General features: G+C 39.1%; 1 long non-coding RNA gene across 1 annotated transcript; it reads left to right on the top strand.

The window, feature by feature from the left end:
- The first annotated feature begins 35,248 nt into the window (after positions 1-35,248).
- Positions 35,249-53,106, top strand: LOC113334745. The gene is made up of 3 exons (XR_003352935.1): positions 35,249-35,259; positions 38,390-38,393; positions 52,084-53,106. It is a non-coding gene; the product is annotated as an uncharacterized LOC113334745 (long non-coding RNA).
- The last annotated feature ends 13,308 nt before the right edge of the window (positions 53,107-66,414 follow it).

Here is a 66,414-nt window from a genome sequence, read left to right as displayed (position 1 = left end):
AAAAATCTGCTCATTGTATGTTGCTTTACTTGGATATGAAATTTGCTCTTCCTTGTATTGTTTCTTGGAAACCTTAAACGTCCTCAACTTTCCTTGTAGATTTTGATGTCGCTCCCTTGTTGATGATGATGTGTTTCTATGGACCTGTCTTTGGCGAGAGAGAGAATGGTGCTAACTGCAAATCAAACTACAAGAAGTTGGTTTTTGTCTATAGACGTCATCCTCATGATTGACAGAATTAGCACTCAAGAGATCAAAGAGTAGTGATTCTATTGGTGGGAGGTTGGGTAGCTCACCATTCTACCCATAATTAAGGTACGGTGACACACACTCAAAAGAAAGCTCTTTAGTCATGTACAACAAAATTTGATCTGGTGCCTCGGTTGATATGAAAATAGGTAGTCTCCACTAATGATTGATCAAAAATTCTAATAATTCATTTCTCCCTGCTCCTAATTTGCATCACCGGCATGATCAAATCCATTATTTAACACTCTAACAAGTAAGAAATCCGAACGTAGTTCCCTAACACTTCCAAGTTCAGTTATGCCGGTCAGAAATCTCTATGTAAACATACCTAGAAGTATGCTAGTGACTCTAAAATCTCTACAAGTTGGATATTTTATTCAAATATATACAAAAAATTAAAAAATTTGACGCAAAAAGGCTAAAAACTCTATAAGCATAAGACTCCCGCACACTTACACTTCACATTGTCCTCAATGTGTAAAACTGAAAATTCTGAATTCTGATGTAACAGAAGATAAAACACAAAAACTGTACAAATTGGTAAGGAATTTGGAAAAACTCCATTTCACAAAAGTTGTTCATCTACGTCTTTTATACAAAGTGTAATAAGGTCACAGTGTTTCGATAAACGGTCTGACAGTTATGGTCTCTGGACTGAACTACGTGCAGTCTGAATTTTTCTGACGAAAAGGGTACTCGTCGTAATTTCCTTCTAAAATAGATTCCGGACTCAATGAAATTAAACATGGGGATGCAAATATGATATGAAAACAATAAAAAATAAAAATAAAAGGGTTTAAGATACAAAACCTATGGGTTGCCTCCCATTTAGCGCTTGGTTTAAAGTCGTCAGCCCGACTCTTTAGTTATCGTCCATATACCAACAATCTGAAAATCTGGTAGTCTGCCCAGAAAACAATCTGCAACTCAAGTAACAACTTCACAGAACGATTAGCATAACATATAAATAATGAAATTGTTATAGATTGAAAGCTTCCCCCACACTTAGTCCTTTCTACACTCGAAAGTGGATAAAGAACATAAAATAAGGGAACTTCTATAGGTTCCTCTCGGTGAAACTGCACAATGCTAGAATCAAACACATAAAGTGGTGGATACTTAGAAGCAAAATAATCCTTAAGAATTTTAGAAGCACAAATACTCAATCCTAAGTAATGTGGATCAAAAGATTTAGAAATATGCAAAGGATTAGACAAACCTTCCACAATCTCTTGTATTACGGGATCCTCATCATTCTTAAATAATTGCAATGAATTATTTACCTCATTTTTATCGTGGTCCTCTATCAAACTATTTAGCCGTTCTTCGTCAGTTTTTGCTTCAATCAAAATCTCAGCATCATTATAATCCTTGGCTAGCTCAATTGGGTCTTCCACAACTTCAATCAATTTGGTTTCATTCTCAATCTCTATCTCTTCAATAATTTCATCACCGGAATCAAAATCATCTCCTAGAAAGTCTAGTTCATTGGTGCAAATCCTAAAATCACTGTTTGAGTACGTTACACCATTTACAACAACGGTTACATCATATCCATTCTCCTCCTTTTGAATAGGCGAGTGATCGTTATAATGATCCGGAGTTGGAATAACATTACCACTATTGTAAGGACTTTCCAAAGGTTGCTCATCTTCAAGATACTCATGAATCGTATATCCATTATTGATCATGGGAACGCCAGAATTGATTTGGCTTTAAGGCCAAACTTTTTCCTTAGTTAATCCCTTCTTAATTTGATCCATTTCTCTTCTTAGGTTGTCAATAACCTCTTGAATTTTTTGAAGTGTATCTTCATTCTTTTGGTTGTGTTCATCCAGCTGTTGGTTTTCCCGATCCAAACTATTCATAAATTGGTGCATTAGATCTTAGAGAGTAGAAGAACTATCTTTAGAAGCATAACTTTCCATAATCTGGTCGCGTTCATCCATCATTTGAATGTGCTGGTCCAACTTTTGATTTTCCCGATCCATATTATCCATAAATCGGTGCATTAGATCTGTAAGACTAGAAGAATCGTGATTAGAAGCATAACTATCCCCCCATCCTTGGGGTTTTTCACTTACATACCCATCATAAGGTTGTTGATATGCATGAGAATAACCATACGGTTCCGTAGAATATTGATCATAGCCAAAAGATTGGTTTTGATTATACCCAAGGAATGGTTGCTAGCTGTCATAATATTGAGATTGAAAACAAAATTGATTACCACTATAATATGATGATTGGTCTTGTGCTCCGTACATGTTATGTCCATAAGGAAACATGACGACTCACAGAAACAAAACAAAAAATCTAAAAACAAAAAAAAAGCTAAACAAATAACAAATCAATTAACAACCGCTCCCCGGCAGCGGCGCCAAAATTTGATGTATGTCGTAACCACAACAAATTAATCAAGATATTTCCCACTAATTAAATCGTTCCCACAGAGAGCTGTGTAATTGATATGTTATTTGATTCAGCAATATAATAAAAGACAAGGGGGATTGTTTGTTCAAAGTAAAATAAAAAGAATAACAAATAAAAGAAATATGATCAAGGAATCTTTCGTCGTTACCAAGAGATAACTGGATTAGTATACTTATCTATCTTCGTTAGAACCATTCATCACCAACCATAGAATAGAAGCTAGCTCAGTGCTATCCCCAAAACTCCTTATACCACATATACGGAAGCTCTCCAATATCAGATTTTATCCAACCGAACCACCAAGTAGTAGCTCACTCAAGGTGTAATCCGATCGAACGCTTAGGCTTTGTTAATTAGGTTGACCCTAGTAGTTAAACTCTTAGTTCAAGGTCCACTTGCTGGTGTTATCTTCACTCGCAATTGCTCCACAGAATCCCTCTGCAAGGTCTCGCGAATTCTACTTGTGTATGAATTATTCGACGATTACTTATCTCCTAACTCAATACTAACAACAGAACAATCAATAGACTAATCTAGTATGCATCCCAAATCAATCTAAGAATCACTCATAAATATTAGATGTAGTGAAAACAAACGATAAGATGATTAAAACTCATAACAAAGTTGTATAATAATAAAGTTTCACGCTAGAACATTGAATTCATCCTTGATCAATTAAGTTTAGCCTCTCATGTTTACACCGTTTCCCGGTTCCCCCCTAAAGGGGTAAACCCTAGAATTTTAATGAAGAACAAAAATGTATTATGAGATGTAGAGATATAATTCTAGGTCAAAAAGTGTTTCTTTTATTGTCTCCAAGTTGTAGAAGCACCCATGCATCAATCCCGGTCGAGTGGTCGCCAAAACACCCAAATTAGCCTAACTAGGTCATGCTCAAAACTGGTCGTGCAAAGAAGTACATAAGCAGAAGGGAAAAAAACGGTTCAGTCCAAAACCGCTCAAAAAAGAACAGATTAGTTCAACCCGATCCAACTAGGGACAAATTAGTCCAAAAAATGTATAAAGACGTTGCTGACCTCCACACGTGTTTCATAAAGCACACATACGGTGAATGGAATCAGTTTTGTAACTGACACAATGAACGTGGTTGCGACACGTTTGCTCAAAAAAGAAACTGAATTGAAGATTAAAAACTGCAGCGTAACGAACAAAATAATAAATCCATTCTAATTGTTTTGCAGACTAAAAGCAGAATAAAAAAATCGGTCTAAATTTTGCAGACAAACCCTAGAAATTTCTTCAAAATATTGAAAACATTTCTTTCCAAACCCTAAATCTTACTAATCAAAACATCTAGATGAGTGCAGTATCAGGAACATCATGTTGAGAGGAAAAAAAGTAGCTTCAAAGACAAACGCAACACCAACAATGGAAGATTCAACATCAACTGAAGAAGAAGTTGCGGTAGAAGAAATTCAAAAATCAACATCACCATGAACGAAATCAAAGTCAACAGTAAAAGATTCAACACCAATTTCATCCCCAACTCCATTAGTTGCAACAGAAGAAATTTGGAAATCAACAGGACCAAAAACGAGATCAAAGAGATCATTAGAAGATTCACCATCAATTTCAGTACAAGAAACTTCAAAAACATCACCAGCTAAGAATAAATCAAAGCCTTCAAATCCTCCAAAGTCTTCAAATCCTTCAACATATGTTAAAAGAAAAAAAAGGTAACAATTCAAGTCCAGTTCTGTCTATTTTTGAGCAATTCTTATTCAATTTCTTGTATCGGTGTACATACTAGTACACCACAATGCTGTTGCAGTGATTCATGTCTAGTTCCATCTTGTTTTTGAGAAATTTTTGTGGGAATTGTTGTTGGTGTGTACATACTAGTACACTGCCATGTTTTTGCAGTGATTCATGTCTAGTTCTATCTTGTTTTTGAGCAATTTTTGTGGGAATTGTTGTTGGTGTGTACAAATCTATACACCACAATGCTGTTGCAGTGATTCATGTCTAGTTCCATCTTATTTTTGAGAAATTTTTGTGGGAATTGTTGTTGGTGTGTACATACTAGTACACCACAATGCTGTTGCAGTGATTCATGTCTAGTTCTATCTTGTTTTTTAGCAATTTTTATTGGAATTGTTGCTGGTGTGTACACACTAGTACACCACAATACTGTTGCAGTGATTCATGTCATGTTCTGTCTTTTTTAAAGATGTTTCTGTAGCAGTTTACTGGTTTGTACACCAGCATGCTATTTCACCTTCATACGGCTTAATGTGTGTTGTGCCGTCACTTGTGTTTACTGGTGTACACACCTTTGCACCAGAATGATATTTCACCCTTATTTTTCCGGCTTAATGTGTGTTGTTGCCGCCATGATGTTGCAGTGCTTCATTTCATGTTCTCTGTGTTTTAGACCAATTTTTGTAAGAATTGTTGTTTGTGTGTAAATACTGGTACACCACCATGCTGTTGCAGTGCTTCGTGGCATGTTAAATGTGATGTTATGGTTAATGGCATGTTAAACAGTATCCATGTTAGATGTGATTCATGGCATGCTATGTGTTTTTTACTCATATCTTTCCTAGTGTAATCACTATCTGTACCAGTGTACTGGTTTGTACTCATTATCTGTACCAGTGTACTGGTCTGTACACCAGCATTTTTGTATGAGTATCATGTGCTATGCTTCCCTTTTCTTATTCCCATTTTTCTATTTTCGTAGATACAAACAAACCTTATAGATCAGGTTTTAATGCAATCAACGAGTTTGTGAACAAGAAATTTGAAAAGGATGGAGAAGTACGTAAAAAGAGACGTGACAAAGTATGGTTCACAGAATTTCAGTTAGAGAACCAAAAGGAGAGCCCTTTTTGGCCTGTAGTTGATGTCTTTGTTAACAAAAAAGCTGAAAATAAGGAGGAGGAAAACTCAGAAAAGAAACAGGAGAAGAAGAGAGATCTATGGTTCAAGAGTCCAGAATCAATCTTGAAGATTGTGAACCAGTTCCGCCATGATCATTCAGGAAGAAATTTCTTTGTTTTCAATACTGCCGAGGATAAAAAGTTTGTGGAAGTAGAGAGTATGCCAGAAGATTTGTTCTTCATTTTTGAATTACAAATGGTGGGATCAGAACCTTTTGAAGGAGAATGTACCAAAACTAGAGTTGAGCAGACATTCGGTTCACTAATAAACCGATTGAAACTGAAGGAAAAATCTAAGTTGGGGAAACTAGATGTCGAGAATGAAATCTTGTGTATAATGAAGTTAAATCCAAAGTTGGATATCGAGATTGAGAGGAATGCTGAGGACTTGGTAGTGTTGTTTGCGATGTACCTGTGCATCACTGTTTTTTTTACCACAACAAATGGAAGCGGGATTACCAAGAGAAAATTTTCTCCCTACTTTGAATCGTTCGAAAGAATGAAAAAAACCAACTGGCCAGTGCATATACATAAATATTTAATGGATATCATAGGGAAAAATGTTGAGGAACCACTTAAAGTTAATGGTTGTATGGTTTACCTGTTGGTGAGTTTACATGTGTACATTTTTTTACACAATTTTTAAGTTGTACCAATGTACATGCTTTTGTTCACTGTATTTGTTGGGTCCTAACATTTCTAACTCTTTTACCTGTTTGTCAATGCAGTATTGGTTTGCTGAACACAACAACAACATGACGCCAAGCAATGAACAAGGTTTTCCTAGGTTTCTAAGGTGGGTGATAAGTGATATCAGAAATACAATAGAGAAAGACATTAATGAAGCTATGAAAAAGGTAACTCGATAACTTTCTTACGATAGTGATTTCTTCCTAGGTGTGTACATTAGATATAAACCTTGATAAGGTTTACAAAATGGTGATAAAATTTTGTCATGTGTACAACAATATACACCTGTAACATAGATGTAAAAAGATGTACACCTGTTATCCATGTTGATACTTTGGCATGTTTTCAGATGCAACCTGGATGGGTAAAACCTTGGAGTGATGAGCAGCAACAAGTTATGGAAGAGTACAGGAAGAACATGCAACAACATAACACAGATGCATTGAAGGAAAAGTTGTACAAAGCACAACAACAAAGAGATAAAGCATTGGAATAGCTTTCAGACTTGCAGGTTAAACATCAAAAGCTTGTTAGCTTCATTGAAGAAAAATCCAAGAAAATTTATGAAGCTGATCTGAGGAATGTGCAAAATGATAAGGATACTGTTGATTTATTTGTTGAAACCTTGCAAGAAATCATTTCATTAAACAAAGAATTACAAAGTGAGGATGAGTGTGATGATGATGAGCAGGAGGAGGAGCAAGGTGAGAAAGGTGAGACAAGTGGCAAAGCTGGTGATGTGGATGACAGTGATGATGATGATGATAATGATGATGATGAGGAAGGTCAGGAAGGCAATAGAAGTGGCAAAGCTGATGATGTGGATGACAGTGATAAGGATCAGGAGGAGGAGGGTGATGAGGATGAGGAGGATGGTGGTGGCAAAGGTGGTGGCAAAGGTGGTGATGATCAGCAGGATGAGGAGGAGGGTGGTGGCAAAGGTGGTGATATTCATGATGATGATCTGCAAGGTGGCAAAGGTGGTGATATGCGCGGTGATGACACTGACAAAGAGGGTAGCAAAGGTGGTGATGACGAGGGTGGCAAATCTGAAAAACGAAGGTATAAAATCACTCTTATTAAATGTGGCAGTCATTTATTTTTATGTGTGTAGATAGTTGTACACCAGTATGTTATAACTCATACCCTTTCTATAAACTTGAATATTTTAGCACTCCTTTGTCAAAGACAAATGAAGAGAAGGATGGCAAAGATGGAACAAGGCAAGGTGTTGTGTCTGAAACTGCTAAGAAGCCTAAGTATAAAATGATCTCATTTATTTTCATTTTCTATATATGTGTACCAAGGTGTAAACCTAACAAAAAATGCATTTTTTCAGAACTTCTCTGCCAGAGACACCTGCATACAAGGATGCCACTGAAACAGCTGAAATTGATGAGGCTACTATAATCGCAGCTGAAGCCATATCTCAGCTGGACCCTAAAGGCATGTTACCGGTTGAAGAAAATCTGCTTTTACTCACACAGGGAGAAGATCAGCAGAATGATCCTTATGCATCAATTGAGGACCTCCTAGACAACTTGTCTGAAAGTGTTTTCATAAAGCTTGTAAAAGGTTGTTACAGAATGGCAGCATCTGACGTGAAGGAAAAGATGGAAACCGTGATCCACGAATGTCCAAGCTTTCAGTTGTTGATCCAAGAAGATCCTCAAGAAGAGTCATCGCAAAGGTCATTATCCAATGATGATGTACGAGAAAGGATCGTTGCTGAAGCAGTGCAGTTCATCCAACAACATGGAGATGCATTTTTTAGCAGTCAAGAAGTAGAAGAGCAGAAGACACCACCAGCAAAGACAAGAGCTGGGAAGATGAAGGAAGCAGAGATGTTAAAGACAATAGCTGCTGGCAGGGTGTCCAAGACACCACCAAAGAGAAATGCAAAGGAAAAACTTCCTGCTGATTTCACTGCCGAGGGTAAAAACAGACAAGTTAGGACGAAAGTGGATCAAAAAGGCAAGGGGGTCCAAAAAGAGGAAGAACAACAACTGTATCCTGCACCTAAAAGGAGAAAGGACAATGATTATCATCCTTATCGCCCACTGCCATATATCCGTCAATCATCACTTTACCATGCCATGGACCCAAGACAAGACAAAAAAAGGGTACATAAATTCTTTGACTATGCAAGCCTGACGTAAGTTCACAAAACAATACCTCGCACTATATGAATGATTAAATCTTATTGAAAAAAAGTTATGTGCACCACTATGTACACCATGTTAACATTTCCTTTATGATTCCGCAGCTCTGTAGCTTGGGAACTAACAAGGCTCGAAGATCCGAGAGTCAGGGAAGATGTTATGATTGTGGGAAAAGTACTTGATGAACTGATGTTCAACAAGTATCTGGATCAAGCGGTACTGCAGTTCTACATCCATCGACGTTGCAATGCAATGGTCAGAGACAACATCCGTCATCCAGATGATCAAAAGTACATGAGATGCGAAATTATGAGTCCTACTGCATGTGTAATTTTCTCAAAAAACAAATAAAAAATGTCATATATAGATAATTTAATGATGTGTACATACTAGTACACCTGATTGACATAGATATACACCAGTATGCCTTTGTAGATTTCTTTAGGAGTGGACATAGATATACACCAGTATTCCATATGATTGACGAATGCTATGTTAAGTGTTTGCATGAATGCTTGATTGTTAGATTTTATATAGGTCTGATTTAGGTATACCTAATTAATTTTATTTTCTAACAAATTATTGATTTCAGTACTATGTGAAGAACAACAACATTAGCGAGGTACAAAGGCTTTTGGTAGATTTCATACGGGACATGCCTCTGGAAGTTCTTCTAATCCCCATCAATCACTCTACAGTACAATTGGCAGTAGGACTTCACTGGTCGCTTTTGAAGTTTGATTTCATAGCTAAAGAGTGGAAGTGGTACAACTCGCTGCACTCAAATGAGGACTATAAAAAAGATGCACAACAACTGGCAAATGTAATGCAGTTGGAACTCAACAAGAAGAGAGCGCTAAATGGTGATGCACCTATAGAACCGCACGAAATAAACATCATGCAATGCCCTACACAAGGAATAAATCCAGATTGCCTCCTGTACACTTGTTACTTTATGAAACGAGGTATGAAGAAGAGAAAGAGTATGGAAAGAGATCATCAGAGGGCCGAAAAAATTTGTCAGGATATGAGAGCGAAATTGGTGGCAAAGATGCTGAAAAAAGTTGAAGTGTTTGAAAAGGTGTGGGATGTAGCAACGGATGAAGAGCACAAGCAGTGGCGCCTGAGTATGGAAAATAATCCGTTGAGGAAGAAGAATAGTCTTTTCTAAAAGTTTTCTATCTTTCAGACAACTCTTCAAATTTCAGTTTTTATTACTTTGTTTATGACTTGTCACTTTGTTCATGACTTATCTCTTTTCAAATTTCATTTTTTATCAATTTGTTTATGACTTATCACTACTATAAAGACCTTGAATTAATATATTTTTATTAGTTTCAATATTAATGTTACAAGTTTTTGACTTATCTCATTCACCAGGTTTTGAAATATTAAGGTGTACTTGATTGTGCACAGTTACTGTTAATGTTACAAGAGCATAAAATGTTTAGAAGGTGTACATAATGGTTCTAAATAGCAAAAGTAATTACTAATTATACATATCTGAAAACATATAATATTACTAAGCAAAAATAGACTAGAAGCATCCATTGTACACCAAGGTGTACATAGAGGTACACCTGTAAAAAGACAGGTAAGAAAAACTGAAGTTTACAGGAAGGTGTACATAATGGTACACATGTCCTAGAACTAATTATCCAAGCCAAAAGAAAATTGAAAAGACATTACCAAAAGTCATAGAATCTTTTGAACAAGTGAAACATAGTAAAAATCATCAAATCATGGGGCAGGTAGTTCTGTTGTGGTGACCAAGAGTGAAGCACTTTGTGAACATCATAGCCCTCTTTTGCTTCTCATATGAATTCTTGATGCGATGTGTTCTTCGTCTACCCGGTGGAGGAACATGAATAAGAACAATAACCCTATCACTAGGATCATAAGACTTCGGCTTGTCATAATTGGGGATTGACAAGATGATGTGCTGGTATGTCCTGTTATACCATTCGGCGGTGAAGTATGGCTCAAAAAATGAATATATGTCTTCTCTCGTAGCTTGAATGGCAGCACAAGCATGGGCACAAGGAAAACCATTAACTCGCCATCTGTGACATGTACAAGTTTTCTGCAATAGATCTACAGAATGAGTCCGGGGAGACCTGACTTCATACAATATTTCCATTGATTGAACAACAGTCCAAGTACGACCAATGTCAATGTTTTCCTTTAGTAAAGCCTCATATTCAGGAGTGAGCCTAGTGTTGAAAGTTTCTAGACCTAGTATCCTTCTCTCAGACATCTTCTCCATAACCTTCAAACTAACATAATAAAAACACAAAACATAAAATCAAAAACATGATCCAAAAAGGAATACAGATAAAACATGTGTACAACAATGTACACATTAAGGAAATCCATGTGTACAACAATGTACACACAGTTGCAGATTCACAGATAAAAACATGTGTACAAGTATCTACAGATCAAAGCAAATCCATGTATGCAAACAATGTAGACAGACTTACATAAATAAAAAACTAAACATAAAACTCACCGTATCGCATCGAGAAGAACAAAAGCAGGCAACTTTTTGAAAGGAAGAACCCAGTTGTTGAAGGACTCAGCAAGAGTTGAAGAGTGAGCACCATATCTGCATACAGGGAAAAATGTATTTGCCCATTTCTCCTTTGGAATAGTCCTGATACAGTTAGCAACATGCCCACATCCAAATGCATGCATGCCCCGCAAAGCTTCTTCAAAGTTTGCTGGTGCGTAAGAGTACGCAGCTTTGTAAAACAAATCAAGAACGGGCTTCGAATTCGCATCACCTGATCCAATGGGAAGATTACATTTGATGTGGTAAAAGCAATAGCTGTGATGTGAATTAGGAAAATATTTTGGAACGCCCTGTAAAAGTCCTTCTCCACGATTACTAAGGAAAACAATCGGACGACCATCAACAAGTTTTTGAAGATTCTCCAGAAACCAAAACCAATTATCTTTGTTTTCAGAAGAAATAATAGAAAAAGAAAATGGGTAAAACTCATTGTTTCCGTTGATACATGTCTTCGTCTCTGCCAGCGTCAATCCCACGAGCTCAACCCATCTTCCATTGAAAGCCATCAATCTTCATTACCTCCACAGCGTACCATGTTATCAATCAACCCCAACTCGACTCCACTCTTTCACTGGCAGCAGCAATCCAACTCCTTCTCACGGCTAACTCCTCGATAATCATTACTGCTATTAATCCCGATTATCACTGCCATCCCTCTTAACTCTCGCTGCTACCATCTATCCATTTCTAAACCCACTTTCTATCAATTATTCACCGGCAGCAATTCAATTTCTTTATCTGTTCTACCTCTTCTCCGATTTCTCGAGCATCAAACCATCGGTGGTCTCCTTCTTCATCAGCTCCATCACCATTTAACAACATCAACAACCAAACCATCTCCGTAACCACGGCCAAGCTCTATCTGTTTGGACTCTAGTTCTTCTCGGCTTCACAGTTCACGCTATCTTGTTCTCAACTCCCCCATAGAAAGAAAAGAAACATTACGTACCAACTCCATCGTCAGCTGCAACCCATTAACAAAGCCAACATCTCAGTATTGCTAACATCTTTGCGCGTATGTATCTCATGAACAACACCACCACTACGAGCTTCTTCTTCACTTCCAGTAAGTCAGCAAACTCCATCGGGTTTTATCAACTCCATTCTTTGCTGCCATCACTGCCATCATCCTAAATCAACCAGCAACCCGTTTGAACTCCAGCAGCGAACATCCTCCTTAGCCTGTCAGTTTTGGATGACTGACAGTGCAATTCATAATCCTTGGGTGCCTTAAGTAATTCAGTAGGGCGCCTTTGACAATTCTTTGCTGTCTCAATTGTCGCAACTTTAACTTGCATCGAACGCCCATAATTTCCTCATACGATGTCGGAATAACTCCATTCCTTCGCCGTTGGCTTCGCCTTTTCTTCCCCTTCAAGATGACATCAAGAACTACTGGATTCGAACGAGTTCTACTTGGTCTTTGGCCCTTCTATGCTTATAGCCAACTTCTTTATTGAACAAATATGTGCCAATTCACTTCTTTTGGATGATTCACCTAGCAAAACATAAACAAGAGAAAACAAGAATAATATACAATAATTCGCAAGAATATATAACAATCACTAGCATGGATTAGACACCAAATATATGCAAAATATGCAATTAACATTTATGAATTCCTGAAGTCTGTGGCCACAATATAAAGGATACTGGTTATAATCGGAAGTTATTATGTTATACAATCTTCCGATTTCGTACAAATTTTCAAATTTGTTTGTCAGAATCTGGCTGTAATCGGAAGTTAGTATGTTATGTAAGCTACCGAACCTGTGAATTCAAATTTTTTTGTCAGAGATTGGTTATAATCGGTAGTTAGTATGTTATGTAATCTACCGAACCTGGGAAAATTTTCAAACTTTTTGTCAGAGTTTGGTTATAATCGGAAGTTTGTATGTTCTTTAATCTACCGATTCATAAAGCATCAAAAAAGAATTATCAGAAGATTCAATATTCGAAAGTAAAGTGTACAAAATAAACTACCGATTTCCAAAATAAACTACCGATTATATCATATATCTTCACAGGATTTTTTAGACATGTACAAAAAAGGCAACCAAAATACATCTTCCAAACATAACGATTAAATATCATCATCATCCGAGGGGATCAATTCGAGTAACCTATCCGGATAGTTGTCGTTCATGACGCGATCCCAATCAACCATGTTGGACTCATATTGTTTCAACCAATCCTTACAATGATTTGTTGGGAAGTAATCCGTCCAACCACCTAACAGAGGTAATTGACAATCTCTCTTTACTCTTAAACCGATAGAATGCATCTCATTCACAAATGCCATAGCAATTCTTCTATCTTTAACCGATTCATCGCGAACCGTCCTTGTAGGTGCAAACGTGAAACTATGTCCATACTTGGGAGGAACAAAAAAATGTACCACGCAATTCAAAGCGCCCGCTAGGAGATATCCACATTTAGGCATTGTCATCCAATACTTGGCTCCGATTGTTTTCAATCCCTTTCGGCACTTTACACGCGCATATAAGTCTTTGAAATCTTGTTCTTTGTCATGTCTATCTCCTCACCTCATCATCTTCATATAGAAATCCTTGTCCTTTATTAGTTGCACTGCCATCTTATTTCTTAAATATTGGCATTGAGTGACATCTTCGATAACTGCCTCGTCAAAGTGACCAATTTGTTCTGTAGCGACGTGAAACCACAGTTGCCATCCCCATCAACCTCGTCGGTAGACAAAACAAATGGAACAATGAGTGGAGGGAGTTGTTCCAAATACTCTTCTATAATCGCATACGTTGATCGTGTTGGTCTTCCATGAAAATCCCTAGGACAACGAAGAGTGCCATACTTTTTTTTTATAGTCACCATTTCCATTGGTTGTATTTGTTGCGAGTCGCTCATTTGATCAATAACTACAAAGCTAGATTGGGTCTCCACTAACATAATTTCTTCCACTGCCTCGACTTGACTTACTTGAGAAGGCTCCGTAGAGACCTTTGGCCTCACTTGTCGGGCGGTTGGTCCACTTTGATCTTTTCTTGGACGACCTCTTTTCTTTGGTTCCGACTCATCTTAAAATTCGGATTCCGAACGCTCGTGCCTAGACAATATTCTTTTATTAGACAAATACTCCTTCAATTCTTTTCTTTCAATGGTCCTCGGCACTTCGGTGATCGGCCTACCCGCCCCCTTTTGCTTAATATGTTTATCAACCTCCCTTAAACGAGGGTGAAGAGCTTGCTCCAAATCGTGCATCAATATTTGCTTCTTGGCGCCATTTCTTGTAGCATAACGCTCAGTTTTTTGTGCACACAATTCCGACTCCAAGAACGACGTACCATCAACTACGGGGTGCTTGGAGTGAAATTTAATTGCTTCCAAAATGGATGAATATCATTGATGTCAATCACTTCGACATACCTACCCATTTTATGACGACATGGGAGACCAATACCTATCATATCCTTGCAAACACAAACCGTATTCTCGTTATCGTAAGATCTATATAACTTCAATTGTTCCATCATGTGATTTATTTCCCATTTCGAAATTTTATGAACAACGCCCCTTAGAAGCAATCTTTCCCTTTCATGTTCCATAGGGAATCTATGTACACTAAATTGCATACAACCCCTAATCTTTACGAGATCACGATTGGTGAATTGGTGGATTGCTTCTTGGATCGACACAACTCCATTTTGACTACCTAGAAGTATTTTCTTTAATCGACCATGAGACCCCTTCGCAATGCTTGTCGCCTCGTTCTTGAAGTTACGATATTCATATGTCCATGCAAACACAAACCTTTCCTTAAGGGGTAACCATTGTTTTATACAATACTCAACGGGTTTTGGGTAGTTCGTGCCATATTCATCCTCAAATTTCTTCAAGTTATGTTCGTAAATTTCCTCGGTCATCGACCAAACGATCTTGTCCCATGCTTTCATGAACGCTCTCCAAATCATTCCATCCTCCTTCCATTTTTCATCAAATAACCTTTTCTCTTCCTCTCGTTCTTCCACGGTTAATTTACTAATGCGCTCATCCTTTTCCTTCGACCTCTTGGTACCCTTCCTTGGTTTTTTAGCTTGGAAATGGTGATGGAAATTCAATTTGAGGTTGCATTGAGTGTTCCACGTACGTTGCAAGTTTCGGGCTTCCGGAAACACTACCGTTATTGCGTGCATTAAGGCTTGATCGTTATCCGTTGAAATAACCCTTGGAAAATCATCGCCGTTATAAATGGACCTCAACGTCTCCAACATCCAAATGAAACTCACGTTTTTCTCATGATCCATTAAACCCCATGCAATCGTAAACGTGTTTTTGTCCGAAGTGTGGCAAGCAATGTTCAACAACGACATGCTATATTTGTTTGTCTTATAAGTGGCATCTATCAACAAAATTTTGTGAAAGCACTGAGCCAATTGGATCATTTCGGGATGTGCCAAGAAAATACGAACCACTTTACCATTCTTTTCTTCCGTTCTCAACGTGTAGTCGTGTAACTCAGCTAACCACTGCGATTGTTGCATCACCGTTCTTCCATCCCATTCCGTCCTTTTGGTCGTAGCTAGGGCCGACTTAATTGTAGACGAAGAAGACAAGTTGTCGGGGTCGTACGCCTTTATTTTACTTAAGATCGCACTCGCTTTTTGGATCCGCATAGACCTCACCGTCTCCATTTCATGTGGTTTTAACTTCGCAACCATTACATGTCCAATAAGAATATCCGGATCATCGTGGTTATGACAACCATTATCAACTTTAGACATTTTCCATTCTTTACCTTCCATGCCGTCGGGCTTATAGAAGACAATCTTAAATGGGCATCCAATGTTCTTTGTATGAGTTCGGTATTTCTTCCTCTCCGACTTCCTTACATACTTATTATTCTTTCCCCCGTGACTCTTTTTATCCCCACCTCGCTCACATATCATTTCAAACCTAATCTTCTTCACGCAACGGTTCTGAACTACCACGCATATCTTCTCTTTTGCCTTGTTCATAAGCCATTCCTTTGCCTCCGCCTTACTTCCAAATATCTATATTTTTTTTTGCTAAGTCCAATAGTTTATTAAAGCAAGAAACTTAATTACAAGAATTACAAGGAAGGCTCAAAGGCCTCCCACCCCCATAAACCAAAAGGGTAAGAAATAACAAAAAAGAACCTTATGAGGCTCTTAAAAAATAACTAAAAAAGAAAAGATAAATTATCTACGTCTCATTCTTCTTCTTTGGTTACCAACTTTGCACACTTTACTCTTGGATAAAATGGTGTCCAAGTCTTCAATTTCTTCATAAAATTCTCCCTCTTCATCTTCATCCGAAACATAATTACCAGGGACAAACTTTATTGGAGTTTGAGTAACCGGAGAATCATCCAAAATATTCCCCTCAAGATCCATCCTTCCTTCCAACATCGCATGAGCTATGAGAGAAACCTCCCTTTGAGATATTAGAGCATCCAAACGTCCTTACTTCCAAATATCTAAATGCGCATATAACAATACAAAAATAATAAGCATAACCATCTAACATACATGATTTGAAAAAAGAAAAGATAATTCATGAGCCTACCAAATCGTTTGCATAGTGTAGGGAAGTATGATGCCTCAAATAGTAATCGTCATCAACCGGTACAACAGCCTACGTACGACAACAACAAGTTATGCATTAACAATCGGAAGCAATAGTTAGAACAATTATCCTCTGATTGTAGAACAATCAGATATAAAATACGACACAAGACAATCGATTATAAATTAATCGGTAGTAATATACGACCCTAGACTACCGCTTAACGAAGTAGAATAATGTACAATTGTTTTGTATAAAAAGCTTCAATAATCGGAGGTGTTATTCATTCCAACACATCCGATTACAAACCAATCGGAAGATAAATGTGAATACAGTACAACCGATTATATGTTGTAAAATTCGAAATTTTGAAGTTATTTTCTTTTAGGGGAGTGTTTATGGGTGAAAACTATTCTTGCCGAATTTGGTAATTTGGGGTGTGTGGATGAGGAATGAATCTAAACCCTAAACAAATGCACTGCACGGGAGTGCTTTGTGAATCGAGAAATCAATCTGTACAATTCTGGCCTAAACCAAGAAATGGCCGTTTCAGACTTGCTTCGGTCACAAAGTGAAGGAGATGGGGTTGATCTTAGGGAGGGAAGCGAAGAAGGTGTTGATATTGTGAAGGTGTTGGCTATGTATAACTTGTATCAGAAAGATGAACTGGCTTACAGAATGAAAGCTATCAGTTTTGTTGTTGGAATGAGATTGTATCAACACTTTCTATTGTTGTCTTGTCTTTTCGAAATAGGGAGGAGAACCTATTTATACAAGTCATTGAGCCTTACTCATGTATCTCGTGGGAAGTGAAGAAAGTGGAGTGATGGAGTAGTGGAGTTACGGGTGTTAGTGTTACACGATCAGTCTTGCCCACTTCCCCCATCATCACTAACCGTCCATAACTTCCTAACGCGTTCTTGTGATGGCGCGTTGTGCGCTGCACGCTATAAACCGCCAGACCAATACCTCAGTATGTATCCCCCAGTTTGTGACATGATTGATGTCTTGAGTGTGTGGATCGTGGGACCCACAGAAGGTAGCATGTGATGCTAGATTAAATAACTAAGTTATTTAGGAAGTCGATACTCGTGAAGTATCGTGTGTATTATATGCAAGTAATGCATCGAATATACTCAGCATGTATGAAGCATCGCTGTTTGAGCGTCTTAAAATAGCTTCATGTCCAGCCTACTTCATGTGATAGTTTGGAGGTTGCGCAAGCAAGTCCTGACTTGGCCGACCACATGGTGTGGTAGAGTGGCGGATGATAATCACCACGACACCTCATTGACCAGTTAACTCCTGACTGGGGTTATATAACCAAACATGTGAAGTTGAACGGACGAGATGATCTTTGAGACACTCATCTGCGACCGTTAGTGGAATTAGGGTTTATGAAGAGGTGCGCAAGCATCACTCTTCATCTTGGTCGAAACCAAGCTTGGGACGCAATTTTGGTCGGGCCGATCATGCATGCGTGTAGACGACATGCTGGTGTGGGCACCCATACCTCATTATCTCGTGAAAGCGTGATCTAAGCCACTCAATTTGTCGTGAGAAGTTGAGTGGTTGAGATCAATTTGCGACAGAAATCCGGTGCCGCAAAAGCCGCGCGTCATGCCAACTTCGGGCGCGCGTTTCGAGACGACCAAGCTTGGTCGGTCTTGGCCGATTAGTCTGGTATACAGACGGCGGGCTGGTGTACACTTCTATACCTTAATACCTCATAGAAACGTGATCTGAGCCACTCAATTTGTCCGACAAAGTTGAGTGGTCGAGATTAGTTTGCAATTGGGAGGTGTGACCACGACATGATATGCCTTGGACGATCGGGTGTGGAGATATGTGGGCCTGCAGTGATCATGTTGATACTCATTGGACCTGCTTAATCGACTCCTAGACCCTTCGTTCGATCAGGTGAAAATGATCGCTCGTGATCGAAAACTCTAATTAGGGTTTTGCCAGCCGTGCGTCATGCCTTGTTTGGGCGCACGAATTGGGACGACCATCCATGTTTGGTCCTGACCGATCGGTCATGTATGTAGGCAGGCCCACGGTGTTTGTGTTGACATGCTCTGGGACCTTTGAATCTACATCTACACCCTCCATCTATGCCTGCGAAGATGGATGGTTGAAGCTGATTTGCGACACATGTAATGTGCTGCAAACCCTATTTAGGGTTTCTCGTCCACGCTGCTTTGGCTGGACGAATTGGAAAGCCATGCTACCCTTTTGGGGAGGCCGACCATGCGGGGTCCGCATTAGTCTGGTGGTGAATACTCCAATACCTGCTTGAGGGTTATGGATTCGATTTGAGCCATCCAATCATGCTGGTGAAGTTGGATGGTCGTGATCGTTTCTGAGACTGATATGGACTGTCCAAATGCTCGATCGGGCTAGTATAACACTCCGAGAGTTATAGCCTGTACGGGTATTTCGTACATGCTTCATTATTAATGCTTGGAGATTCGTTTTGCTCTGCTGAGAGCAACAATCAGTCGTCATGCCGCACCAATGATAAGAGTGGATCAGTACAGGAAATACAAGGCTGGTCATACATTAATAATGTTATAAATTCACAAGGTATATGGGATTGTTGCTACATGCTCCCTTTTGAGTGAATTAGTAAAGTGGAGAAGTATTCATCACTTGTCAGTGGCTTTATCCTTTGCAGATGTCAGCGCATAAATTTAGTTTTACAATTTTAGCCCTGAACTAAAATACACCATCAACCTTAAGTCCCCTGCCTAGCGCATAATGGTTGCATGATTGTGGGGTAGGCATGAGATGGTGACAGTTAAAGATAAAACTTATAAGACAAAGTTAGATGTTAGCAGGAGAGACGGGTCATCCTGTCCTTGGAGCATGTCACGTTCAAGAGGCGTCCAGGCGAGCGTTCCCCTAGCATGATGTCGGTCTTGCCTGCTTTGATCGACCTTGCTATGCCTGCTTCTATCGAGAGCCCGCTCCGTGCTTGCTCCGTTCGAATGTCAATCTTACCGGATCGACCTTGCTATGCTTGCTTCGGTCGAGGGGCTATTGCGCCTGCTTGATCGAACGTGGGCTTGATGTGCCTAATCGACAGACTGTTGTGCCTGCTTCGTTCGTGGGAGTACGTCAGGTGTGACGACGACCTTGGTGGGACCGGTTTCCTCCTTCAGGTATTTGATCCAAGAAGGGAATAGATCTTGTATGCTCCTCTTCCCATAGACAACCGTGCATGTAACCCTGAACGGATGTGGACCCCGTCATGTATATGCTTCGACCAAACGTTACCTTGTTGCACCTGTTTGATAGGTATGTGGGCCCGCTTACCTCGCTCAACCGTGGGACTCATCATGCGCCTGCTTGATCGAACGTGGGCTTGTTGTGCCTGCTTCGGTTAAACGTGGGCCCACTGTGTGCCTGCTTTGGTCGAACATGGGACCCGATGTAAGCATGCTTCAATTAAACACGGGTCCACCGTTTACATGCTTCAAACGTCGTCCCTGTGTTTCGACTGAAAACCGTCCCTGCTGTGTGAGCCTATTTCATTCGAATACAAGCCTTATGACCTTGATCAACTCCGTCTTCGTGGAATCAACCAACACCGGCCTTGTTTTCTGACGTGGCCCAATAACAGCCTTACTTGCTGACGTGGCCCAATACCAGCCTACTTGCGTGACGTGATATCAGTCTTGCTTGCGTGACGGGATATTATCTTTGAGATCTCGACCAATACCAGCTTCGCGGACTTGAGCAACACCGTTTGCTGACGTGGCTCAATACCAGCCTTGCTTGCTTTGCCCGAACGTGGGACCCGCCGCGTGCCTGCTTTGCTTGGGGTCGACTGTGCCTGCTTTGACCAATCTGGGGCTAGCTGTGCCTGATAAAGTGGGACCCACCGTGTGCCTGCTTTGACCAGACACCAAACCTGTTGCCTTACCCAACACCAGACTTGTTCCTTGACCAACACCGGCCTTGCCTTGACGAACACCGGCCTTGCTGATTTGACGAACTCCGACCTTGCTGACGGACATCGCTGCCTCGACCGACACCGTCCTTTCCACGTATACTAGCTTTGTTACTTCTACCAACACCGTCCTTGCTGCTGTGACGTCTTGCTGACTAACACCGGTCTTGCTAACCAACATCGGTCTTCCCTTTGCTCGTGGGACCCAGGCTGCTTGCTTTGCCCAAACGTGAACCTTGTATGTTCGAACATGGAGTGGGTCCCGCTGAGAGCGTTGAAGCATCTTATGGAGCGAGCATGTCCTGGAGAGCGTTAGAGAAGCTTCTGGAGCGAGCAGGAACCAGGGAGCATTGAAGCAGCTTCTGGTGAAGGGAGCGTTGAAGCGGCTTCTGCTGGAAAGAGTGTTGAAGAGGCTTCTGCTGGAGAGAGTGTTGAAGCGGCCTCTTCTTCAGCTTGGTTTCCCTTTGCGAATTACATGCTTCTTGATTGACTATCTCTCTTGTGTTGAAGAAGTTCTTGACTGACGGCGAAGGAATTTCATGCTGAGCCTCAGTCCCCAAGCGTGGTCTACGTGGCTCCATCTTGTATGCCCGATGGCTCTTTTGTACGTAATGGTTGTTAATATGGTGAACCTCTGGATGGTATCAATCGACGAGCAACAACATTTCTTAGCAGCAGCTGTGATCAGAAGAGACTGGCACGGAGAGGCGTGGTGGCAACTTGCACGAACTTGGCACCCTCTTAAGTCCCAGGTGCAATCTCCTTTGGTAACGGAACTACTTTTTCCACGGGAGACAAATTCTGAAAGCGTCTCTCATTGATGTAGTTACCATCGATCCAAATATGGAATATCTTGGACGTTATTTCATTATTGCGGCAGTCGTGCACGTGGTGCTAGAGTTGAAGTTGGCAATGTTGGACGCGCAGGATGTTGTATCTCGGTGGCTTTCCTCTTGCTGCTTTAGTGAAACTGCTTACAGAAGGCTGAAGGTTGTATTGCCTGTTGGTGAGATATATGCTTCCGTGAACATCACGAGGTTCTTCATTACTGGCAGGCTTGTTCTTCTAGCAGGGAAGGTGCTGTCGCAACTAAGCGTTTAGCAGCTTCACAGAGTTCAGAGGATGTCTGAAAGCGCAGGTTCTTCGAAAAAGCACGATAAACAGGTTTCGTCATATTGATGCACAATTACACCACTTGTTGTTCAGTCACATTTGGATCGTGACCCTCAAGTGTCCTGAATTCGGGACACTCCAGTAGATCCGAAGATGTCCCTGACTCGCTCTTTGTCCGGGCTGACATGATAGGTGAACCCTTTGTGATTATTTGGAGATGACAATATTCGTTGAATCTTCCGAAACGCTTCCTGTTGTAGTGCGGTCCAGACGAAACTTTATCCTCTCTTCAGCAAGGAAGTGAATGAAGCAACGAGCTGGGCGAAGCCAGGTATAAAATGTCGAATTCACCTTGCCCATGAAGTTGTGGATCCCCTTAACGGTTCGCGGTAGCGGTATTGTGAGGATAGCTTGAGTCTTGGATTTGAATAATATATCGTCCATGTAGTCTTCAAATTGTTTATGCATCATGTCATGGAAGATTGTCGTCATAGTGCGTTGATACGTCGCACCGGAACTTTTCAAACCGAATGGCATTATAGTATAACAAAAGTTTCCAATAGGGTTTGAAAAGATGTCTTACTTGCACCATGCTCATACATCCTTATCTGGTTGTATCCGCTACATCCATCCATGGAGGAGAACATGCCGTGTTCGCTGGTAGCATCTACCAGCATGTCGATGTTGGGTAGAGGAAATCGTCATTGAGGAAGCATTCGTTCAAGTCTCTGGAATCCATGTAGCACCTGATCTCGCACCTGAATTGCCTCGGAGATTGTTTGACTGGATTGGATCGGAGATTGTATGAATGCTTACACAAGGTCGAGCTGATGGAGATAGGCCTAGGAGATTCCTCATCGTCGAGATCATCAGTTGTGGAGTTGGTACCATCTTGCAGCTGTCGTGGAGCGTCTCGCACTTCTTCTTGTGGCTGATCGTTGTTGTAGCATTCCGTTGGATGGAGAGAAGAATTAAGATGCCTCGTCATCAAGGATGCATCATGGGGCCTAGCCTTCGATGATGCAGGCTGGTCCTCCTCCTGGATTGACGCTCACGTGGGGAGTGGGATGCAATGGACTTTGTTTGATCCTTCTCGCGGAGCTTCCCTCGGTTTGAACAGTTCCACTCCGCATATTCGTGCGTAAGGAAACAATGATGCAGGAATACGAATGACTTCTTTATTCAACATAGTCTTCAGGCTTGGTGATACGTTGAAGGGACGATCCCGTATGTGATGGTCTGGTTTCCTTCAAAGTCTGTCATTGTGGTAGGATGCCATACGATCTTGCCTGAGCGAACCTTGGTCGTCCTGAGAGTCTTGAGAGTAATCACATTCGAAGACGCTCCCGTGTCGATGAGGGACCTCTTTATCTCTGAATCTTTGATGCGTGCAGTAACGTGTAGGGCCCGGTTGTGACCTTCTTCTGGTTGATTGCAGCAAAACGTCTCTGCCCGTTGATTCTTCAAGAGGTGTAAAAGTTCACACAAACTTTCCACTAGAGATGCCGCTTCCTGATCCACTGGTCTCTGGTTCGTAGTAAAGCTGTTGATTTGAGAGGGACCAGTCCCCGGTGTATAAGTCTCCGGAATGCTCATCTCTGATGTGATCTTGACGAGGAGATCAAGTATGCCATTTATCGCTTCCTTAATCAGCTCCATGTTCTTCGTCTGAATCTCATATACCCGCGCTAGTTCACTCAACGTTGGAAGTCTCCTGATTATACTGTCAGGTACGCCGTTGGGAGGAGGGGTATCTCCGTTGGAGGAATCACCAGGATTTGAGGCAGTTGAGTCGGTCCTAAGACTAACCATTTGAAACTGATCGAATGTTATTGAAGAAACTGACTTTACAACCGAGAGATTAACCTCCCGCTGTGGTCGCTAATTGTGTTTGGGTGAAAACTATTCCTGCCGAATTTGGTAATTTGGGGTGTGTGGATGAGGAATGAATCTAAAACCTAAACAAATGCACTGCACGGGAGTGCTTTGTGATTCGAGAAATCAATTTGTACAATTCTGGCCTAAACCAAGAAATGGCCGTTCCAGACTTGCTTCGGTCACAAAGTGAAGGAGATGGGGTTGATCTTAGGAAGGGAAGCGAAGAAGGTGTTGAGATTGTGAAGGTATTGGCTATGTATGACTTGTATCAGAAAGCTGAACTGGCTTACAGAATGAAAGCTATCAGTTCTGGTGTTGGAATACGATTGTATCAACACTTGCTCTAGTTGTCTTGTCTTGTCGAAATAGGAAGGAGAACCTATTTATACAAGTCAATGAGCCTTATTCAAGTATCTCGTGGGAAGTGGAGAAAGTGGAGTGATGGAGTAGTGCAGTTGCGGGTGTTAGTGTTACCCGATCAGTCTTGCTCACTTCTCCCATCATCACTAACCGTCCATGACTTCCTGACACGTTCTTGTGATGGCGCGTTGTGCGCTGCACGCTGTAAACCGTCAGACGCAATTTTGGTCGAAACCAAGATTGGGACGCAATTTTGGCCGGGCCGGTCGTGCATGCGTGTAGACGGCATGCCGGTTTAGGTGCTCATACCTCATTATCTCGTGAAAGTGTGATCTAAGCCACTCAATTTTTCCGGCGAAGTTGAGTGGTTGAGATCAATTTGCGATAGAAATACGGTGCCGCAAAAGCTGCGCGTCATGCCAACTTCGGGTGCGCGTTTCGAGACGACCAAGCTTGGTCGGTCTTGGCCGATTAGTCTGGTATACATACGGCGGGTTGGTGTATGCGTCCATACCTTAATACCTCATAGAAACGTGATCTGAGCCACTCAATTTGTCCGGCAAAGTTGAGTGGTCGAGATTAGTTTGCAATTTGGAGGTGTGACCACGCCTAGTTTGTGCGTGCGAATCGAGACGACCATGCATGATATGCCTTGGCCGATGAGGTGTGGAGATATGTGGGCCTGCAGTGATCGTGTTGATACTCACTGGACCTGCTTAATCGACTCCTAGACCCTTCGTTCGATCAGGTGAAAATGGACGCTCGTTATCGAAAACCCTAATTAGGGTTTTTCCCGTCGTGCATCATGCCTTGTTTGGGCGCACGAATTGGGACGACCATCCATGTTTGGTCCTGACCGATTGGTCATGTATGTAGGCGGGCCCACGGTGTTTGTGTTGACATGCTCTGGGCCCTTTGAATCTACATCTACTCCCTCCATCTATGCCTGCGAAGATGGATGGTTGAGACTGATTTGCGACACATGTAATGTGCTGCAAACCCTATTTAGGGTTTCTCGTCCACGCTGCTTTGGCTGGACGAATTGTCAATCCATGCTACCCTTTTGGAGAGGCCGACCATGCGGGGTCCGCATTAGTCCGGTGGTGAATACTCCAATACCTGCTTGAGGGTTATGGATTCGATCTGAGCCATCCAATCATGCTGGTGAAGTTGGATGGTCGTGATCGTTTCTGAGACTGATATGGACAGTCCAGATGCTCGATCGGGCTAGTATAACACTCCGAGAGTTATAGCCTGTACGGGTATTTTGTACATGCTTCATTATTAATGCTTGGAGATTCGTGTTGCTCTGCTGAGAGCAACAATCAGTCGTCATGCCGCACCAATGATAAGAGTGGAGCAGTACAGGAAATACAAGGCTGGTCATACATTAATAATGTTATAAATTCACAAGGTATATGGGATTGTTGCTACATGCTCCATTTTAAGTGAATTAGTAAAGTGGAGAAGTATTCATCACTTATCAGTGGCTTTATCCTTTGCAGGATGTCAGCGCATAAATTTGGTTTTACAATTTTAGCCCTGAACTAAAATCCACCATCAACAGGGAGACAACCATAATCGGAGGATAACTGAATTTATAAACTACCGAATATGAAATAAGAAGTATTACGAAAGTTTCATTTTTGGAAAATTTTTTTTTGGGGTGACTACCATAATCAGAGGTTAAATGCATTCATAATCAACCGATTATGAAATATGAAAAATTACAATTTTTTCATTTTTGGAGAAATTCGTATTTGGGGCGACTTTTAAAATCGTTAGGAAAGTAAATTTGTAAACTACCAATTGTGAGAAATTAAAACTTTCAATTTGGGGTTTTTTTTTTCGTATTCGGTAGTTTTATACATACAATAGCTTCCGATTGTAGACATTTTGGAGGCAGTTTCTTGTAATCGGTAGATATTGTACTCCGTTAGCTACCGATTATATGTCGTTCATGACATTCAACGCATGAAGAAATCAAATTTTCTCGTTGAAAAACACACACAAATGCACTTAACATGGGTATTAGAGTTTGTTAACAACATACCTGTATGTTTGATGCAACGTTAGCTTCGACCTCGGGTGATTCTCCGTTTTCTTCCATGAAAGCGTCGTCTAGGATTTCATCTCCACAAAAGTTTGGATTATTCAACATATACCCCATATCGTCTTCTCTAAACGGTAGTGAACCTTGAACTTCAACAAGTTCACGTTCTTCTTCGTACCCATCCATGTTTATGGAAGTTGGCAACAATTAATCGGAAGTTGGCAACATATACCCACTTCTTCTTCTTTTTTTCTTCTTCTTCTCTCACTATAATCGGGAGTGTGTCATCTCACAATAACTCAAAAACATATTCCAAACACTGATATATAGACCCCTAGACTACCGATTACAGGAGATTGCTTCTGATTATTATTTAAAACTACCGATTATTGTTTTGGATACCGATTATAAAAGGGCATATTAGTCGAAACATCCACAAATTAATCGGTAACTACTTAGTCTAAATTTCCTACTGATTATTGTTTAACTACCGATTGTGGTGTTGGCTACCGATTATAAAAGGGCATATTAGCCATTTTAAAAAAATCGGAGATAAGGGGTAGCTTAGATTTACGCTTGGGTGACCTTTTTTTGTCTTTTTGTGTCTCCCCTAATTCTTTTGGGGTCGCCCCTAAAAATGCCAGGCAATAATTCACTTTGGCACAGAAGATTGGGTCATACTTCTGCTTTAGTACCTAGCAAGATTGTTTCTACTTCTTCTATTCAGCTTGATTCAGCTGATGAATGTCTTTGTGAGGCCTTCCAGATGGGAAAGAATCAAAAACTTCATTTTTTCTTATCCAAAAGTAGTATTCAACATCACCTCTGCACTTGATACACTGTAACATTTGGGTCCAGCTCCAAATTCTTCTTCTCTAGGATTTAAGTATTATATCTTATTCATAGATGACTTCTCAAGATATCATTGGATTTGTCCAACGAAGAGCAGAATAGAAAATCTAGCTTGTTTTCAACATTTCAAGATTACATCTGAAAATATATTATCTACATCAATAAAATTCTTTCAGTGTGACAATGCACTTGAAATAGTTAAGGGAAAATTGAAGGAGTATTTGGATGAGTCTGGGATAATGTATAGAGTTTTATGTCCTCATCTTCATCAACAACAAGGTCTTTCTGAGCGTAAGCATAGATGAAACACATTATGATTTCAAGCTTCTCTTCCAAAGTCATTATGGTACGATTCTTTTCTAACTGCTTCATACATCATCAACAGACTTCCTACAAGGGTACTTCATTTTCAATCCCCTTATGAAGTACTTTCTAATACATTACCCGATTACTCATTCTTTAAAGTTTTTGGATGTTATTGTTGTCCAATTTAGAACCATATAGAGCAGATAAACTAAGTGCTGAATGAAAAGTGTGTGTTCTTAGGATGCAGTCCAATTCACAAGGAATATAAATGTTATGATTTAGAAACTAAAAAAACTTATATATCAGTTCATGTGAACTTTGATGAAGCTTGTTTCCCTTTTGATGCAAATTCTTGCACTACTACTGTCACTGAAGATATCTCTAAAAACTCTACTGCTGCATCAAATTTAGCTCCTTCTTCAAATGACACTGTTATTCCACAGAAACCTTCTTCTTCAGTTGATACTCCTATTGTTTCTACATCTCCAGTAACTACAAGATCAAGAACTGGTATTTCCAAGGCAAAACAATTACCTTCTGATTTTATTTCTCACTGTATAGTAAGATATCCATTGCATACTGCTTTTGCTGCTACAATCACCTCACAATAACTTAACTATATGGTAGTAGAACAAGTTATTGTTGAATCACAAAGAATGGGACGAAGAGCTTTGTGATTACTTTTTATATCTTACCTATCGGAGATAAATCTCGAGCAAATCTTAGAGAAGATAGTACCCAATACAATAGAACAAGTAAGATCAGAACACACAACTACAAAGAAAATAATTGGGTCTAGCTTCAGAATCCCAATGAAATCTTTAAGTCGTTAACCTATAATGGTTTTAGGAAAAATCTAGGTTAAAGGAGAATTGACTCTAGTCGCAACTAGTATCACATAGGAGGTGTGGGGATTAAGTTTGCTTAAAACCAAAGCTAAGTTTGCTTAAAACGAAAGCAATATCTATCCACCGTTAGATGGTCTTAGTTTATTACACACAAATGAAATATACCTTCATTTAGATATGGGAAACCGTACTTAAACGTGTATATTGAGTTGGCTCAACAATAGTTAACCGAAGTTAGCCATATGAATACTTTTCTATTAACCACATTCATCTAACACTTCTAGATAAAATAATAATCAAATGAATCTAAGTGTGTTACTTATAGAGTTGTTCAATTGTTTATATTCTCATAGAAGTATATAAGACACAATTGAAACAAAACCTGATTTGATTCAGGAGAATCAATTCATGAGTATGCATGAATTGTATTTGCAAAGATTGCATTCCTTATTTATATATATGTATTTGTTCATGAGTATTAAATCATACTCAACCGATTTTAGAACATAAACCAACTTAGTTTACAAACGGGTAAGCAAACTTAAGTTCCGGACATTGGTCACATTCGACAGTTCGTAAACGGGTATGCATACTGTCGTTCCAGACCACAACTAAGGTGAAACCGTTTTCAAACGGGTATGCAAACTTGGTTCCTGGACTTTGATAGTAAAAACCGTTCGCATACTAGTATGCATAATGTGCTATATCTTGACAATGGTTATTTGTTCTAAGCTCCCATTTCAGTGATTGAAACATCTTTAGAAGACGACAATAGCTGTCTCACGCAAACTATTAGCTTATAAGTAATTTTCAAGTGATCGAATGATCAATACGAAACATTCAGAGTCTATATCAAATGACTGTCTCAAACAAATCATGTAAAATGCTTCAAGAAAATTTTCACATGATCATCTTTTGACTCATTGGTTAGTTTCCAACAAATACTAAACTCGTCAAGAATAATGATGAACGTAGTTAAAGAAAAAAGCTTTCCAACACATATTTCGAGAAAGATATAAGCCAGTTAAACTCAGCTCGAAATATCAAATGTGTATAATATAAAGTCTATATAGCTATACGACTTAGTATCAATAAGAGAGAGAATAGAATAGACTTCTAAGTGATAGATAAGTTTTAGTCTCCACATACCTTTTGTTGATGAAGTTCCTCCAAGCTCTCCTCAGTAGATCTTCGTCTTCAATCGATGAACATGGTGAAGTCTAAAGCTTAACTACACATTCGATCCTAGTCCGAGACATAGCTGTAAATACCCTCAAGCTCGTCAACGTTATTAGACTATCCAAGAGACGTATTAGCCGATAATAACTCGATTAGTTTAACATGAACGTTAATTAATAAAAATTAATCTGACAACAATTTAGATACGAAACTAGTATCATTGAATAGGTATCAAAAAGTTAGGCGGAATGGACTACTCGAACGTATTAATCGGATATCGGACGAAGAAGATATTATCATATTTGTTTGAAGGGAAAAATAATCTTTTTGTCTTTGGACCGACTGGGGATGCCCTTATCCTCTATTGGGTGTATTATTATTTTGGCTTGGCCTTATCGACACCAAACCGTGAAGATAAATCATATATCTTTCTTATTCTTTCATATCTTCTTTATTCTTCTTCTTCTTATTCTTCTTCTCTTCTTCTCATGTTCTTCCTTCTCCGTCGATTTGAGAAAACAGATCGGTGATTCTATGATTGGTAGAAGGTGTAAAAGATCATGGATTAGCTGTTAGTGGTGATGTTGTTATCTGTTGTTGATTCAGATATGAAGAAGGTAATGAATTATGAGTTAGGGTTTTAGTTGAGGCTCAAAGAGGAATTAGAAGATGAAGATGACAGTTTAGAGGATTGAACTAGGTTGGGTTTATTACGAATTAGAATATAAGGTTGAATAGCGATTTGAATTTGATATTCGAGTTTCTGAGTTTGATTCAGAAATAAGTTCGAAGATGAAATTAAACTCAGAGAAGATGGAATTGACGTTCAAGAGGGATGATTGAAGATGGGTTTTGTGTTGAATATCAGTTGTAGCTATTGTTGGGGAAGAATCAGCGAATTAGGGTTCTTGGGTTTGGAACTTAGTTGAGGAAGATGAGATGGATGTTCAAGAAGAACGATTGGAGATGAGTACTGTGTTAATTAAACAGATGAAGTAGGAATTTCATATTGAGGTGGAGCGGCTGTAAAAGATTATGGGTTGTATTTAAGGTAATTCTTCCTCAGTAAATTGTACTGTGTTAGGATGTGTTATCAAATAGAAGTAAATACTGTTTGAGTTCTGAATAGAAGAATGATATGGTTGATGTTGATAATTTAAGATGTTTGAGTAGATAGAAATTATAAATTGTGTATGATTCAAGGACAGGAAGGTGGATTTGGTTATGTTGGTGAATTTTAATAGTTGTAGCAGAGGATTTGGTTTAGTGATACCACAAACTATTGGAGCTTGAATACGAATTTGGGTTATGAATGTTATTATAGTTGGAATTGAAATAAGCAATTAAGTGGTGAGTCTATGGATTCTGTGTGTGTATGTGTTGGTGCTTTGAAATGGCAGTGCCGGGGTAGACTTGCTGTTGGGGGATTTGAACTATAGGGAGATGTTAATGTTGGTGATAGTCGCAGATATGAGATGGTAATATGATCAGTTGCTAGTGATGAAAAGATTCATACTATGTTAGTAGTTTGAGAATGAAATTAGACGATGTAGGATAAGTACAATGGTGCTATGCATTGTAGATGCAGAGCACCCTGCAAGTGCAGAACATGGATATTGGAGTTAGACTTGAGCTGAGATGGGTAGTGATTCAACTGGTGTAAGAAGAATGAGATAGTAAAGATGTACATAATGGTAACTGTATGGTTGTAGATGGCAGCTTCAGTGAAGGCTTGCATCTGATGTTGCAGTTAGACTCTACTCACAACGACCGATTCAAAGGATGAACCAGTGGGTCGTGGATCTCGAGGTAGGCGTGGCTTGTCATCAAAAGAGGTGGGAATCAATAACGAACTCTCTTGTATTCATTATTGTTTTACAAATCAATCTTGGTGTTGTGAAATTCATACATATCTTTGTGTGATTTGTGTAGTATGAGATGTGTACCGACACAATATCAATATTCTAATGAGTGTGGTTAGCACGAATATTATTCTTCCTTTATACCAGTATTCTAATGAGTGTGGTTAGCATGAATATTACCTAATGTGTGTGGTTAGAACGAATATTACTCTTCCCTTATGTGCAGAAACACACATCTCATACATGGATGTTTACTGTTATTTATGAATGTCTATGAAGAAGTTTCTACATTATGTTTTATTGTCTTTCCTTGTATTACCGACCTTCGATAAAACCTGCATTGTCTTCAAATCATATTAATCATTACTTGAAAGCTAGTTGTTATTCCTACGGGGCACCCGTTTTAGGGATGATGTGCTCACCCATTCCCACTTTCAGTTTCAGAGACAGATCAGAGTTGCGCAGCGGAAGCTTTGTGGCTTTGAGTCTTCTGTTATGTTTATTATGTTGTATATTCTATTTGCAAACCAAATGACTATTGTATATGTATCATTTGAGAGGAATTCTTATTTATATATTTCTGAGCGGGTTTCTGAGCGGGGTTAGTTTTTGGGTTAAGCTTTATAACAGATTTTTTAACTGAATGTTAAGTAAATGTTTTAGATTCTTAGTGCCTCTTTATTTAGTTAATCTCTTGGATTAGTCAGCTGCTAGCTTTGGGGGCGCTACAATAGCTATAAGTAGAATAGAAATCAAGACTTACAGTTTTGATCACCTAAACTTGACAAACAAGCTTGAGATAGCAACACTTGCGAATTCGACCCAGTAGTGCTCTAACAAATACATCATTAAAGGATAATGCCACATGGGATTTGGTACCAAATGATCCAAGATACAATGTATTGGGAAATAAGTGCGTATATAAGATAAAGTTGAATGCTGATGGTTCAGTAGAGAGATATGAAGCCAGACTTGTGGCAAAATGATTTAATCAGTTGGATGAAGTAGATTTTTTTGAGACATTTAGTCTTGTGGTGAAAGCTACAACTATAAGAGTTGTTTTAACACTTGCAATCTCAAGACATTGGTCCATCAAGCAGTTAGACATCAGTAATGCTTTTTTACATGGTTTTCTTAAGGAGGGTGCTTACATGGTACATCCTAAAGGGTTTGAAGATGTTGATCATCCAGACTACGTATGTAAACTAATAGAAGTTTTATGGGCTCAAACAGGCACCAAGTGCATGGTTTGAGAGATTCTGTGAGTCTTTCATTGATTTTGGATTCTTCAGATCAACATGTGATCATTCAATGTTCATCTATCAATATGCTGATACAACGACAATAATTTTACTATATGTTGATGACATCATTTTGGCTTGTTCATCTACTGGTCCCAGTGAGAAAGTTATTACATATCTTATGAAGATTTATCCATCTTAGGATCTTGGACCTCTAGATTATTTGTTGGTTACAGAAGCAACATTCCAAAACAATTTTGAGCAACTTTTATTGACTCAGAAGAAATATACTCTTGAAATGTTACAAAAGTATGATTTGCTCAACCGCAAACCATCTAAAACACCAGTTACAAAGGGTCCAAGATTGTCTACCTCTACTGGCGTACCTATGGAGGATCCTACTATGTACATAAGTTTGGTGGGTGGATTACAGTTCATTACTATGACAAGACCAGATATCTGCTTCAATGTGAATTATTGTTTCACATTTTATGCAATCCCCTACAGATGAACATCTTCTATTAGGTAAAAGAATCTTAAGCTACTTAAAGGTACACTTGGTTATGCAGGATATATTAGTTCAATTACTGCACACTCTGACTGGGAAAGATGCCCTAACACTAGAAGATCTACTTCAGGTATGTGTGTGTTCTTAGGTTCTTCTTTAGTGTCATGGTTTCCAAAGAAACTACCTACAATAGAAAAATCATCAGCAGAAGCAGAGTATAAGTCCTTGACAGTTGTTGTTGCAGAGGTGGTATGGATATCTTTCTTATTACCAGAGTTGGATGTTTCTTTCAATACTCCTTTCAAGCTTATGTATGATAATATTTCTACAAATAGTCTAGCTACAAATTCAGTTTTTCATGCTAGAACTAAGCATGTAGAGATTGACTACGATTTCATAAGAGAATTGGTCAATTATGGATTCTTGAAGTAAGTTATGTAGCTTCTGCAGATCAGCTAGCATATTTTTTTTCAAAAGGATTGTTTCATTCTGTTTTTTTATCCTTAGCTGGCAAGTTTATCTATTTACACTAGTATCAGTTTGATGGGGACTGTAAGGATTAATCTTAGTTGTAAGTGTGTGTACACACTAGTCATATCTATTTGTAAGTGTTGTTATACACACGAAAATTGTAACTGTCTCTTACAGCTGTTATAACAGAATGTTTTCTGTTATGTCTAAAACATCTCTGCATAAATACAGAGTTTGTCTGTAACTTTGTATTGTTTTCTTCTGATGAGAAAAGATTAATAAAAATCGAAAATGATACCTTACAGCGGGTTCGCCACCGAGGGTTGTCCCAACTAGAGCTGCACAAGACTCAACCCTCTTACCCGAACCTTCCCTTACTCGATGAACCAGTATATTTTTAAATCGAACCCTCCTGTAGCGGGTTGGTAGTTGGTTATGAATATAAAAACCCGATATAGATGGGTTTATAGTTGGTTATGATTTTAAACCCGCCCGAAAAACCCGAAAAACCCGATAGTTCGTTTAAACCCGTTATATATGGAATCTCATCCATCTCTTTTAACTAACTAACTCTACTTCTAACCTGAAAATAACAGTACAAGTTGTGAGAGTGATCAGTGATGATCAGGGTAAGAGACGAGCTCCAACCATGTCCAACTGTCGAATTTATGCTAAAGATGTACAATTTTCAGAACACAAAAACAAATGTAAGGTTCGATGATAATCAAGGGCTTCCTTTCAATCCCATCTTCTCTAAGAGAGCTAATTTATACATGTTCTATTGGCTTATCATGAACTATGAATTATGCTCATAAACTGTTTGATCAAATTACTGAACCAGATCTTTTTATACGTATACAATTGATTTGAGGTTCAGCTGAGAGTTTTAAGCCATTCAAGTCTCTATTCATTTATAAAAGGATGATTCAAAAAGGCATTCAACCAGATAATTACACTTACCAGATTTTTCATGTGATTTAAGTAACTTTAGAAAACGGAAAAAAAATTTGATCTCGCGGCGCGGGATCAAAGTTGAACTCGCGGCTCCACAACTGTAGGATTTTGAAGATGTGACATCAGCAAACCATAAAGTTGGTCGTAGAGTTAACCACAGTGACATCACGTTTTTCTGAACAACTCATATATCTTCTGTATTTTGAAAAACGTATATCTTCTCTATTTTCTATATATCCGGATCTTCATACTCGTCACTTAATTTTGGCGCCAACAAGGTCTTTAGGCCAGAAACATTACCAAGATCAACAAGTGAATCATCAAATAACCAACATTTTCAGCTGCTGCTTGTTTTGTTGGCTTCAATGTCGAAAATCCTACTAAAACTGTTACCATCAATGGTCCATCATCCACCAGTATCATTACTAATCAATATAATATCCAACTTATCTTCACTCTAAATAAAGCTTCATGCAATTTGACGGAATGGAAACAACTTCGACTAACTGCATCACTTGTTAGCTATACAGTATACACTATGCAGTACTCTCAGTACTTTGTCTCTTGATCCAATATCTTGTCCCACAGTTGTGATGATATTTCATGATCATCATTAATGATTCATTATCACTACCTAGTTATTTAATCAGTATGCAAGAAAGATGAAAGGGAGAGTCATATATATATATAGTTCGTAATGAGTACGATCAGTAGAGTAGATGCATACTAGCTTATGTATATCACTGCGGAAAAGAAAAATGGTAGGAGAAATATAAAGACATGGTAAAAATTAAGGTTCCTAAAGAAAAAGAGAGATGAAAAAAATTAAGGAAGAAATTCCGGTATTTATGAAACAGATATATGAAATATCTTGTAAGATTTCGTAGTTAAGAAAAAATCGGGTATTTGACTGTGGTTAACTCAACAGTCTGCTGATGTCACATCTACGGAACGTACAGTCATAGAGCTGCGAGTTCAACTTTGATCCCGCGCCGCGAGATCGAAATTTTTTCCTTAGAGAACTAAAAGCTAATTCAAACGAAAATGCATATGAAACGGGTTAAAGCAGGTTTAAACTCGAAACCGACCGGTCCGTAAAGGGTGGGTTAAAACCCGAACCGAAAATTAGGCGGGCGACATTGGTTATGAGAATAAAAACCCGCTATAATTAGGTTGGTATTAGATGAAACCCGACCCACCCGCTATAATTAGGTTGGTATTAGATGAAACCCGACCGCCAAAACAGCACCCCTTGCCTTTCTCTGGTAACGGGTCCGTGGATCCGACAAGTTTTTCTCTGCCGGGAAAACCCTCGGTGGGGAACCCGCGGTATGTGTATCAATAGGGAAAATTATTTCTAGCCTAAATAAAAAAAATGTGTATCTAAAACCCATCATTAGGATTCTATATATGAAGAACCCAAAATTAGTTATAATAATTTATGATTACTAAAATGCCATATTTACTTTAGAAAATTAAATACATTTATTTATTTATAAGTGAGAAAACGTGATAATTCTAGTTTTCATGAGTTAGGGATTGCTGATAATCGCAATTGTAGGGGCAAAATATCGCATAGGTTATCAAGTGTGCGAGATTCATATAAGGTTGTGCGATAATGTCGGACGGTGGAACCGAAATGAAAGAAAATATGAAATAAAAGGAAATATGAGCTGTCGTCCACTAGGTAATATCCTATATAAAGAGAAAGGCAGGAGAGAGAAAGGGGATTATTATTATTAGTATTATCTCCTCCTTCTTCCTCCATAAAAACTAGAGTTCCAAATACTTATTAATGGAGTCCCAATGTAATTCATATGTAATTCGATAATCATAGTGAAACCTAACCCCGTGGATGTAGATCAAATTGATCGAACCACGTAAATTTTGTGTCCAATTTACAATTTTAGCACTTTAATCTTTATTTTGATTGTGAAATAGATTTAGATCTAGGAATAGTTAATGGGGTGTATTATAGGATTTCCTGCAACTACATTTTTGGCGCTAGAAACAGCAATTTTTAACTTCTACTTATTACTTTTAATGAAAATCACAACTAACAATAATTGCAGTTGTCGATGAAAATTCCAATTTTCACTTGTAATTTTGCCAAGTTGGTGAAAATTCCATTTTATTAAGGGTGAAAAATCAATTTCTGATGAAAAATCAAATTTCACTTGTATAACACATAAGTGAAAAATCGGATTTACCTAATAGACAGGTAGAGATTAAAAGAAAAATGCATTTGATAGCCGGATTTAATATACAGTAAAAATTAAAAATCTTATCACATGAGTGTAAACCTAAGCATATCAGTTTACATTGCCAAGCACCTATTAGAAGCTTAGTCCCCACACGGTGAGTTTATGGATTTTAATTTTAATTTACGAAAGGTGTTCCTGGATGGAACTATTACTATTTCACATTGAAATTATAAACAAAGAAATTAATGAAATCAAACCAATAACAAATCAATCAAGAGCATTTGGTTAAACAGATCTTAAGGAGGAGAAAGAACGACTAACTACGAGAAATTAAGAGAATATTCTGCTTTTAGAATGCGTTTATAGTGCTAAATGGTAGATAAGGAGAGACTTAACTATTCCAGAAATAATGGAAATTTAATCAATTGACGATTATCTATCAGAGCATATCCAATAGTGGGTGAGAGTTTTATTTTCTTTTGACACATAGGATTTTAGACCCTCGTTTAGATTAAATTCATCTCCAACAGTAGGTCGTATAAAATAGGAAGGGTGTCAAAATAAATATGAAGGTCTTATTTAGACCCTGGAGTGACTTCCATGTCATCTTTTTGACTAATTTTTTAATCATTATTTTTAAAAACGGGCACCTAGCTCAGCTAGTCATCCTCATTTCTCAAAAGTTTCATGCGCTTCAGGAAGTCCCAGCTTCGAGCCCCCAATGGCGTAATATTGCAGGAATTAACATGGAAGGTAGAGTTAGCTTGCCCCCCTTGTGATACAATCCCATCCCCCCCCCCCCCCCCCCCCCCCCCCCAGCTAGGTTACCCATGAGGCTCGCTGGTAGGCTAGCACAACAACATGTTCAATTAATGTAGTGGTACGTTGTTGCAGCTTAACTTGTTAGTCTTCCAACTAGTTAGTGTAATACTATTTATCTAATATGTTGTAAATCTAGAAAATAGAGAAGGAAAGACACAAAGTAGAGACGAAGAAGGAGAGAGAATCTTATTAGATGTGTATTACTTTACAAAGGTTTGGGACTCTATTTGTAGAGTTTACATACTTGATGCCCAAGTAATAGGGTCCCACTAAAGTGGGCATCTACCTAATAAACTTCTGTTTATAACACTCCCCCTAGATGACCATTGTATCTAAGTAATTGCCTCATTAAAACCTTGTCAGGAAACTCCAAAGGGACAAAACCTGATCGAAGGGAAAAGAGTACAATTATGAGAAAACTTAGAAAAGAGTTGGACATGCATATGTTGTCTCATTAAAACCTTGACAAGGAAACCCAGTGGGACAAAACCTTGACGAAGGAAAAAGAGTACAACGTGATAGTCCATTAAAATACCTACTATGGTGCTCCCTATGATAAGTACTTCAGTTAAATCTTGGCTTGCAAATCTTTGAGTCGACACTTCCCAATTTCGATAAACGAATTTCTTGAATGCTGGAGATAGCAGTGTTTTCGTGAGAAATTTCCCAGTTGATGAAGTCTTCTTTTGTGTTAGTCTTCTGATGGTAGTGTTCTCGAGTCTTCACGCTTCTTTAAATACATTGAGGACTTGCTTCTTGGATTGCTAGCTTCTCGAAGATGATTTGCGAAAGTAGTTGATGTAATTTCTCCAAAAAAGGGCCAATATTTAGTTACAGTTGCATAGGTGAACAAAAGTTGTGATCATACCATATATGGATTAGAATAATATCCAAATTCATAGGAGATTGTTATGTTTATGTGGTAATGGTGGGAATCCACCAAATAACTGAAATTGATACAACTCCCCCTTGGATGACCACCATGTTGAATTAATTTGCCTCACTAAAATCTTGCCACTAAAACCCAATGGGAAAAATTTTGGACGAAGGAAAAAGAGCACAAATATCAACATTTAGAAAGAAAATTAATCGTCAACGAGATGTTGCCTCGTTAAAACCTTGTCAGGAAAACCACATGGGACAAAACCTGAAATGAAGGAAAAAGAGTATAACTTTTGACGATTTATGGATGCTAAATAACTATATGAGTATTGTAGAAAACGAGCATCAAAATCATAACTCTAGTCTACCTCAAAGACGAGTTTAAGCTAGCATAATTCTAACTGCAGATTTAAGAAATAAAAATAACAGAATTTATGCTGCCGAAGCGTGGATTTCAGTGTTTTTAAGGACATCTCAAGAGACCTATAATGTTGAAATCATCAACTAATTAATCCGGATTTTTGGTTGTGTACCAAATTTCTAAAAACACATAAAGGATTGCTAAACCTGATATAGTCGATTCAGGTGGATGCATGGATATAGATTGAATCCTTCAAGGATTACAAATCCTAGTATGTTCTCTGACCAAATACGAGTCCCTCAAGGACTACCACGCCAAATGTATCATATAAGGAGAACAATCATTGAAGCAATCCTACGATTTAAGCAAAAATTAAATCCTCAAATCATTTTTAGTATGATTAATTTCTCTTAATAACGCATCACGACTACACCGACCTGTAATTTTAAGAATTCAGGCTTGCACATTTAAGGTGTTAAGTGTTGGATCCATAAATTGTGTTATTCTGGAGATTTCAATCCAACATAATTTGGATTTTGTGCACACCAATCACTGATGTCGATATTTCTATGGAGAGGGGTTAACAACCACCATTATTTACTATTTCAGTAGCTACTATAAATGAATATTCGACAATAATTTGCTTATCAGGATCTCACACAACTCCAGTGTATGCGTACTTTGAAAAATTCAAAATTTACTGGTACCAGCGCCCACGGGCGTGATAATCTCCTACTATTCAAATAAAGAGATATGAATTTTTAGAATGTGAATCGTATTATGATAGACTCAGTAGCCTATATAAAAATGCTACATGCTTGCTAGATGTGATTGAGTTTGCCTTTTCAAACGGCATAAGCTTAATAAAAGCTAGATGAAATAGTTTCACGCCTAGTAAATGACAGCCTTTTTTGATTTGATCAAGATGGGAGAAATGGATATAACTTTGAAGTAATTAATACCAACGTTTGGTAATGTATATTCTCCTCCTGATTATGGCGGAAATATTTTCATCTCATATACGAAAACAAGTTTCGTAGAGTATTATTTGATTAATTCGAGGACATATACTCATAATAATTTCTGGATTATAAACAACTCCAGATTGGACAGTAGATTCTGATTTAAAAATTCATAAAAGAAATTGTCCTAAAAATAAAATAAATTGTAGTCTTTTTGACATACAAAATTAATCATCAACCAAGGGTTTTATTGTTTACAACCAAAAACATATAAAATATGTATATAAATCTGCATATAATTGCGTGAACTCTAAGGCCAACGATCCAACGAGATAAAGATTTGGATTGAGATTATGGACACTTTATTTTCCAAAAGAAACTAAATTTTAAGATCAATTTAGTCACTACAAGGACTAATGATATATCTTACAAACCGGGTGCACCCTTTGATCTTTTATGTCTTTCGATGTTTCAACTACAAGTGGAACAATCCGAATTTTGGAGATTATTATTTCGAGAAAACAATGATTGCTCAACATCCCTAAGGAGCAATTCCTCGTTTTATTGGTATTTGTAATAATAACGATATTTTATCCCTTTAAGATCGATAGGGAAAAACCAAGCTTAATTGGCTTACTGATTTCTTTGAGAAAATATAGAAATCATTATCGTTATGAATTTTAGACAAAATCCACTTTGTGGTTGGTGAATGGTTTATTATTTGATAAAACCGTATTTCATGGTGCAATTTTCGAAATCACACCATATTGGCAAAATTTAGAAAATATGTCAATATATTTTCTATCATCTTAAAGAAGCGATGGAAAAAATCAACATCAATTAGTTTAGTTTCTACAATTTACCAAAATCGTATCGACAAAAGAAGAAGAAAAAAATTGTCGCTTTAGTCATCGCAGTGGGAAAATCCACTTTCTGATTGTCGGATAGAACCCGTCCATAAAAAATAATCACTTGATCTTCTTTTTATTGATGAAGATATCAAATTTAATTGGTCGTAGGTTTTTCAACCATGCACGTGATTAATTACCGCGAAGATAATTAAATTGCGACAACGCCGGATTTTGGTGATTACAGTTTCATTAAAAGAATAGAAATTGTAAAAAGTCCTTTGACGGATTTGTTTTTCTTTCTCTATGAAGAATAAAAAATATTAGAGAAAAAAGAAAACGCCAATTTTTGGTGACTACCGTTTCATTAGGAGAATAGAAACGGTAAACCATCTTTCAATAAGTTCTTTTTTCTTTTTCTCTATAGAAATAAACTAGAGAAGAAGGGAAGATTGAACTTATTTGGTAAGATGATTACCCACGTCCCATAAACTAGGGATACACCTTGATGCGTGAAAAGAAAAAGCATCAGCTCCCATAAACGGTGGTCATTAAATAAATAAAGAAAAATAATGCTTAATTAATTAGCATAACACCATTAAAAATAAAAATAAAATGGAAAGGAAAAGGAAAAAGAAGAACCAGTTAATTTCTTATGTAATAATGGGAAGTTCCTTGCCACGATCTGTTTCTCATTCTCGTACCACTGTTTGAGATGAGTGGAAATCTACATAAGGACAAAACACAACTATACAAGTTAGCAAAACGATAAGAATAAAAGAAAACCAATATAATAAGGTTAAGAAGTAATTCTCCATATCCTGTTCGGGTTTGTATGGTCTAAGGTTTGGCCCGTTCGATGCCACCATAAAAGGGGAAGAAAGAATACTTTTGCTTAGTCGGTAAAGCAACGTGACTGATAACGTGTTGTAAATCTAGAAAATAGAGAAGGAAAGACATAAAGTAGAGACGAAAAAGGAGAGAGAATCTTATTAGATGTGTATTACTTTACGAAGGTTTGGGACTCTATTTGTAGAGTTTATATACTTGATGTCCAGGTAATAGGGTCCCACTAAAATGGGCATCTACCTAATAAACTTCCGTTTATAACATAATAATAATAATAATAATTTTAACAAGGTCGGGGTTGCAGCTAGGAAGGAGGTCAATATTGGGTTCTTACCTGATGATGCCAAGGCTTTAAAGCCCGCCGACATTCTTGTCTATAATTGGATTAACGGGCAAGATGTTTGCTTTGATGTTACGGGTGTCTCACCCTTTTCTGATATTGGTGGTCGGACTTTCGTTCCGTGTGTCGCCATTTCTAATGTTATTTCATGCAAACGGGTAAAATATTTGGATACGGTGTCCGCTCATGGGTATGGATTTGGCGTCCTTGCTTTCTCCACTTTAGGCGAACTTGGTGAAGATATGGTGATTCTCTTGAAGAGGTTGAGAAATTGTATAGCTTATTACGACCTCAATTAAAAAATAGGTAATTCTCTTTTTTATAGATTAGGTATCTCAATTCAAAAAGGTGTAGGGGCTCAACTTGTTGCTAGGTTGCCCTCTATCGACATTGTACCTTGTATTTGATTCTTTTGTTAATAAAAGCCTTTGGGGCGCCTTTTATTTAAAAATAAAAATTGCAAAAAGCTTCCAACTTGTTAAGCTTGAAGGCTTCCTGTTACATACGTGTAAAAAGACCTTATTTGCAAGGTTTTGTTTTCTTCTTCATCTCGTGTGGATTCTCACCACCAATTTTTTTTCCCTTCTCTGTGAGCGATTGAAGCTTCAGATTTAACGTTGTCGTTGTTCGAATTAATTCTGATTCAGGTTTTCCTTTTCTTAATCTCTGTGTAATTTCCGAGTTTTCTTTGCTAAGGTTTTTTTTTCTCTGAGTAATTGAAGAATCAGTTTTAGGGGTTTTTTCTTGAGCAATTTTTGTAGACTCCGAGTTAGGGTTCTTGGCGTTGTAGCAGAAGAGGGAATTGGGTTTCTTTCTTATTGGATTAGGGTTTTTGACGAAGTGATTTCTTCGATTGAAGATTGGATTATGGGTCCTTTTTTTTTACGTGTATTTCGTCATCTGCAGAAGTGGGTTAGCGTTTTGTGTATCGTTTTTTTTCGAATTATTCTTTATATTTTCCCTGAGGTGAAACTCTGTGTATGTAGTAGTAGTTTGAGGGTTCTAATTGCGGTTTTTTTTAGAGCTTTCTTATTGAATTAGTGATTTGAGGATTTGGTTTCTTCGATTGAAGGTTTCTCCGAGTAGTAGTGAAGTTTTTTGGAGCATCAAGTTTGTGTTTTTGGCCTGTTCCCCTTGTTTGTTTAATTAGAGTTTCAACGAATGGTATTTTAGGTTTTCAATTGGATGTATTCCTAATTTGAACTCTTAAATTCCCATTCCTTGATTCCTAATTGGTCCTTTGGGTTTCTCTATTTTGTGTTCACTATGCCTAGAGTTACTAGGACTAACCAGGGGGTTTGTTCGAGTCCCATATCTCATTTTTTTGATTCACAGAATGCTAGTAAGTTTCTCCAATGTCCTTTTAAGGGGTTTGATAGCTGCAAGAATGGTGTAAGAGGCAGGGGTTTAGTGAGAAGCTCTTTTTTCAAACATATTAATGATATGCATCTAGTGCTTGGGGAAGAAAATGATAGATGCAGGGACAAGATTCATAATAATGGTGCAGTCTATGCTCTATGGGAACAAACTCTTTCACAACTAAAGATGTGGTTGTGTACCAAGTGTATGCATATCCAAGCTTATAAGAAATGTTGCAGGTCACATGCCAGAGATGTAATTTCGGCTCCTTTCAATGGAGTGGATGATGATTTTCTTATTCATGGCGTAACAAAACCTGAAGAGGCAAGTGCTTTTGTTCATGTTTCTAATGTTGATAATGTTGTGCTTAGTAATTCTTTTCAAGTCCTTGGTGTGGAGTTGTTAGATAAAGTTTTTCAAGCTCAGTTGCATACAGTTCGGCATATACCCACTAAATGTAGACTCAGTTTCTCTCGAACATTCAAACACACTTTGGACAAGGTTATACCCAGTCCCTAGGATATTTCAGCTTGGATTCAACTGCTCATGTTTCTTATATGTGTTTTACGTAATTATACTCCCAAGAGTAGTGCATAAAGTCGATCTGGTATGGAAAGAAACTTCAAGTTGCTTCTATTAATCCGCTTTAGAAAAGTGGAGGGATTCTGATGGTTGTGTCTCTTTGATTGTGAGTTTGTTATTTGATAATGATCTTCTATCTAAACATAAGGTCTTGTCTACGAATACTAATCAAGATGATATTAATTTACGACTTTGTAGACGAAAGCTTAGTCAGGGATCTTATACCGCTGCTATTCGTGTTCTTACATCCAATGGCGTGGCTCCTTCTACTGATGTTACTTTATCTTATTTACAGCTCAAACATCCTTCGGCACCTCCACCAGTATTTCCCATTGCACCGATTGAAGTTAATGCTGCTACGGCTAGTATCGATATGGTTTTGAACAAAACTAGAAGTTTTTCTAAAGGTGCAGCATGTGGCAGGGATGGTCTTCATGCTCAACACTTGCTTGATGCCCTCAGTGGTCCTGTGGCAGCTGTGGAGGATGAGCTCCTTGCGTCCATTACTGCAGTTGTTAATATTTTTTTAGCTGGTAACTGCCCTCCGTAGTTAGGTAAGTTCATTGCTAGCGCTCCACTTACTCCTTTGCTTAAACCTGGAGGGGGTATTAGACCTATTATTGTTGGTATTATATGGAGACGGTTAGTTTCTAAGGTTGTCGCATCTCTTGTGAGCAAGGATATGTCTAGATATTTAAGTGATTTCCAATTTGGGGTTGGAGTACCTTGTGGAGGGGAAGCTATTTTACATTCAATAAATCGTATTTTGGAGGAGAAAGGTAGTCTTAACTCCATGTCTATGCTTCTAGTATATTTTAGTAATGCATTTAACCTTGTGGATATGACTGCTATGTTGAGAGAAGTGAGACTTAAATGCCCTAGTATATCTAAATGGGTTGAATTTTGTTATTCTTTTCATGCCCAAATTTATTATGGTGTTTCTACTCTTTCTTCTGCACAAGGTGTACAACAAGGAGATCTTCTAGGTCCTTTACTTTTATCGCTGACTTTGCACCCTCTTGTTTTAAAGATCTCGCAACAGTGTCATCTTGATTTGCAGGCGTGGTACCTAGATGATGGTACCGTTATTGGTGATACTTTGCAGGTTTCTAAAGCATTTCATATTATTCAGAATGAAGGTGCATCTGTTGGGCTTCATCTCAATGTGCAGAAAACTGAACTGTTTTGGCTTTCTACGGATACAAGGAGTCTGTAAGATGGTATTTTTCCTGCTGGTATTGGTAGATCCTCTATAGGAGTTAAAATACTTGGTGGTCCTGTGAGTTTGAATGCTAATTTTTGTAGTCATTTGGTTCTTGGTAGAGTTCAAAAGACCATACAGTTGATGGCGGCAGTTCGTAGGCTCGAAAACCCTCAAAGTGAATTGCTTCTTCTGCGGGACTGTACAGGTGTTTCTAAACCCTAAACAAATACACTGCATGGGAGTGTTTTGTGATTCTAGAAAACAATCAGTACAATTCTGGCCTAAACCAAGAAATGGCCGTTCTAGACTTCCTTCGGTCATAAAGGGAAGGAGATGGGTTGATCTTAGGGAGGGAAGCGAAGAAAGTGTTGAGATTGTGAAGGTGTTGGCTATGTATGACTTGTATCAGAAAGCTGAACTGTCTTACAGAATGAAAGCTATCAGTTCTGGTGTTGGAATACGATTTATCAACACTTGCTCTAGTTGTCTTGTCTTGTCGAAAGAGGGAGGAGAACCTATTTATACAAGTCATTGAGCCTTACTCACGTATCTCGTGGGAAGTGGAGAAAGTGGAGTGATGGAGTAGTGGAGTTGCGGGTGTTAGTGTTACACGATCGGTCTTTCCCACTTCTCCCATCATCACTAACCGTCCATGACTTCCTGACACGTTCTTGTGATGGCGCGTTGTGCGCTGCACGCTGTTAACCGCCAGACCAATACCCCAGTATGTATCCCCCAGTTTGTGACATGATTGATGTCTCGAATGTGTGGATCTTGGGACCCACAGAAGGTAGCATGTGATGCTAGATTAAATAACTAAGTTATTTAGGAAGTCGATACTTGTGAAGTATTGTGTGTATTCTATGCAATTAATGCATCGAATATACTCAGCATGTATGAAGCATCGCTGTTTGAGCGTCTTAAAATAGCTTCATGTCCAGACTACTTCATGTGATGGTTTGGAGGTTGCGCAAGCAAGTCCTGACTTGGCCGACCACATGGTGTGGTAGAGTGGTGGATGATAATCACCACGACACCTCATTGACCAGTTAACTCCTGACCAGGGTTGTATAACCAAGCACGTGAAGTTGAACGGACGAGATGATCTTTGAGACACTCATCTGCGACCGTTAGTGGAATTAGGGTTTATGAAGAGGTGCGCAAGCATCACTCTTCATCTTGGTCGAAACCAAGCTTGGGACGCAATTTTGGCGGGCGGATTGTGCATGCCGGTGTAGGCGCCCATACCTCATTATCTCGTGAAAGTGTGATCTAAGCCACTCAATTTGTCCGGCGAAGTTGAGTGGTTGAGATCAATTTGTGACAGAAATCCGGTGCCGCAAAAGTCGCGCGTCATGCCAACTTCGGGCACGCGTTTCGAGACGACCAAGCTTGGTCGGTCTTGGACGATTAGTCTGGTATACAGACGGCAGGCTGGTGTACACGTCCATACCTTAATACCCCGTAGAAACGTGATCTGAGCCACTCAATTTGTCCGGAAAAGTTGAGTGGTCGAGATTAGTTTGCAATTGGGAGGTGTGACCACGCCTAGTTTGGGCGTGTGAATCAAGACGACCAGGCATGATATTCCTTGGCCGATCGGGTGTGGAGATATGTGGGCCTGCAGCGATCATGTTGATACTCACTGGACCTGCTTAATCGACTCCTAGACCCTTCGTTCGATCAGGTGAAAATGGACGCTCGTGATCGAAAACCCTAATTAGGGTTTTGCCAGCCGTGCGTCATCCCTTGTTTGGGCACACGAATTGGGACGACCATCCATCTTTGGTCCTGACCGATCGGTCATGTATATAGGCGGGCCCACGGTGCTTGTGTTGACATGCTATGGGCCCTTTGAATCTACATCTACACCCTCCATCTATGCCTGCGAAGATGGATGGTTGAGACTGATTTGCGACACATGTAATGTGTTGCAAACCCTATTTAGGGTTTCTCGTCTACGCTGCTTTGGCTGGACGAATAGGCAATCCATGCTACCCTTTTGGAGAGGCCGACCATCCGGGGTCCGCGTTAGTCCGGTGGTGAATACTCCAATACCTGCTTGAGGGTTATGGATTCGATCTGAGCCATCCAATCATGCTGGTGAAGTTGGATGGTCGTGATCGTTTCTGAGACTGATATGGACAGTCCAGATGCTCGATCGGGCTAGTATAACACTCCGAGAGTTATAGCCTGTACGGGTATTTCGTACATGCTTCATTATTAATGCTTGGAGATTCGTGTTGCTCTGATGAGAGAAACAATCAGTCGTCTTGCCGCACCAATGATAAGAGTAGAGCAGTACAAGAAATACAAGGCTGGTCATACATTAATAATGTTATAAATTCACAAGGTATATGGGATTGTTGCTACATGCTCCATTTTAAGTAAATTAGTAAAGTGGAGAAGTATTCATCACTTATCAGTGGCTTTATCCTTTGCAGGATATCAGCGCATAAATTTGGTTTTACAATTTTATCCCTGAACTAAAATCCACCATCAACAGGGAGACAACCATAATCGGAGGATAACTGAATTTATAAACTACCGAATATGAAATATGAAGTATTACGAAAGTTTCATTTTTGGAAAAATTTGTTTTTGGGGCGACTACCATAATCGGAGGTTAAATGCATTCATAAACAACCGATTATGAAATATGAAGAATTACAATTTTTTCATTTTTGGAGAAATTCGTATTTGGGGCAACTTTTAAAATCGTTAGGAAAGTAAATTTGTAAACTACCAATTGTGAGAAATTAAAACTTTCAATTTGGGGTTTTTTTCCGTATTCGGTAGTTTTATACATACAATAGCTTCCGATTGTAGACATTTTGGAGGCGGTTTCTTGTAATCGGTAGATATTGTACTCCATTAGCTACCGATTATATGTCGTTCATCGCATTCAATACATGAATAAATCGAATTTTCTCGTTGAAAAACACACACAAATGCACATAATATGGGTATTAGAGTTTGTTAACAACATACCTGTATGTTTGATGCGTCGTTAGCTTCGATCTCGGGTGATTCTCCGTTTTCTTCCATGAAAGCGTCGTCTAGGGTTTCATCTCCACAAAAGTTTGGATTATTCAACATATACCCCATATCATCTTCTCTAAACGGTAGTGAACCTTGAACTTCAACAAGTTCACGTTCCTCGTACCCATCCATGTTTATGGAAGTTGGCAACAATCAATCCGAAGTTGGCAACATATACCCACTTCTTCTTCTTTTTTCTTCTTCTTCTCTCACTATAATCGGGAGTGTGTCATCTCACAATAACTCAAAAAAAGATTCCAAACACTGATATATAGACCCCTAGACTACCGATTACAGGAGATTTCTTCCGATTATTATTTAAAACTACCGATTATTGTTTTGGATACCGATTATAAAAGGGCATATTAGTCGAAACATCCACACATTAATCGGTAACTACTTAGTCTAAATTTTCTACTGATTATTGTTTAACTACCGATTGAGGTGTTGGATACCGATTATAAAAGGGCATATTAGCCATTTTAAAAAAATCGGAGATAAGGGGTAGCTTAGATTTACGCTTGGGTGACCTTTTTTGTCTTTTTGTGTCGCCCCTAATTCTTTTGGGTTCGCCCCTAAAAATGCCAGGCAATAATTCACTTTGGCACAGAAGATTGGGTCGTACTTCTGCTTTAGTACCTAGCAAGATTGTTTCTACTTATTCTATTCAGCTTGATTCAGCTGACGAATGTCTTTGTGAGGCCTTCCAGATGGGAAAGAATCAAAAACTTCATTTTTTTCTTATCCAAAAGTAGTATTCAACATCACCTCTGCACTTGATACACTGTAACATTTGGATCCAGCTCCAAATTCTTCTTCTCTAGGATTTAAGTATTATATCTTATTCATAGATGACTTCTCAAGATATCATTGGATTTGTCCAACAAAGAGCAGAATAGAAAATCTAGCTTGTTTTCAACATTTCAAGATTACATCTGAAAATATATTATCTACATCTATAAAATTCTTTCAGTGTGACAATACACTTGAAATAGTTAAGGGAAAATTTAAGGAGTATTTGGATGAGTCTGGGATAATGTATAGAGTTTTATGTCCTCATCTTCATCAATAAAAAGGTCTTTCTGAGCGTAAGCATAAACGAACACATTATAATTTCAAGCTTCTCTTCCAAAGTCATTGTGGTACGATTTTTTTCTAACTGCTTCATACATCATCAACATACTTCTTACAAGGGTACTTCATTTTCAATCCCCTTATGAAGTACTTTCTAATACATTACCCGATTACTCATTCTTTAAAGTTTTTGGATGTTGTTGTTATCCAATTTAGAACCATATAGAGCAGATAAACTAAGTGCTAAGTGAAAAGTGTGTGTTCTTAGGATACAGTCCGATTCACAAGGAATATAAATGTTATGATTTACAAACTAAAAAAACTTATATATCAGTTCATGTGAACTTTGATGAAGCTTGTTTCCCTTTTGATGCAAATTCTTGCACTACTACTGTCACTGAAGATATCTCTGAAAACTCTACTGCTGCATCAAATTTAGCTCCTTCTTCAAATGATACTGTTATTCCACAGATACCTTCTTCTTCAGTTGATACTCCTATTGTTGCTACATCTCCAGTAACTATAAGATCAAGAACTGGTATTTCCAAGGCAAAACAATTACCTTCTGATTTTGTTTCTCACTGCATAGTAAGATATCCATTGCATACTGCTTTTGCTTCTATAATCACCTCACAATAACTTAACTATATGGTAGTATAACAACTTATTGTGGAATCACAAATAATGGGACGAAGAGCTTTGTGATTACATTTTATATCTTACTTATCAGAGATAAATCTCGAGCAAATCTTAGAGAAGATAGTACCCAATACGATAGAACAAGTAAGATCAGAACACACAACTACAAATAAAATAATTGGGTCTGGCTTCAGAATCCCAATGAAATCTTTAAGTCGTTAACCTATAATGGTTTTAGGAAAAATCTAGGTTAAAGAAGAATTGACTCTAGTCGCAACTAGTATCACACAGGAGGTGTGGGGATTAGGTTTGCTTAAAACCAAAGCTAAGTTTGCTTAAAACGTAAGCAATATCTCTCCACCGTTAGATGGTCTTAGCTTGTTACACACAAATGAAATATACCTTCATTTATATATGGGCAACCGTACTTAAACGTGTATATTGAGTTGGCTCAACAATAGTTAACCGAAGTTAGCCATATGAATACTTTTCTATTAACCACATTCATCTAACACTTCTAGATCAAATAATAATCAAATGAATCTAATTGTGTTACTTATAGAGTTGTTCAATTGTTTATATTCTCATAGAAGTATACAAGACACAATTGAAACAAAATCTGATTTGATTCAGGAGAATCAATTCATGAACATTTAGCCATGGTTTGCAAAGATTGCATTCCTTAATTTATATATATGTATTTGTTCATGAGTATGAAATCATAGTCAACCGATTTTAGAACATCAACCAACTTAGTTTGCAAACGGGTACGCAAACTTAAGTTCCGGACATTGGTCACATTCGACAGTTCGTAAACGGGTATGCATACTGTCGTTCCAGACCGCAACTAAGGTGAAACCGTTTTTAAACGGGTATGCAAACTTGGTTCCCGGACTTTGATAGTAAAAACCGTTCGCATACTAGTATGCATAATGTGTTATATTCAGACAATGGTTATTTGTTCTAAGCTCCCATTTCAGTGATTGAAACATCTTTAGAAGACGACAATAGCTGTCTCACACAAACTACTAGCTTATAAGTAATTTTCAAGTGATCGAATGATCAATACGAAACATTCCGAGTCTATATCAAATGACTGTCTCACACAAATCATGTAAAATGTTTCAAGGAAATTTTCACATGATCATCTTTTGACTCATTGGTTAGTTTCCAGCGAATACTAAACTCGTCAAGAATAATGATGAACGTAGTTAAAGAAAAAAGCTTTCTAACATATATTTCGAGAAAGATATAAGCCAGTTAAACTCAGCTCGAAATATCAAATGTATATAATGTAAAGTCTATATAGCTATACGACTTAGTATCAATAGGAGATAGAATAGAATAGACTTCTAAGTGATAGATAAATTTTAGTCTCCACATGCCTTTTGTTGATGAAGTTCCTCCAATCTCTCCTCAGTAGATCTTCGTCTTCAATCGATGAACACGGTGAAGTCTAAAACTCAACTACACATTCGATCCTAGTCCGAGACATAGTTGTAAAGACCCTCAAGCTCGTCAACGTTATTAGACTAGCCAAGAGACGTATTAGCCGATAATAACTCGATTAGTTTAACATGAACGTTAATTAATTAAAACTAATCTAACAACGATTTAGATACGAAACTAGTTTCATTGAATAGGTATCGAAAAGTTAGGTGGAATGGACTACTCGAACGTATTAATCGGATATCGGACGAAGAAGATATTATCAGATTTGTTTGAAGGGAAAAATAATATTTTTGCCATTGGACCAACTAGGGCTGCCCTTATCCTCTATTGGGTGTATTAGTATTTTTGCTTGGTCTTATCGACACCAAACGGTGAAGATAAATCATATCTTTATCTTATTCTTTCATATCTTCTTCTTTCTTCTTTCTTCTTCTTCTTCTCTTCTTCTCATGTTCTTCCTTCTCCGTCGATTTGAGAAAACAGATTGGTGATTCTATGATTGGTAGAAGGTGTAAAAGATCATGGATTAGCTGTTAGTGGTGATGTTGTTATCTGTTGTTGATTTAGATATGAAGAAGGTACGTAGTGAATTATGAGTTAGGGTTTCAGTTGAGGCTCAAAGAGGATTAGAATATGCCGATGATGGTTTAGAGGATTTGAATTAAGTTGGGTTTATTACGAATTAGAATATAAGGTTGAAGAGTGATTTGAATTTGATATTAGAGTTTCTGAGTTTGATTCAGAAATGAGTTCGAAGATGAAAATAAACTCAGAGAAGATGGAATTGACGTTCAAGAGGGATGATTGAAGATGGTTTCTGTGTTGAATATCAGTTGTAGCTATTGTTGGGGAAGAATCGGCGAATTAGGGTTCTTGGGTTTGGAATTTAGTTGAGGAAGATGATATGGATGTTCAAGAGGAAAGATTGGAGATGAGTATTGTGTTAATCAAACAGATGAAGTAGGAATTTCATATTGAGGTGGAGCGGATGTAAAAGATTATGGGTTGTATTTAAGGTAATTCTTCCTCAGTAAATTGTATTTTGTTAGGATATTTTATCAAATAGAAGTAAATACTGTTTGAGTTATGAATAGAAGAATGATATGGTTGATGTTGATAATTTAAGATGTTTGAGTAGATAGAAATTATAAATGGTGTATGATTTAAGGACAGGAAGGTGGATTTGGTTCTGCTGGTGAATTTTAATGGTTGTAGCAGAGGATTTGGTTTAGTGATACCACAAACTATTGGAGCTTGAATACGAATTTGGGTTATGAATGATTTTTAAGATATGACTGAGTTTAGTTAGATGGATGGGAGTTTTGGTGGTTGTAGTGGTTCAGTCTGGTGAATGTGAAATGGTAATCGTCTATAGTTGGTGTGGATGCAGATTGTCTTAGTGTTGTTGCTGAGATGAGTTTGGTTGTGTATGGTGACGGGTTGACGAGTACATGGTCTGAGATGTGTATGAATTTTGTAGAAGTGATTTCAGGGGGGATTGAATAATTATCCGGGGCATGTTGTGTAGTCACAATGAAGATGATGTTTTTACATTGTAAAAAGAACTGAGTTACACGGATTGTAGAGGTTTGAATATGCAGGCAGTGTAAGTACTGAGATGAACTTAGAATGATTTATGAGTTGAGGGAAATTAAGTTAAGGATGGTGGTGTTGTCTGTGTAACTGCTATTGCTGAACTGAAATAGTGATGTTGGACTGAGTTGAGATAGAGGTGCAGATGGTTTAAATGTTGAATTGAATGAGTTTAGGTTCAGATGAATACATAGTTTATTGCAGAGAGAATGAATATTGCAGATTTGTTGATGTTGTGTTATTATAGTTGGAATTTAAATGACCAATTCAGTGGTGAGTTTATGGATTATGTGTGTGTATGTGCTGGTGTTTTGAAATGGCAGTGCCGGGGTAGACTTGATGTTGGGGGATTTGAACTATAGGGAGATGTTAATGTTGGTGATAGTCGCAGATAAGAGATGGTAATATCATCAGTTGGTAGTGATGAAAAGATTCATACTATGTTAGTAGTTTGAGAATGAAATTAGATGATGTAGGACAAGTACAATGGTGTTATGCGTTGTAGATGCAGAGGGTGGTAGTTTTAGTGGAATCTTGTTGTTGCAGGGGAGATGCAAGTGCAGAACATGGATATTGGAGTTAGACTTGAGATGAGATGGGTAGTGAGTCAACTGGTGTAAGAAAAATGAGATAGTAAAGATGTAGATAATGGTAATTGTATGATTGTAGATGGCAGCTTCAGTGAAGGCTTGCATCTGATGTTGCAATTAGACTCTATTAACAACGATCGATTCAAAGGATGAACCAGTGGATCGTGGATCTCGTGGTAGGCGTGGCCTGTCATCAAAAGAGGTGGGAACCGATAACGAACTCTCTTGTATTCATTATTATTGTTTTATAAATCAATCTTGGTGTTGTGAAATTCATGCATATCTTTGTGTGCTTTGTGTAGTATGAGATGTGTGCCAACACAATATCAGTATTCTAATGAGTGTGGTTAGCATGAATATTACCTAATGAGTGTGGTTAGCACGAATATTATTCTTCCTTTATACCAGTATTCTAATGAGTGTGGTTAGCACGAATATTACCTAATGTGTGTGGTTAGCACGAATATTACTCTTCCCTTATGTGCGGCAACACACATCTCATACATGGATGTTTACTATTATTTTTGAATGTCTATGAAAAAGTTTCTACATTATGTTTTATTGTATTTCCTTGTATTACCGACCTTCGATAAAACCTGCGTTGTCTTCGAATCAGGAGCATTATCTTTCAAGTTAGATGTATGGTTTTACGATTTTAACCCTAAGCTAAAAACCACCATCAACATTAAGTCCCCTGCTTAGATCGGAACAGGAGCATTGTTGCAAGGTAAGCATAAGATGGTGACAGGCGAGGACAAAATCGAAATGACAAGTCGTGAAAAGATGGTCATGAAGACCCGACTAACCTTTTTCGAGAGGTAAGGAGAGTTCGTGATTCTCGTGTTGGAGGCCTTGCATAGATTCTACTTGTGGTGTTGCTGGTTAGACCGTGAAGTGGTGGGATGTAGATTGTCGGCTTGGAATGGGAGCCGCAGGCGTTGGTCGGCTTGGAATGGGAAGCGCGGGCGTCGGTCGGCTTGGAATGGGAGTCGCATGCGTCGGTCGGCTTGGAATGGGAGCCACAGGCGTCGGTTGGCCTGGAATGGGAGCAGCACGCGTTGGTCGGCTTGGAATGGGAGCCGCAGGCGTTGGTCGACTTGGAATGGGAGGAAACTGGCTTCGGTCCGCGGAATGGTGGAAACTGTCTTCAGTCCGCAGAATGGTGTAAACTGGTTTCGGAACTTCGGCTACCAAACGATGGTGATGACGCTGGAACTTCGGTTATCAAATGGTAGTGATGGCACCTGGAAACTTTGTCTAAATTAGGGTTTGGCATGCCGAAACCCTAATTAGCGCCCCTTACTAGAATCGTTGTAGCATTCTCGTACGAACTCGGATTTTGACGGTCCGCCCCTCCATCTGACCGGAAAAGAATTTCATATCTCCTTACGAGGGAATATTTAGGTTTTGAGCTCGTTTAGGAGGTGAAAACGGCCCGACAGTGAAACTCTGGAAGAATTCAGGAGGGATGTTGCGGGCCTGTGGAACGATGTCGACTGGCTTCAGTTTCGTGGAAGGATGATGACTGGATTCAGTTCCGTGGAAGGATGGGAACTGGTTTTGGAACTTCGGATACCAAACGGTGGTGATAGCGCTGGAACTTCGGCCACCAAACGGTGGTGATGACGCCTGACAACTTTGTCGAAATCAGGGTTTGGGATGCCGAAACCCTAATTAGCTCCTTACTAAAATCGTTGTGGAATTCGCGTACGAACTCGGATTTTGACGATCCGCCCCTCCATCTGACCGAAAAAGAATTTCCTATCTCCGTACGTGAGTATGTTTTAATCTCGTTTAGGAGGTTAAAACTTCCCTATAGTGAAACTCAGGAAGAATTCAGGAGGGATGTTGCGGGCCCGGGATAACATAGCCGCGCCGAGTCATCTATTCCCGTTCATGGAGCAAGAAGGAAACTTTATTCTGTGAAAACTCTAAAAACTCCGTCCGTATGAAAAGAGTTATTGACCTTCTTCTTTTTTCTGTCGCTCGTCCGGATCCGTGCTTTCGTCTGCAGTGTCTCTCCAGTGGATTCCAAAATTTACCAAACTCCATTGCATTCTTGGGACAGATGGATGTGGTTACGTTGTCGGTCCATCCTTGATTTTAGGTTGTTCGGTGCCTTGATCTTCTGATCGCGATGACAGTATCTTGTGGATGCTTGTATGGTCGAAATCTTCCGGAGCCACTGGATGAAATAGATGAGTTGGGAGACATTTTATTACCGACGTGTTGCTATCAAGTCTTCAAGGACTTTGTTCCAAGTGATATCCTTCGAACCATCTTCTGAATCTTGGACTATCGTATGGAATGATATGCGGTGAGCAGCCCCCAGTTATATTTCTGTTAGATCCGATGGCACGGCCGAACATGTGAATGTATCTCTGTGGCGTGCTTTTGGAGTCTTCGATGCACATGTAGGGCTTTGTGTTGAGAAATTCTCATGGCTCGTAAAACTTCGACAGTGATGATGTTGAAATCAGAAATAACCTGGTTAAGGGGAGTGAAAGCGTCCCATGCTGGTAGTCCCCATGTGTAGCCTACTTTCATTGCATCGTCTTGACTCCACGTCCACGAGGTTTGATACAAGCTTATTGTATTCTTTTGGATGCGAAGCTGGGATGCTCAGAATATCACATGGACGAAATATTCTGGATAACGAAGAGGTAGAAATGAGAGAGTTATGTTGTTTATCGTGGCTTCCTCTATTTCTTCAAGAAAATGTTTCAGCCGCGTTTCTGGAGTTATCTCATGAGTTTTTGATGGTCGTCGAGTGCGATAAGCAGTCCCCAGTCGCATTTTTCTTTAGTTTCTGAAGTTGTTTTCCTCTAAGCAGGCTTGGGGTCCTCCGTGGCCTCGTAAAGTATTGAAGGCGTCTTCTAGACAGAGAGGTGATGATATTCTTGTGTTGCACCCTTGAAGAGTAGATGACCTCGTTGTGGCTATGGCCTTTTGGTTGACTGTGTCTTCTGAGCTTTGACAGTGAAGGGATTCCGTGTATATCCTCAGTCCCCAAGTATGGTTTACATGTTTTCATATTTTTAGCGATTGCTGCTGTGGTGAAGCTCTGGTTGGTATCAACAAATGAGTGGTAATAGTTCTTGGTAGCAGATGTAATCAGAAGAGACTACATTGTCGTGGTTACAAAGTAGGTTGGTTGGAATTGTATGGGAATCCATAGAAGTAAAAGGATTGGCTGGATGCGTAAGCGAGCAAACTGTCAATGATCATGAATTTTGGCGGGATGGATCAAAAGGAGGTCATGACTACGAAGATTGGCTGGCTGCGATCATGATCCTTGATATGGGGAGCGTGGTGGTACGACCCTTTGCAGGAAGGAGAGGCGGCCCCGGATCCTTGGCAGGAGGAAGCGACGTTGAGGCGGCTTCGACTCTTGGAAAGGATGTTGAAACTTAAGAAGCCAAACGCTGAAGCTTCGGCTTTGATCCTGGAGCTGCTTATGGAGAGAATGCTGAAGCGGAGCGGCTACTAAAGTGAATGCTGAAGCGGAGCCGCTGCTGGAGGACGTTGAAGTGGAGAGGTTGCGTTAATCAGTGTGCTGTCAAACTGGACACCCTTCAAGCGAACAGTGGTTAGGAGTCCCCAGTTCTATCTATCGTGCTTTCCAAGAGATGTAGGGGTTTGGGAACGAGTTCTTGGATGGAAATAGCTGTTTTCCTGACACGGCGCGGTTGAGGGATGCAAATATGTCTTGACGTTGCGCCTTGGTAAAATATAAATCTCTCATAAATGTTCCACCATAGACTGCACAATTTTGTGGGCGAAGTCCCCCGAAATCATGCATCTCTTGACGGGAAAAGAGTCTTTGTGAACTCAGGGGGGTTGCTGATCTCCTTTCCTCGATTTTGGAGAAGTCGTTCCTGATCTCTACGTGCGATGAAATTGGATTGTTGATTCCCTTCTACTGAGCGTTTAAGAGCAACGCTGGAAGGATGCAAGCTGCTGGAGCTGTGAAGATGCAAGTTGTTAGCGATGGAAGGATGCAAGTTGTCAGCGCTGGAAGAGATGCAAGTTGCTGGCGCTGGAAAGATGAAAGTTGTTAGCGCTGGATGGATGCAAGCCGTCAGGGCTGGAAGGGATGCAAGTTGCTGACGCTGGAAAGATGCAAGTTGTTAGCGCTAGATCGGCTTGGAATTGGAGCTGACTTGGCGTGGGCGCTGGCTTGGCGTGGACGCTGGCTTGGCAAGACGCTAACTTGGCATGGCGTGGCGCGGTAGCAATAAAGTGGGAAAGCATATTCGAGGTATGTACTCCAGCGTTTCTCTTTCAATTTGTTTTCTTGTTTTTCTTGTGTTGGTGCAAACCCTAGACATAGGTATGCCTTCCATAAATCTGTAGAAATATTGTTCTTCTGAACTGGTGTAAACCCTAGCCCTAGGTATGCCTTTCATAAACTTGTAGAAATAATTCATCATAAACAATTCCTCTTCGAATATCACCGTAATAACGTCGGCTACCTCATGAATAGTGACGGGTAATCATTATTATGCAAAGTGGGTACATACGGGTAGGTGACTGATTCCACGAAGAACCGGGCGTTAGGGTTTTCCTAAAAAAAATTTTGTAAGTCAAACAAAGCGCCTAGTTTATGGTTTGATTTTCTGGGTTTTTGGGTTGATAGACAAGTGTTAACTATGAGGGTTTTGGATTATTATTCGGGATGAACTGTTTTAGGATGATGCCGTTTTTGGTTATGATTGTAACTGACACAAACATCCCAGGGAAGATATGAAACCGTGAACATTGCGTGTCGGTAGATGACATGGGATGAAACATAACATGACTATCGGTTTTATCATTCCCGTGAAAACTTGAAATAGTAAACCATGTATTTTTTCTAGGAAATACTTACTCGGTTTTTTGGATCTGCTAACGAAAAATGAGTCAGGTGCAAGTCCGAGTTTTGTGGGAAGCACCGCGATTGTGGAAAGTCCCCAGATGTCCCTAAGTCACTTGATAATAGAGTCGTCGATCCCTGGGCGGATCGTTTGCTTTTAACCTCTGGGAAGTCCCCAGTCGCCCCTTGCGGTGTCATGACTCGTAATCGGGTCGTCTGGTAACTGAGTCGTCGATCCTTGAGCGGATCGTATCGGGCCGTCTGGTAGCTGAGTCGTCGATCGCTGAGCGGATCGTTTGCCGCTACCGTCCTGACGTCTGGGTCAAAGTATGAGATCGATGATTGAAAATTGACATTATAACTGAAAAATCAATCTCCCACTGTGGTCGCCAATTGTTTGAGGGTGAAAACGGTTTCTGTTGATTTTGGTAATTTCGGGTGTGTGGGTGAGAAACGAATTTAAACCCTAAACAATGTACTGCAAGGGAGTACTTTAGATTCGAGAGATCAATCTGTACAAATCCGGCCTAAACCAAGAAATGACCGTTCCAGACTTGCTTCGGTCACAAAATGAAGGAGTAGGGTTGGTTTTGGGGAGGGAAGCGAAGAAAGTGTTGAGACCAGAATAGTTGATTCTGGAAGAGTAGTTGTTTTCTACGAGTTGTATCAGAAAGTGGGAAGCTAACAGATGGAAAGTTAGCAAATGTTTTCCGAGTGTTGTATGCTCCTGACCTGAACTTGTCGTTCGGTGTAAATAGGTAATGCCTATTTATACAAGTCGAAGTGAAACGTACTCTGGTCTCATTAAGAAATGGAAAACGGGTGAGTAAATCGTAGGAGGTGGTAACCTGTAACGCCTGGAATTGATGTTCCATAAAAGAAAGCGTTTCACCATTACTTCCTGTATTTACTAACCGCCTCATCCTTATGACACTTTCTTATAACGGGCGTAGTGTACGCCGCACGCTGTAAACCACCAAACCAATACCCCAATGAGCATCCCCCAGTTTGTGACATGCGTTGATGTCTCGAGTGTTTTCATGGAAAACATGTATCACATTGTTGTTGTCTGGCAAGTTGAGCTTGGGAGACTTGCCGTCTCGGTGGTGACCTTCGATGGTCGAAATTTTGCATCTTAAGAGGAAAGGTAGTCGTTGATTATTGCAACCCTTCGTTTGGTAGCCAGTGACATGAAAGCATGATCAGTATGGCTTTAATATGTCCTAGTTTAGGCGCGGCCAAAAGTTAGGGTTTTGGCTTTGTTTAGGCGCGACCAAACTAGGGCCAAAGGTTGCCATGCGTTAGCTGGTAACCTTGGAAGGCTAAGATATGCACCTTAGATGAAAGAGTGGTCGTTGATTATTGCAGGCCTTCATTTTGGTAGCCGCATAGGGAATGCCGGAATGGTATGGCGCGACAAGGTGGTTGGAATGTCATTGGCACATGTGGCATGACATGCCTTGGCGCGGTTTGGCGTGGCCAAAACTAGGGTTTTAGGCCAAAGGTTACCATGCGTTGTTTGACGACCTTGGGCGGCTAGGATTTGCATCTAGGATTGAAGGTTGGTCGTTGATCGTCGCACGCCTTCGTTTTGGTAGCCGCATAGGGAAGGCTGGCATGGTATGTCGCGACAAGGTGGTTGGAATGCCATTGGCACATGTGGCACGGCATGCCTTGGCGCGGTTTGGCGTGGCCAAAACTAGGATTTTGGGCCAAAGGTTACCATGCGTTGTTTGGCGACCTTGGACGGCTAGGATTTGCATCTAGGATTGAAGGGTGGTCGTTGATCATCGCACGCCTTCGTTTTGGTAGCCTCATAGGTAAGGTCGGCATGCTATGGCGCGGCAAGGTGGTTGACATGCCATTGGCACATGTGGCATGGCATGCCTTGGTGCGGTTTGGCGAGGCCAAAACTAGGGTTTTGGGCCAAAGGTTATCATGCGTTGTTTGGCGACCTTGGACGGCTAGGATTTGCATCTAGGATTGAAGGGTGGTCGTTGATCGTCACACGCCTTTATTTTGGTAGACGCATAGGGAAGGCCGGCATGGTATGGCGCGACAAGGTGGTTGGCATGTCATTGGCACATGTGGCATGGCATGCCTTGGCGTGGTATGGCGTGGCCAAAACTAGGGTTTTGGGCCAAAGGTTACCATGCGTTTTTTGGCAACCTTTGACGACTAGGATTTGCATATAGGATTGAAGGGTTGTCGTTGATCGTCGCACGCCTTCGTTTTGGTAGCCGCATAGGGAAAGCCGGCATGGTGGGGATAAGGAAAATGGTGCGGAAGGCTTGGCATAGTGGGGACAAGGGTTTGGCACGGACGGATTGGCATGGTGGGGCCAAGGCAAGGTGCGGTTGGCTTGGCATGGTGGGGCCAAGGCAAGGTACGGTTGGCTTTGCATGGTGGGGCCAAGGTTTGGCATGCCATTGGCGCAAGGTGCGGCTAGCATGGTTTGGGCCAAGGCAAGGTGCGGTTGGCTTGGCATGGTGGGGCCAAGGCAAGGTGCGGTTGGCTTGGCATGGTGGGGCCAAGGGTTTGGCATGCCATTGGCGCATGGTGCGGCTAGCATGGTTGGCATGCCTTGGCGCGGTAGACGTGGTTGGCATGGTTTTCCATCGGCACAGTGCTGCGGCTGGCACGGTTGGCATGCCTTGGCGCGAAGATGTGGCTGGCATGGTTTTCCATTGGCACAGTGGCGCGGATGGCATGGCTGGCTTGCCTTGGCGCGGAGATGTGGCTGGCATGGTTTTCCATTGGCACAGTGGTGCGACTGGCATGGTTGGCATGCCTTGGCGCGGAGATGTGGCTGGCATGGTTTGCCATTGGCACGGTGGTGCGGCTGGCATGGTCGGCATGCCTTGGCGCGGAGATGTGGCTGGCATGGTTTGCCATTGGCACGGTGGTGCGGCTGGCATGGTCGGCATGCCTTGGCGCGGATATGTGGCTGGCATGGTTTGTCATTGGCACGGTGGTGCGGCTGGCATGGTTGGCATGGTTTGGCGCAGAGACGTGGCTGGCATGGTTGGCATGCTTTGGCGCGGAGACGCGGCTGGCATGGTTTGTCATTGGCACGGTGTCGTGAGAATTAGGGTTTGGTATGTACGAAGATGATGTCGGTCAATACTAAGGGTTCTGTCGTGGAACATGACACATGTATAAAAAAAGGTACCCTGGTAATTCTTACGTAGGCATGCTGATTGATTCAATAAATGCGCTAGTGGTCATAGTGACGTCATGTCAGATGTATGGTTTTACGATTTTAACCCTAAGCTAAAAACAGCCATCAACACCAGTTAATGAAATAGATTAGCTTAGAACTGGGTTGGGTTGTGAGATAAATCTTAATCACTAAAAGCTATCAATAATTAAAAGATTTATTTGATTGATCGATTTGTTTGTTTGGATGTTTGTTTATATAATGAAGTAAAAATTGTAGGGTATACCTATAACTTTAGTTAATAAGGATTTGAGAATAATTAATCTAAGAAGTATTAATACGTAGACAATCTAATACTATAAAAATAGTGAGGTTAGTATTATTGATAAATCTTGAAACTCGCGTAAAATCTTATTGAATACCTTGATATATACGTAGAGTCAACAATTTATAATCACATAAATGTTAATAATTTGTTGGGACTTAATAATAATTGTAAGAGTAGTTTGAATAATAATTGAACCGTCAGAGTTAATAATAAAAATATTATAATAACTATAGATGATAACAAAAGTAATAATAATAATTTGATAAAGTGATGTTAGCATTTATCAATTAGTATCATATTGAATTTAACTTAACTAAAACATTATTAAAGGCATATAACGACACATAATAGTTATGACTAATAGTTGTGGGAAGTTATTAATTCTTATCTAGGTTAAGCTTTGTAAATAAACTAATTACAAATTAGAGATATATGTTTTGCGTCTTCACTAGATAATTAATGTAATACATATTACGCGTTAGATTTAAGAAAACAAAGACATAATATATAAAATAAAAAGACTCAAATTGTTAGAAATCTTGTACCAAAATTATCTTCAGTCTAACAAATGATCCAGTAAATCTTTAAAATGAAACAAATAGACATGAATTAATAATAGTATTCAGATGCTTAGTGTAATATTGGAATTAAACGAAAATAAATTCGTATATTAATAGGATAACATTATATTAATAGAAAAATCTGAAGGTTATTAAGACATGTTAAAAAAAATTTGCAGACTGAGAATTTAAATCATATTGAATTATCAACGTCAATAGTTAACAATATTTAATGTAGGGTTTCAATATGAAGAAATAAATAAATAAACAAAAATTTAGATGACTAAATTGCTTAAAATGATGTGAACTATTTATATATTTTACGAAGTAAATTTATCAGACTTACACCAGTTACGATAAAAGTTTAGAGACTAATTAATCTTAATAAATTAATACTTAGTTAATCCCCAGTGCTGAATAGTGATGTTGGTAATTCTGATGTGTTCATGTGATACTTGTTACGTAGGCAGGCATTGTCAGGCGTCGCGAACCTAGACAGGGAAACTGCATTCTTGTATCACTAGGCATTGAAGGGAGACTTGCTTCTATTTGTGGACTGATAAATCCCAAATTTTTACTTAGAAATTATAGAGTATCTTATCTCGTAATTAGAATCAGTAACTTATTGAAATGGAAATTAGTATTTTAAACCTAGAGCCACAAATTTTAGTCGTAGAAAGCCATTTAAGTTTGTGCTTTGTTTTATGTTGTTTGCGCTTAGACAAGTGATTAAATTATTCTATCAGGTGGGGAGTTTTGAAGATCAGAAGGATGGTTTTATTTTCGAGGACGAAAATGTATAAGGTGGGGAGAATGTAAAGACCCTCAAGCTCGTCAACGTTATTAGACTAGCCAAGAGACGTATTATCCGATAATAACTCGATTAGTTTAACACGAACGTTAATTAATAGAAATTAATCTAACAACGATTTAGATACGAAACTAGTATCATTGAATATGTATCGAAAAGTTAGGCGGAATGGACTATTCGAACGTATTAATCGGATATCGGACGAAGAAGATATTATCAGATTTGTTTGAAGGGAAAAATAATCTTTTTGCCATTGGACTGACTGGGGATGCCCTTATCCTCTATTGGGTGTATTAATATTTTGGCTTGGTCTTATCAACACCAAACCGTGAAGATAAATCATATTTTTTTCTTATTCTTTCATATCTTCTTGTTTCTTATTCTTTTTCTCTTCTTCTCTTGTTCTTCCTTCTCCGTCGATTTGAGAAAACAGATCGGTGATTCTATGATCGGTAGAAGGTGTAAAAGATCATGGATTAGCTGTTAGTGGTGATGTTGTTATCTGCTGTTGATTCAGATATGAAGAAGGCAATGAATTATGAGTTAGGGTTTTAGTTGAGGCTCAAAGAGGAATTAGAAGATGAATATGACGGTTTAGAGGATTAAACTAAGTTGGGTTTATTACGAATTAGAATATAAGGTTGAAGAGTGATTTGAATTTGATATTAGAGTTTCTGAGTTTGATTCAGAAATGAGTTCGAAGATGAAACTAAACTCAGAGAATATGGAATTGACGTTCAAGAGGGATGATTGAAGATGGGTTTTGTGTAGAATATCAGTTGTAGCTATTGTTGGGGAAGAATCGGCGAATTAGGGTTCTTGGGTTTGGAATTTAGTTGAGGGAGATGAGATGGATGTTCAAGAGGAACGATTGGAGATGAGTATTGTGTTAATTAAACAGATGAAGTATGAATTTCATATTGAGGTGGAGCGGCTGTAAAAGATTATGGGTTGTATTTAAGGTAATTCTTCCTCAGTAAATTGTATTCTGTTAGGATGTGTTATCAAATAGAAGTAAATACTGTTTGAGTTCTGAATAGAAGAATGATATGGTTGATGTTGATAATTTAAGATGTTTGAGTAGATAGAATTATAAAAGGTGTATGATTCAACGACAGGAAGGTGGATTTGGTTGTGCTGGTGAATTTTAATGGTTGTAGCAGAGGATTTGGTTTAGTGATACCACAAACTATTAGAGCTTGAATACGAATTTGGGTTATGAATTTTATTATAGTTGGAATTGAAATGAGCAATTCAGTGGTGAGTCTATGGATTCTGTGTGTGTATGTGTTGGTGCTTTGAAATGGCAGTGCCGGGGTAGACTTGTTGTTGGGGGATTTGAACTATAGGGAGATGTTAATGTTGGTGATAGTCGCAGATATGAGATGGTAATATGATCAGTTGCTAGTGATGAAAAGATTCATACTATGTTAGTAGTTTGAGAATGAAATTAGACGATGTAGGACAAGTACAATGGTGATATGCGTTGTAGATGCATAGGATGGTAGTTTTAGTGAAATCTTGTTGTTGCAGGGGAGATGCAAGTGTAGAACATGGATATTGGAGTTATACTTGAGCTGAGATGGGTAGTGAATCAACTGGTGTAAGAATAATGAGATAGTAAAGATGTACATAATGGTAACTGTATGGTTGTAGATGGCAGCTTCAGTGAAGGCTTGGATCTGATGTTGCAGTTAGACTCTATTAACAACGACCGATTCAAAGGATGAACCAGTGGATCGTGGATCTCGAGGTAGGCGTGGCTTGTCATCAAAAGAGGTGGGAATCGATAACGAACTCTCTTGTATTCATTATTGTTTTACAAATCAATCTTGGTGTTGTGAAATTCATGCATATCTTTGTGTGCTTTGTGTAGTATGAGATGTGTACCGACACAATATCAGTATTCTAATGAGTGTGGTTAGCACGAATATTACCTAATGAGTGTGGTTAGCACGAATATTATTCTTCCTTTATACCAGTATTCTAATGAGTGTGGTTAGCACGAATATTACCTAATTTGTGTGGTTAGCACGAATATTACTCTTCCCTTATGTGCGGAAACACACATCTCATACATGGATGTTTACTGTTATTTATGAATGTCTATGAAGAAGTTTCTACATTATGTTTTATTGTCTTTCCTTGTATTAGCGACCTTCGATAAAACCTGCATTGTCTTCGAATCATATTAATGATTACTTGAAATCTAGTTGTTATTCCTACGGGGAACCCCTTTTAGGGATGATGTGCTCACCCATTCCCACTTTCAGTTTCAGAGACAGATCTGAGTTGCGCAGCGGAAGCTTTATGGCTTTGAGTCTTCTGTTATGTTTATTATGTTGTATATTCTATTTACAAACCAAATGACTATTGTATATGTATCATTTGAGATGAATTCTTATTTATATATTTTTGAGCGGGGTTAGTTTTTGGGTTAAGCTTTATAGAAGATTTCTTAACTGAATGTTAAGTAAATGGTTTAGATTCTTAATGCCTCTTTATTTAGTTAATCTCTTGGATTAGTTAGCTGCTAGCTTTGGGGGCGCTACAATATCTATAAGTAGAATAGAAATCAAGACTTACAGTTTTGATCACCTAAACTTGACAAACAAGCTTGAGATAGCAACGCTTGCGAATTCGACCTAGTAGTGCTCTAACAAATACATCATTAAAAGATAATGCAACATGGGATTTGGTACCAAATGATCCAAGATACAATGTATTGGGAAATAAGTGCGTATATAAGATAAAGTTGAATGTTGATGGTTCAGTAGAGAGATATGAAGCCAGATATGGGGCAAAATGATATAATCAGTTGGATGATGTAGATTTTTTTGAGACATTTAGTATTGTGGTGAAAGCTACAACTATAAGAGTTGTTTTAACACTTGCAATCTCAAGACAGTGGTTCATCAAGCAGTTAGACATCAGTAATGCTTTTTTACATGGTTTTCTTGAGGAGGGTGCTTACATGGTACATCCTAAAGGGTTTGAAGATGTTGATCATCCAGACTACGTATGTAAACTAATAGAAGTTTTATGGACTCAAACAGGCACCAAGTGCATGGTTTGAGAGATTCTGTGAGTCTTTCATTGATTTTGGATTCTTCAGATCAACATGTGATCATTCAATGTTCATCTATCAATATGCTGATACAACGACATTAATTTTACTATATGTTGATGACATCATTTTGGCTTGTTCTTCTACTGCTCCCAGTGAGAAAGTTATTACATATCTTATGAAGATTTATCCATCTAAGGATCTTGGAACTCTAGATTATTTGTTTGTTACAGAAGCAACATTCCAAAACAACTCTGAGCAACTTTTATTGACTCAGAAGAAATATACTCTTGAAATGTTACAAAAGTATGATTTGCTCAACCGCAAACCATCTAAAACACCAGTTACAAAGGGTCCAAGATTGTCTACCTCTACTGGCGTACCTATGGAGGATCCTACTATGTACATAAGTTTGGTGGGTGGATTACAGTACATTACTATGACAAGACCAGATATCTGCTTCAGTGTGAATTATTGTTTCACATTTTATGCAATCCCCTACAGATGAACATCTTCTATTAGGTAAAAGAATCTTAAGCTACTTAAAGGTACACTTGGTTATGCAGGATATATTAGTTCAATTACTGCACACTCTGACTAGGCAGGATGCCCTAACACTAGAAGATCTACTTCAGGTATGTGTGTGTTCTTAGGTTCTTCTTTAGCGTCATGGTTT

Source organism: Papaver somniferum, chromosome 1, assembly GCF_003573695.1.
Source record: "Papaver somniferum cultivar HN1 chromosome 1, ASM357369v1, whole genome shotgun sequence".
Lineage (NCBI taxonomy): Eukaryota > Viridiplantae > Streptophyta > Magnoliopsida > Ranunculales > Papaveraceae > Papaver > Papaver somniferum.
Note: the sequence above shows the minus strand (reverse complement) of the source record. Positions and strands in the feature narration are given on the sequence as shown.